Raw genomic sequence first — 68,561 nt, 5'->3', positions numbered from 1 at the left:
TAGCGCTCCTACGGTTAGTGCTAGGCGCGCAACTCCCAGCTCAGGCGCACTGAATGCGGCGGTGTCACGCAGGTTGTGTGCTAGGGTGTTGACATGGGCGCTGTAGCATGTGTGACCGTCAAGGCGGGGGTGGCGTGTGCGATCACTAGGCCCGCGGGCGCGCGGCGCCCGGCCCGGCGCACTTGTGTAGCGGTAGAGCGGGTGTGCGCGCACGGAGCAGTGGCCTTGAGACGGTGTTGCGACATTACCTCAACGCAAAGTGCCTCATCTCGTTCGTTGTATCACCGCTCGTCTTCCCCCATGTAATTATCCCCAATGATGATGTACTCTTTATGATATAAATGCAATGACCCTATTCACTGGCGGTGCCAAGCATCACCATCTCCTCTAACCCCTTTTAAGCGATCTTAAGCAATTGCAAAAGCTTCCGCTATAAGAGTTCAAGGCTGCTCAATGTTCTGCTCCAAGCATTAAGGCTGGCACACACCGATTCCGAGCAAGAAACCTAGCTCGAGATTTGACCGTGTGACACTATCCTATAGGCTAAGGTGGTTGCATAAGGCTATCTATATATGGGCTCGTGTGCAGCTCACCCATCATACCTTAGCACTCTAGGCTTATGGGAGTTTGTCATACTTATGCAGGTGGGTTCCCAATGGGTGGCAAGGGCACCTCTCATGAGTATACTAAATCAGTCAACTATCCAAAGTTCATCAAATGCAAAGCACCTAGGATATTGGGACCAGAAGATAAAAAAGGTTGGGCGAAGGTAGGAATATGCCAAGGCAAAACACTAAGAGCTGAATGAGGAAATGTGCCAAGGGGAATATTCATAGGGAGAGAATTTCTTTTAGATGCTTGGCAAAGTGCAATTATGCATGTGACTGTAGAAGGCCATTAATTTTCCAATTGTGTGGATACATGGGACTCTATCATTTTGAGTTTCCCCAAGGAGGAGAGAGGCATAAGATGTTTGGGGTGAAGCACCAAGTGCGATCCTACAACCAAGGGAGAGCCTGGCAATGATAGGGGTGATGGACCCATGTACTAGCCTTCTCTCTAAGTGTATGGCGGTGGAAGTGGTTGGGGGCTCCCCTCTAGAATAGGTCTGCCTAGAGCGATGGAAGAAGCGTTTGGCACGGGACATGCAAACTTATGGCGCTAGACACTAGTTACTTCTCCGTAATAGGAGTGGCATCCTATGTTTGTTTTTGTGTCTGGATATATAGGGTCAATGAGAGTGTTGAGGTCCAATGCCGTCAGGTTCTCATGATAGATGGAACCAAGGGGGAAATCCCACAATAGTTTCTCTAGGAGCCTCATGTGTTTCAATGGGATAAGGAAGATGGTAGGGAACAATGGCTCTGCTCTAGGACACAAGACACTAAGGCATCATCTCAATAGGACTGGTGTTCAACCCCAATGTGGCAATATTGGATGTGACGATGATGGAAGGATACCACATGCCATGGATGATGCATATTCACAGTCCTACATGTACTTTTAGGGTATGGCTTAGGTTGTGGCTCCCTCTATCAGCTCCACAGCCACCGTGGAGATCAAGGTTACAGAAAACTCTCCACTCGCGAGGACAAGAGTTGATGACTAGTTGGAATTTTTCAAATCCTTTGGGAGCACATCTTCACAATTCTTTGGGGCATCGATCGAGAGACACAGAAGGAAGGGAGCCCAATGATAGTGTAATCCAAAACAGCTGGAAACACATAGCCAGAAGGCTTTCAAGGTTGGATCTCACATACACTAATTCAAGGTCATTAGGGGAGGGTAACAACACACCCCTTGATTATTAAAGCCATCCATACAATCCATAAAGTGGATACTGAGACATTACCACATTGTGGGTGGGTCAAAGATAAAAATGTGATTCTGATTTCAACGAGAAGAGATACAAGTGTTCCAATGAAGTTTCAACACTAGAAAAAAGGGGGGAAAGACGAGGGGTACAAGAAGTTCCTAGGGGTAGAGAGGAAGGAAACTGAAATGACAAAGGGGATCAGTGAGGGTGCACTGAAGATCAGCTATGGGCTACCTAGGGGAAGTGAGGACGCCAACCTGCAAACCAAGAGAGGGAGAAGTCACGAACAAGATGAGAGGGAAGAGATGATGAGAGAAAAGGGGCAAGGCTTATTGTATGATTTCCTTGCTCAAGCTACCTCGAGAGGGACCTTAAGGAGGAGTCATTGTGGGATGCGCTTGTGCTTGCATTATGGGCCTTGTTTGGGCCTTGAATATAGTTGCTGCTGGATCATATATCTAAATGGGTGGAAATAGTTCATTTGCCCAAGCAATATGGGCAAAAAGAGATCATATCTGGGGGCAACTCTAGTGAAGCCTTCTATGGTTCTATCGGGGAAAATAAACCCTGGAGGAAGAAGGAATTAGGTGGTTCCTTGGGGTGTAATATGTAATATGGCTGCATCACAAAGAGTTATAATTTTTAAGGGGAGGCCAGTCTCGACATAGAATGTTCCTCATGAAGTGAAGAGTTTTGTTGCATACTTGTTTAGAAGGGTATGAAGGTGGGGCAATCTTGGCCATCATGTGTATTACTCATTCATCTATTTCTAATAACATCAGGTTGATTACTTCTTTTGGCTGATCTTCCTTGTGTTTTCTAAAGGATATGTGTTGCGTTGGATTGTTATTCCCCATTTAAGTATTTAAAATAAAATCCTTAGGTGCATTCATGGCATCAAGCTCATCAAGGCACATCAGCCCATAGTTATAAAGAGAAAGACACTGTATGCAAACACGTCCCCATTATAAGGCCTTAGAAAACTAGTTACTTAACTGACTAGAGCCACTATGGACCAATATCCCCTCTATAATTAGTACTTTCTCCACAAATAAAGTATTGATCTTTTATTTTTATTCCATAATCTCTTTGGCAGATCAAGAGACTGACATGAAAACTGGCTGTTACATCAATGAAGCCTGGTGAGAGGCATGATGGCAGATGACATGGAGGAAGCTGACACCAACTCACTGAGAAATGAGCATGACTACACACAAAGTGGCTGCAGGTGATCAACACACAATCCTACCTTTATGGGTTTTATTGATTAGCCTACGATCATGATGTAGTGAAAACATGAGCGAGGTCGATTTTTACTCAAGGAGAGTTATGCTCATGCTATCTTCCCTTTTTACTTGTCCTCATTTGCTCTCGTATTATATCATGACCAAAACTCTTCCAATCCTGAGTCTTCAGTTTCCATTCGTAGCTCTCATATCACGGGTTATGTCAAACAAATATGTGATAAGGATAAAACATAAACCTAGACAAAATTTCCACATTAAACACATATAATTTCATCAGTATACCAAAGAAAAATTCAAAACTAGACATTGGCTACACATCTTATATCAACTAATGAGAGCATCAAAGTCAGGGGGACTTCGTGTCTAAGGTTCTAGGTTTGGACTTAGATGTCATTATATTGAGGTTAGTTTGCCGCTTTAATAATGAATATAAATTAGTAATATAAATTAATAATATCCACCTAAACATTTCAGGGATGCCAAGGGGAGGGAAGGGGGATGGTAATTATCCCCGGCCAAACTTCCTCCATCTTAGATTCACTTCCAAAAGTCTTGACTGCCCACTATGAGACACATCAATATTTTTTTCAAAGCAATGTATGAAAACCTCAGAACTGAAAACATGAATACATCAGCTGGGGGGGAATGTGAAGAATAATTTGACAGCAGGTTGGATTTTCAAGCGGAGAACTTTGTTAAGGTCTTGTGTGATCTTCAGTAAATGGAAGCAGAAATCCTTGAATCGTCAAAAAAATCGACCAGATATAAAAGAACAATGTGTGTATTTCTAGAGAGAGTTGGAAAATCAAAATGTTTCTATCTCTCACTCTCAAAGAAATAGAAAGGGATAGGACAAATGAAATAAGAGTAGAATAGAGAGATGCCATATCGGTCTTCCTCTCCTCCCAAATCGAGATCGCAGTCCCAAGTCTTGTTGATCATTACGAACTTCTTGTGCACCATCTTTACTCGCAATGCTTCCTTTATATGGGGTCTAAAGGCCTTTGTCCAATTATGTTTGACTGCCATGTATCCTTGCAATTTATTGGTCTGATTAATCTTCCTCACACACTCACTTTGGTCCGAGCGGGGAAGGTTTGTATCAACCTTCCAGTGTTGAGAAAGAGTATGTAATGGTTGAACATAAATGAATTCTCTATTGCTTACATTTTTGGACCTGGCTGTGTTTACATTTAAAAATGTTATTTCTGCAAACTTGAAGAATTTGGGTCCACTATTTTCAAATTTTATCTTAATAATGAAAGTTGATATGCAAAAGAACAGGGAACCCTATGTACTTGGTAGCATGATAATGAGGATTGATGGGGGGATGATGTGATTGAAATGTTGAGAAAATATAATAGGAGAAAAATATAAAATAACTATTGGTGTTTATTTTTCACACTATGATTTTGCCAAAGGAGGTTTACAGAAAAAATAATTTAAAAAATCCTTACCTTGATGCTTAATTTTAAAGATGTATTCCGCTCTTCACTTTTCCATGAATGGGATATTTCTGATTATAATTTCTCTAGGCTTCAGATATAATCTTTCTCCATCGAAATTTTATTCCTACCTTCTACATCTTTATTTTAACTATCTGGCCACGAAATCCACTCGTTCTCTACAAAATATTGTCCAAGTATACAATGAGATTAGGGATGTGAAATTCCCCATTGGGCATCGTACGGATACTGTTTGTCAACCAACGAACTGGGAGAAATCTGTGTTGGTGTTTGTGTTCAGACAGTCAAGTTTGTTAATGAACTGATCACGAACGAGACATTTTGGAAAACCTATATTTTTTTGGAACAATTCAAAGCGATGGTTTAATGATTTTTCCTTGGCAATAATCTTTAAATGTCAAATACTTGAAAGTGGTTGGAAATAAAAGTGTCACTCTATAGTTGGTGTTGTAACTTAATATTATAATTGATTGGATGAATATTAATAATGAGTTAGACTATTGATTTCATCAATCTATTTTGATGGAAATAATAACTATGTGTGAAGTATTATTTAGATACAACATCCGGGGATATACGAAATGGACAGTTGTTAAAGCTTGTCTTTATAATGAATGGTCTAATCAATAGTAGAAAAATTATTGCTGAAATAATCACCAGATGATCTTTAGTTATGTTTCTTGGAAATAATCACTAGGTATTTACGTAGTCTTTAGATGTATAATTTATTGTAAATTATGAAAGTATTATTCTATATTTAATGATTCAAAAATTTTCCTATATGAAACAGGTATTTTGCAGGAGATTGTTTTAAGGATGGTTTAATCCCAAAACTAAAAAGACTGTTATGTAAATATTTGGTAGTCAATGTAGTTTCACAAGCATAAAAATGGTAAGTTAAGGTTAAAAAGTGGATTACTTGATGAGCCATCCATTGCCGCCCCTACACGTTAATTGGGCAAGTTCTCTAGAGGCAAAGTGGCTGACATTACATTGGACCGAGGCAACGATTGCTGGAGTTAAGTTGTCACAATCCCAAAATATGTTATTACTCCATTGAGTGGAGTCTATTTTTCTTCTATGCTTGGAGGGATGTGGGGCTCAATCATGAAGTCTGGTGGAGTGGGGGAAAAGAGTTCTATAAGGATGTGACTGGTACTTACCCCAATTAGTAGAATTTTCTCTCTAGAAAATGTCCATCTATTACATATGGTGGCATCGTTCATGGCTTCAGCTCTATCATCATGGTCGCTATTGGCTTTAGACTCTGACCTGATGACAATAACAGAATAGTATTGGGGTTGCTTTTTCTAATCTACGTTGGAGAAGTCATACACTCAGACGTTGTATGCATCTCAGTTGGGCTACGCCTTCCTCCTCCATCCCAATGATGCCATCAACATTGGGCGACCCCTGAATACTGGGTACCACATAATCCATGCTACGTGTTTTTCCACGATTCACATCCCATGTATGAGATAAATAATGTTCCAAGTAATTCAACAACTGTTCCAAATGAAATTTTATATTTGAAAATGAAGACATCTAAATGTCATGTATACCAAATATTTCCAAGAGCCTTTTGGGGGTATTGATATATTCTACTACTAACTCCTGTGGTACCTGGTAACAAGATGGAAGGAAAGTAATCAAAAAATGCATTATTGTAATATGAAGAAATAAAAATAGATGCATTATAATATATATACCTGGCGATTTCAGTCTTCCATCCTTGTGGATTTTCCTCATCAAAGTCTCCGTCCACCAATTAGACCTCTTCAATCTCAGGAAATGACTCGGCTAAGTTGCTTTTCAGATATTGTTGCCTTGATGGAGGCAAATGGCGTAATAACTTTTAAATGCAGTTGTAAATCTAATTTGCCTACAATCAAATAAAATTGATAAAATATATTAACTTACGCAAATGTATAGTGTGGGTAAGGTCATCTCCACATTGACTGGCCTTTAGAGATGTATTAAATAATGGAGTTGTTAGTTAATAGGAGTAAAAATAATAGAAAGAGTTAATATAAGAACAGATAAGTAATTAGTAGGTAGATAGAATATTAAGGTAATAAGATAAATAGATAAGAAAGAGATACTAATAATAATAAGGAAGTAAGATATTAGCTATTATAGCTAAAGATGATAGTAATATAATTAGTGAAGAAGTATAGAGTACTTAATAAGAGTAACTAGTAATAAGCGTGAAGAAGAAGTAGAAGCTAGAGAACTATATATATATTAAGAAGGTAGATATGGAGAGAATTAACTAATTACCTAAATATAATATAAAAAAGTTGATAGGTATTGTATAGAGATGAAGATAATATATTTTTATTGAATTTTATAGATGTTTACCTAGTTATTATATAGTTAACAGGTGTATTTTATATTTTATTTATACTTTTTTAGATTTTTAGAGTCAAATACCCGAGAGGAGTTCGACCAAATGCCCAAAAGGGGCTTGAAATCATAGATATATATAGTATTTAATCTTCGTATGCATTTTATATATTTTATATGGATTGTTAATTATTTTATATCGATGACAAGGGATATTTCTGTCCAACGAGCATGAGGTGTTAGACACAATGCCCGATTGAAGTCGAGGAAGATGGATGTATTTGAATTAGTATATTTTTCATAAGGTTAAGAGGGCTAAAACTTATAAAAATTGAGATATACTCATCTTACACGTGAGGTGTTTGATGCAATGCCCAAATGCATTTGCAGTAAGACTTTCTTTGATCAAAACTGATTGAATCAACGATTAATCTAGAAGTATTCAAACTAACATACTATAAAGGTTTTTCATCCAGATGACGGGAAAAGAAACTTAGCAACTTGCCCTGAATCAAAGATAAGCATACAATCCGAACTAAGGACCGGTTTTTTGATTACAGCCTGGACAATTAGACATTTGGTGGCATCAATTGCCACCGTTTAGCCTCGGTATGCAGATTTCCCTTGCTTCTCTCCTGTGCTGGCATAAGTTTTCATTTACTTCCGCCTCCTCTAGGGCCATCTAGGGCTCTAGGAGCCGTCTAGGGCTCTAGGATTCCTGCCATCGCTGTGGACAATGGTCGAAAGATCCTAAATTGGGGGCTTTCAGCCCTCTTTAACAGCTTGGGAAGGACCTCTCAAGCCATCCGATGGCGGGGGAGGGCCCGGGGGGTCTTCCTAGGCCTTTGGATGGCCTGGCAGTCCCCCCTCGTTGGCCAAAAATGGCCTCCAGCCAGCAGCGTCAATGGCTAGGGGCAAGAATGGATGGAACTTCCCCTGGCCGTTCGATCATCCTTATTAACATCCAACGGCTGTGGTGGAGATGATGTCAATGCACCATCTTTGGACGCACCGCCACCATCATCCGAGACGTCCCTCATCCTGACTCGTTGCCAACATCAACTAAAGAACCGCCTTGATAATGACCAAGTCGATGCACCGGCATCAGAGGCGTCGGCATCAGACACATCTCCACTTACACACGACACATCCCGCATCATGACACGTCGTCAACTCTAGATCCAGAACTGTCCTTTGACATGACACGATAACACATTGTCTACTTTATTTTATTTCTCATATTTTCTCTTTCCTCCAAGGTATATATGTAGGCCAATGTTGCAAGAAACATTTGGGTGAATCTATTTTTAAGAATTGAAGTTGTATTCTTCTTGTAAGATTTTCCCTAACCCTCTCCCCTCTCGGGTCATCGTTGCCACCGCCCGTGCTGGCAAGTCACCCGCACAGGCAGCAACCCACACAATCCGCAGCCCGCGCTGGCTGCCACTACCCACAGAGGCCCCAGCCCATGCAGGCCACCGCTGTCTCCACAAGCTGCAGCCCGTGCAGGGTGCCGCTGCCCACAAAGGCTGCTGTTTGCGCAGGCCATCGCCCACGCAGGCCAATGCCTGTGCAGGCCACAACCGCCCATACGAGTCGCACCCCGCACAGACTACTGATGCCCGCACAAGTCGCAGCCCGTGCAGGCTGCCGCCAGTGCAAGCCACTGCCTACATAGGCCGCCGCCGCCCATACAGGCCCCGACCCGCGAAGACCACCGCCTGCACAAGTCGCAGCCCGCGTAGGACGCCGCCTGTATGCGCCTGCCGTGCCCCCGACTGCCCTCGCATCCACTTGACTCCACGCATGCCAGTTGGATCTGTGACACCATATCGAAGATGTCAGTGCCTACAACGCATCATGAATCTCCCACATCATCATCAGGCACTGAACTAGTGCTAAGGTACTTCTACACTCTTTGGTATCTTGTGTTCTTTGTCCAATGTTCCTAGAGAGTTCATCCACGTTGTCGGATTTGCTTTGGATTTTGAATCTTCAAGCGACTACCAGAATAGGTTTTTGAATCTTCAAGCAGACGATCATTAGAATTTATTGATTTTGGTGCTTGGCATCACCGCGGTGGTTGAAGGCAGTACTCTGGCTCTCAACGAGGAAAGGGGCTGCACCACCACTATTTCATTTGATTTAATTCTTCAGAATCGATCGTGTGATTTGTGATCTCGTTTTATCCTACCCATTTGTAAGTTGGCCAATATCCTACACCGTTGTCAACCTGTCATGTCTCCTCTTGTCATCATGCATCAGGCTGCGATTAAATTGCAGCCGTGGCCCTTCTTATGGTGTACCCCTGTCGTCACCACGTCAGCTCCTCATCAGCTGCCCCATCAGCATTTTCTTATGGTTTAATTCACTCTTAGTGGGGCCTAGCCATCCTCGCAAGCCAATAGAGAACCTAAAAAATAAATAAAAATAGATTAAATAGGGCGAGACTGATCTCACCATTCGATCTTCTTTAAGAAGATTGTATTGTTGAGATCATATCATGCTACATAAAGTAAGCCTGAAAAGACACCGGCTTTGGGCTGGGTTGGCTTGAAGCCCGGTCTCACTTTCTTTTTATTTTCATTAGATCGCATTCTTGCACTATGGCTCAGCTCACCGCGATTCTAAAATATCTAATTCGATTCAAATCCCATGTTATGGAAAATTGCTGTAGTGTATATATTTGGTGTGCATGGTTTAATAAATTAAAACCATACCTCCTCTTTGAAGCGCTTGATCCCCTCTATGGGCCTCTTTGGAATCATGTGTTCTCTCTAAGGGCTCACTGGGCTTGCTTTCCTTTCCAATTGTTGCCCCTTGCTACATGCGGGTGGGTTTGAGCGCCCTATGCTCGCCTGCCTTTGGCTGGCTTGGGCACTGATGCACCTTTTAGGGCTCCTAGCTTGCCCAATAAAACAATCTTCTTTTAGGATATTCCTTTTTTATTTCTTTCTTCATGAATAATTCTTTCTTCAATTTCTTCAATTTTACCCCTATGACAACATAGGTCATATACTAAATAAAAGATTAAAAATTAAAAAAATGTCTTTGATATATTCTTACTAAGAAATTCTTGAGTATGTAAATCATGCATAAAAATCACATTCAAATGCATTTTTTATCACTTTCTCTATCTAGTGCATGAAATGCAGAATTCTTGTGATATTGAAGATTACACACATGAACTGATCCCAAAATGACCTTAAAATGTGTATGTTTACATGCCACATTTTAGGTCTATCATGCCTCAACCAACATTTTAATTTCATGAATATGGACATATATTGAGCCGCAACTCTTTAATGGTTGTACGTGCAAATTGCATAGCTAGTTGAGAAGAAGCATTCGATTGATGCACTGGATGCACAAACAAGAAGAAAGTCTCAAACCAAAACAAAAAGCTTAGGGAATGTCTTGAATCCTTTTCCTTGCCACCATAAGGGAGCATCAATCGACACATGGGTCATTTATAGGTAACTTTGTAAGTCGTCTTCCACTAGTGTGGTGACACGATCTTGACGTGGGAACACCTGCGCAAGCCTCAATTTGGTGGATTGTGTGTAGCTCTCATCCCTTCTAATATCCTCGTTGTCAACCATACATTGGTGTTGAATCTCTCCATCGCCTCCTATGATGTGGCCATCCCTCATGTTTGGGACTTCTCACTAGTGTCTTTCAATAGTCCTCAAACATATATCACCAAGCTGTCACGATCCTCGAGTGCAGTGGTCTAATTTAATTTGTGGATCTAGAACTGACGCAACTGAAAATGCAGTATTTCCTCAAATGCGAGCCTCATACTTAGAATGTTTTCCTCTCATGGTTGTACATGTAATTTGGATGGCAGTGCACAGTTCGGCTATGAGGACAACACCATTAGGGAAAAGGCATCCTTGGTCTATGGCCTCTATATGTTCGAGAAGGTGTTCATCAAGTACTTGGAGTAATGATAAAACTGTTATCGTGTCCGCATGTTTAGATCTGCAAACAGTATCTAACGCTTCATGGGATGCCTTTCAGATTCGAGCAAATGTGACACCTATTGCCACTCATGTTCATCAATCACGATTTTTTTTTTGTCGTGCTCTTGAGCTCAAAAAGAGCCATCTTGTACAACACTTTTCTCTTCTGATATTCTACCTACAACATTTTATGTATAGAGTTCCATCTGGTTTTCACATCCAACACAGTTTTATTGCTGGTAAAAAGCTTTAATTGTACACACCCTTTGACATAAGTTTTCCATCTAATCATCTAATGCACAAATAGCTGCGACAATTCGACGCACTCTTATAAACAAGTCTTCCTGTGAGATAGATCACCCGACCCATAATGTTCGTGCTTCTTTGAACTCTTAATCCACTAGCTCTACTACCTCATCGGGGGTAAGTGGCAGTGGAATCCCCAATGCCTTCAGTCCATCCTGCAATACAAGATTTATGACATGCACACTACAATGCATGTGGCGAGTTCAATCAAAGTTGGGGTTCACTTTTCTTACTGCATTTGTCAATGGTGTATCATCAATCTATCATTACTTGTGTTGTCTGTAGCAGCGATTCCTTTCTTCCCCAATGCAAAGTCGACAAACACCTCTATAAGCAGTTGTGCAAGGTAACTCTCTCTATGTGGTCCATTAATTTTCTTTACCTTCCAGACATGTTCTTCAAGTCTGCAGTTCTCTGTGATCCAATGCATAGTGATTTCCAATAGGGGAATCATATTTTCACTTGTCCATGCATCTGTAGTTAGGCAAACACTTCCAACATTTGATTGTGCATCTACCAACTTTTGCTTCTCTCGAATGAAGAAGACCTTTACGTATTCACAAATGGACTTCAAGTACTATACTCTCATCTTATGATGTGTACAATAAACCAATACTCCTATGAAACTTTTGTCTTCAACAATGGTTCATGCTTGATCAGTGAGACATATAAATATTTTAAGCATCTCCTTCGTTTTCTCAAATGTGATACCTAGTAAAATGGTATTCCGCTGTATTGGCGAACTTAACATTTCAACAATAGATCATTGAGCTCTAGAACACACTTCCTCCTTTGTCCCTTGAAATTATTTACATTTTTTCCAATCATGTAGCTCCTTATGGCTCTTCTGCAAGTGCCTCCAAAATATAGTTGTATTATTGTCTTTGTTTCTCTTAATAGGTGTAATAATTGGAGGGTTGTTCTCTTTGCACACCATACATTCATACTGGTTTGGGTCAAACTCTTCCAACTATGGCATGGCCTTTCAGTTCTCACCTACAACACTTTCTATGTGAGATTACCCGAGTAGTCATATTTGTGCAAGTCTCCCGTCTACGAGTATGACCTTGTGCCTTTTCAAAAAATTTCCTTCATTGAGTTTGAATTGCTGCCAGTCTCACTGTCATCAATGCTCATAGAGGATAACAAGATACCACATTGTTTGATATATTAGAGAAATCACACGTAGACATGGATCTGCAACAATACTGACCCAAGATAATGACTATACTTCTTTAGAGGCCTTAGAAAGCCTTTCCAAGACGTCTCATGTAAGAACAATGCAATGGGTTACATGTTGTATCACTTCTCATTATCAAATCCACATGCCATAGATAGATACATTAATAGATAGAAACATAGCTAAAAACAACAATCATTATATAACGGAAAGATCAAACACATAAATGTTGCTTCATCCAAACATGCATTTTAGGCTACCAATCAATAATTAAGAGTATCATTTTGAATATGCGTTATATGAGAGCATTGACAAACACATAGCAACAAAACATAAAATACATGATTCGTAATGGGCATGATAATCAAAGGGTTAGCCAGGAGGGATGTCTTGCCAAAGGGTGGGAATGAGAATGAAGAGTCGACGATAGGAGTTTGCCAAAGGCAAGAATGAGAGAACGAGACAAAGATGGGTGCCTCGACGGAGGCGGGATCAATGAGCGAAAAGGCGGCAGAGAGGAGAGGGAGAAGGGGCAGTAAGAATCAAAGGGGAGAGGGAGAAGGGGCAGTAGGGATCAAAGGGGAGAGGGAGAATGGGGCTGATGGGAGAGAGATAGAAGGGGGCAGGATGGGATAGGGACGATGGGAGATAGAAGGGGGGAATGATGGGAGAGGGAGAAGGGGGAACGGTGAGAGGGAAAAGGTGGTAGGAGGGGAACTACGGGAGACAAAGAAGGGGGGACAAGGGGAGAGGGAGAAAGGAGCAGGAGCAGAGAGGGAGAAGGGGGGAATGACGGATAGGGAGAAGGGCAAAATAGGGACCCAACGTTCGGTCAGACCTGACTGAACCAGACCATCGGTCAGCCTTTTTAGGGCTGACCAAACCTTCAGGTCCGGGTCCAGGTCCGGGTCCCGTTCGCACATCGAACCAGACCGAAGACCATTACTCTCTCTCTCATTTGCTCCCTCTCCCTCTCCCCCTCTCTCCCTTTGTTCTCTCTCCCATTCTTTCTCCCTATCTCTTTCATCCTCTCGCCCTCTCTCCCACTCGTTCTCTCTCTCTCTGTTGTCCTTTTTACGTCTCGCCCACGTTCTCTGTCCCTATATCTCTCTCTCTCATTGTCTCTCCCTCTCTCCCGCTTGTTCTCTATCACTCCCTCCCGTTCGTTCTCTCTCCCTCTCTTTCCCTCATTCTGTTCCAGTCTACTTCTCCCTCTCGTTTGCTCTTCCTCCCTCCCTTTCGCCCTCTGTCCCGTTCTCACTCTCTCTCGTTTTCTTTCTCTCTATCCATCTCCGTATCTCATTCTCTCCCTCTCTTTCTCTCCCCCTCTCTCCCGCTCTCCTTCCTCTCTTCCTCACTCTTTCACCCGTTCTTCCTCTCTCTCTTTCTCTCTCTCTCTCCCTCTCTCTCCGGTCTTACTCTCTCTCTCTCTCGTTTGCTCCCCATCCCTCGTTCCCTCTTTCCATTGCTCCCATTCTCATTAGCTTCCACTCATTTTCTTTCCCTCTATCCCTCTCTCTATCTTGTTCTCTCCCCCTATCTCTCACATTCTCTCTGGATCTCCCTCTCCTCCTCTCTCTATCTCGTTCTCTCCCTCTCTCTATCTCACCCTCTCTCCCGCTCTCATTCTCTCTCACCCTCTCTCCCTTTCAAACAGAATGACGTTCCTGCAGGTCTTGGTGTATGGACGTTTGCAGGACATCATTATGACAAGACGTGGAAAACTCCCGAAGCTTGTACGGAGGCCGCCCTCAACGACAAAGCTGCCTACTCAAGTACGAATGTAAGGATGAGCGAAAGTGCCCACTCCGACAGGACGTCGAAGCTTCTGGAAGCTCGCATTTCAATGGTCAGTCGAGGAAACAGGAGGCGGCGACGTCGACCTAGCAGCCTGACAAACACAGGCCATCATTAGATACAGTATGGCGGCGCTTGCAGTGGCTAAGCTCGCAGTTAATGCTGCACCGCCTTAGAATTCCTTATATATACTCGAACAATCAGGCGATTTTGTTTATGGGATTTCCTTCTTATCCCTTTCTTCCTCTCTCTCGACTCTCTCCCTCTCCTCGCAAGTCATTCTATTTTCAACACTCCCGACCTCCCTCCCCGCCTCTCTCTATCTCGTTGTCTCCCTCTCTCCCACTCTCTCACCCTCTCTCCCGCTCTCCCTCTCCACCTCTCTCTATCTCGTTCTCTCCCTCTCGCCTGCTCTCCCTCTCTCCTCTCTCACTCTCCCTCTCCTCCTGTCTCCCTCTCTCTCCAGTTCCTCTCTCCCACTTTCCCTCTCCTCCTCTCTCCCTCTCTCTCAAGGCCATTTCGCTCTCGCCTTCTCTTCCTCTCTCCCGCTCTCTATCTCACCTGCTCTACTGCTCTCCCTCTCCTCCTCTCTCTCAAGGCCCTCTCTCCCTCTCTCTTCCCCTCTCTTCAAACTCTCTCTTCTCTCCCTCTCTTCCTCTCTCCCACTCGCTGCCACTCCCTCTCTCTTCCTTTCTCTGTCACCCTCTCTCCTGCTCTTACTCTACGCCTCTCTCCCTCTAGTCCTCTCTTTTGCTCTCCCTCTCTCATTCCCTCTCATACACTCTCTCCCTCTTGCAATTTCTCTCTATTAAACTCCTTCCCTTTCACCTACTCAATCTCCCTCTCTCCCCCTTGCGTCCCTCTCAGGCTCTCCCCCTCTCCCCATCTCTCACTCTCTTCCTCTTTCTCTCTTGTATTCTCCATCTTACCTGCTCCCTCTCTCTATCCCTCTCTCACTCTCTCCCATTCTCTCTCTCTATCTCCCACTCTCGTCTTATGGTATTCCCTTTGCCTTTGCACTATCTCAGTGTCACTCTCTCCCTCTCTCATTCTCACACTCTTTCAATATCCCCTTCTCACAGTCTCATTATTCAACACTGCTTCACCACCAGAGGTGACATTAGATACAGTGAGATGACCAAGTCAAATTAACCTTGACTAGTCAACATGACCGATCGAAGATCGTATCGGATCGAGCCCGGACCGAGACCGAGACCAGACCAAACTTCAGATCTAGGTATTGGTTATTGGTAAAACTGTACCGAGACCCGACCGTGTCCTTCCCTGCTTGTAGAACATGGAAAGGAGGGGAGAACGAGCAGAAGACGAGAGAGAGATCACTAGAGAGGGAGATCAAGGTGGGTACCGGCACGAATGAGGGAGGAGAAGTTGTACTAGCGGGAAATGGGGGGATAAGAAGGAAAGAGGGAGAAAGGACATGCATCAGGAATGCCATCTTTTGTCAATGGTTTGTCTGCTTGTGAACCATTTGCGAACATGTTTGTGTCTGATTTTGACCGTTCGTGTTTGTGCTTGTTCATATTTGTTTTCATTTTTGCACACGACCGAATCTTTTTTTCCTATCCCTGACTGAGATAAGTGACATAAGACATCTATGACATCTGCTGAAAAAATTTTAAATATCCTCTCAGAAGAAATTAAAAATATTGAGTACTGTCTGCTAGCATGAAACTACATGTTGGATACCCCAGAAGTGCATTAAATACCTGCATTGTATGCAAAAGAATGTAAAACCACATGACTAATACAATCCAAACAGAACCTTACCACCTTTTGACCAAGAAAACAAAAGAATTTACCCTTCTTAGGGGAACGTCACAATCACAATATTAAAGAAAACCTTATAAATCAAGAAGAACTTAATTAACAATGGCGCAAATGATTGGAAGAGTCAGTAATCTAATATTTCCAGAATTCCCGTGGGAAAATTTCTGCACCAAAGCTTCGGTGAAAATCGCCCATTCTTTAGCCGAGGGGGAATAATCTCATCAACGGACCATTAATGAAAATCATTGTATGCACTATTTCAAGGGTCTGTAGTTTTGCCTGTTTCAGATGACTAGCAGCTTCAAAGCTCTGATTATCAAAGTGATTGAGAGGATCTCAACTAATGCGATCTGATTGGCATCGGAGTACACATGCCAAATAAAAGGGTACCTTCTCTTGCTTAGATGTCATTATTTGAGGCCATGTTTGCCATTAATATTGCTCTCAAATGAAAATAAGAAGCATAACATCTAAAACATCCATAAGATGTTTTGGAATAATCCCCAGCTTTGAGGGAGGATCTAAAGATTAATCACTGTTCAGTGATGAATTCTACCATTTTCTAAGCTCCATAAGATGGTTTACTCACCCCAAACAACATGTATCCTTTGATCTGGGAAAACTCAAGATAGCTATTTGTACAAACGCAACTAGTCGTTTGATCTGACGAAAACTTAATGTTGTTTGAAAACTCATGATAGCTTAAGATACATCTGAAAGTCAGCCATTTCTAATTTTGAGTGTGGAATTACCTACCATACCCAGCAACTCGAAGGAGGCGTGATGTATGGGAAGGAAATGTCAAAGAAAACTATCAACAAGATATATCTTTCTGGAAGTCAAGCGTAAAGTAGACGCAATGGAGTCTTTCAATTGAAATTTGCAAGTCAGGTATCCTCTGGTATGGTTCTGGCCTATCAAGTGGGTGATCTTAGACAGAAATTTGACATGGAAGATGCATTTCTGCCTCTTTCTCTACCTATCGGTAATTCCATGATGTAGGATGGCTAGGACGGACATGGTAGGTAATACTAAATGTCAACTAACGAAGGATAAAATAGACCAGAAATAAACATGATCGATTTTTGAACATTTAAATCCAGAGAAAATGATGATGGTGCAACCCTTTCCTGAATCAAGGTGGGAGAACTGTCTTATAACCACCGCGGTGAAAACAAAGATGCAAATCCAATATCCTGAATGATCGACTACGAGAGTATGCAAACCTATTCCACTAACCTATTCTACTAAGTCTGACAGTGGTGGAAAAACACACGAGAAAATGCTGGATAAAGTAATGTGGATCACCAAAGACGGGGAGAGTGGACCTTTGGCGAAGGCGTAGAACAATAAAATGATGCTGGAAGAGTTGGAGGCGTTCGTTGGTGCGAGCATATGTTGTGCACTTCAACACGGTTGGACTGAAACCTAAATAGTAAACAGTTGGAGCAGATACAGAGGGTACGCGCTGAGGGCTAAGTGCCTAATGTAGTCTCCGTGAGCAAGCGGGTAGGGTGGCCTCGAGGCGAGGGGCTGCGCGCAGTGGTTGTGCAGGCGGGTGGCTGCGCGGGCGGACAGCGGCACGCGGATATCGCATGAAAGGTTGTGCGGTGCATGGTGGCACGGGCAGCGTTTGGGGGTGTGGACGGCCTGTGAGGCATGGGATGGTGCTCAACAGTTAGGTGGTGCAGAAGATGGGCTGCGTCCTCTCAGCGGCGTCAAAGGCGGCAGCAAATGACGGTGGTGGCAACAAAGAGGAATCTTAGGTCAATTTTTGAGAAGAAAGATTTAATTCAGACAAATTATAGGCCTTGGAAGGAAAGACAAAACAACAAGAAATTTCAAAAAAATTCAGAACTCAAATCTAATAATAAATGAAACTCGGATTCCGGGTTCAAGGTTGATGATGACGACGTGTCATGACACAAGACTTCTCCTCCTACAGTGATGGTGTCGCGTTGGATGATAGGTCATGGCCATATACACCACCATTATGCCTCCTAAAAATGATATCCATGTTGACAAGAGAGCAACAGGCTCGAAGATTGTAAAGATCACCCTTGGAAAAAGTGAATACTGACCAACTACATCGATCAGTAGCTAGATGTTGCAGTATCTCTCTCTATTGCTCAGTTTCTGTCTCTTTCTCTCTCTCTCTTGCTCTCTCGCTCTCTCTCATTTTCTCTCTTTCTGTCTCTCTCTCTTACTCGCTCTCTCTCGCTCTCTCACTCTCTCTCTCTAGCTCTCTCTCATTCTCTCTCTCTCTCTCTCTCTCTCTCTCTCGTTCACTCCCATTTTCTCTCTATCTCCCTTTGGCTCTCTCTCGTTCTCTCTCTTTTTCTCATTCTTTCTCTCTCTCATTCCTTCCCATTTTCTCAGTCTTCCTTTCTCTCTCTCTCTCATTTGCTCTCTCTTGCTCACTCTCTGTCTCTCTCTCTCTCTCATTCTCTCTCACTTTCTCTCTCTCTCCCCCTAGCTCTCTCTCGTTCTCTATCTCTTGCTTTCTCTCCCTTTGGCTCTCTTTCTCGTTCTCTCCCTTGTTCTCTCTCTGATTTTCTCCCTTTCTCTCTCTCTCCCTCTGGATATCTCTCTCTCTTTCTCTCTCTTCACTCCCTTTATGTCTCTCCCCCTCTGTATCTCTCTCTCTCTCGTGAGCTCTCTCATGCTTCTTCTGTCTCTCTTTCTCTCTTGCTCTGACTCTCTCTCTCACACACACACAAGTTCTCTCTTTTTCTCTCCCTCTGGCTCTCTTTCTCTCTCTCTCTCTCTCTCTTTCTCTCTCTCTCTCTCTCTCTCATTCTCTCTCCCTCTAGCTCCCTCTCTTGTTATCTATCTTTCTCTTTCTCTCTCTCTCATTCTCTATCTTTCTCTCTCTCTCCCTATAGCTCCCTCTCTCCCTCTGTCTCTCTTTCTCTCTCGCTATCTCCCTTTCTCTCCCTCTATCGTTCTCTCTGTTGCTTGTTCTCTCTCTCCTTCATTTTGTGTTGAAGTTGATCGAGCTCCATGGAGTGAAGATCAGATCGAATCTCAAGCATTGATATTTTCTTAACTAGATTTGATCCTGACCGTCCATCTTTCCCTATCTATGTTTAATCCTATCGGTCTATCTTTTTCTATATTTAATCCTAGCCACTAAATATCTTAGCGAGTATAGGTTTATTACTGCCTAATCTTATATTAAATCCCACTAGATATCTCATGCTGACATGGCAAGTAAAATCCTCGACAGTTTGTGTTCTCTCTCTCTCCCTCTAGCTATCTCACTCATTCTCTCTCTTTCTCCCTCTCTCTCTCTCTTATTCTTTCTTTTTCCCATTCTCTCTCTCTCGCTGTCACTCATGTTTTATCTTACGCTCTCTCATGTTCTTGCTCGTTATGGCTCTCTCTCTCCTGTTCTTGCTCTCTCTCTAGTTCTCTCTCGATCACTCACTATCTCTTGCTCTTTCTCTCTCTAGCTCTCAATGTCTCACGTTCTCTCCCGTTCACGTGCTTTCTCTCTAGCTCGCTATGTTTCACATTCTCTCTCGAAAGTGTTGATAACATGATAAATGCATGTATATTTACATATATTTTAGATGTTTTTGGTAGTATTAATTTAGAATTGATCATGTTATTATTTGAATTAACCAAATATTTAAGCATTGGCTAGAAATTCCAATTTTTGTTCATTATGGTTATTTTCACTAACTTCCTTGACTTCTCTGAAGTAAAGCAGTTTGATTACTGATAAGTATTTTATAGTTCCGAATTTGCATTAATTTACAGGAATTTGAAGATACAATTCTTAGGGAATTGGAGAATATTTGGGAGTATACGGATTACACAAAGGGCTTGAAAGGATCAAGTGGAGTTGTGGACCTTCAAAAGAGAAATCTTAGGAAGATGGGCCTCTACTTGGCCTGCCCATTGGGCTTTGAAAATCCTTACAAAGAAAGAAGTTGAAGATTACCAGGGGAAGCTCTCAACCCATGGCAAAAAGGAGGCAAAAATGATGTAATACGATGTCGGCCGGGATCGATCGGCTCGTATTACGTCACAGGAATTATGATGCGAATGATGTGAGATGTAATTCAAGTAATGAGAAAACGGTGAATGAGCAGTTAGGGAATCGAAGGATAACGGCGTCGGCCGTGCCGATCAACGAGAGAAGAATGATCCTAAGATCAAACTCCCAATGACCCGCGAAATCAACTAGACGCTTAAGCGGTAAGGGGCGTATAATGGCCCTGGAGTGTTCGGCGTCCTAGTCAAATGAATGTCCTTTCAACCACAAGAATTCCCTGCTCTCGACAATGGTGGCTATCCTATCAGTGCAAAGGAAAGTTGGGCAGAGGATGCGATAGCGGGTGACGAGACTGGAGAAGATAATAATGCTGGAAATATGGAGGGAAGACGAGACTGACCTTTAGGTCGCTTAGTCCACAGCGTAGAGAATCATCCCGACGGATAACGAGGTGCGGACGAATCGTTGAAGACGACGATCTGGATGCGGCTGACTCCCAGCGGCGTGGTCAGCAGATGCGGGACGACTCTAGCGGGCAGGGTCGACAGTGCATAGTGGGCGGGCGTGCGGCCGGCAAGGGCGTAAGGTGCGCGCACGGGCAGGCCGGCGAGCGCGCAGAGGTGGCCGCCGCCTGCGGGCGATGGGCGGGCGTGTGAACGCCCACGCGAATGCGGGGTCCCGGCGGGGAGAGGCGTGGCAACGAGGGGGGCGAAGGCGGCAGTGATTGAACTAGGGGGGGGGGCGGAATGGCGATGTTGGCCGGGGAGGGCGACCAAGAAGGGGTTGGGAAGGGAGGGGGGACAGGAATCCAAGAGATGGAAGGGAAGAACGGTGGTAGATCAAGACAGAAGAGGGCGGAGGGTTGAGGATTCAAGATTTCAAGAATTCAAGAACGAGGGGTGGATGACAGATCAAGAAAGCGAGGGCGGAAGGTTGAGGTTTCAAGATTTCAAGAATTCAAGAACGTGGGGACGGGGAGAAATGGTCAAGAACGTGGGAGGAAGGGATCAAGAACGTGGGAGAGGGTTCAAGAACGTGGAAGAAGGGATCAAGAACGTGGAAGAGGGGTTCAAGAACGTGGAAGAGGGTTCAAGAACGTGGAAGAAGGGATCAAGAACGTGGAAGAGGGGTTCAAGAACGCGGAAGAAGGGATCAAGAACGCGGGGAAATGGATCAAGAACGTGGGAGGACGAACGGGAAGGCCAGGACGAGGATGGTTGGGGTTTCAAGAAAGGGGTGGAAGAGATGGGAGATGGAGGAGAGTGGAGATCAAGAACCTGTCAAGAACGGGTTTCTTGATCGGTCTGGGCGAGCTCTCTCGGTGGAGCGGATCTCCCAGGTCGGCGTCGCGTCGTCGTCGTCGTAAGCCTCCAAGAACCTCCGGAGTGATCTCGACGAAGGCCTTCTCAACTTTTGACGGCGTCAACTTCTTGAACTTCTTTAAGCGTACCGGAGTGATCTCGACGGCACGTTTAAGCACGTTCCTCTCGGAGTGATCTCGACGAGAGAGACGTGGGCTCTAACCACGGAGTGATCTCGACGTGGATGGGGCTAGCCAAACCCCCTACGCTACAAACTACAATAGGGGGGAGACGAATTGTGAATAAACTTTTCAACAATGACTCCAAATGTTCCTTGGGCATGCCATCCCCTTATATAGGGAGGATGGGTGCCAAGAGAACGTGGGAGAGGACGAACTGTCGCAAGACGTGGTTCGGCCTCTCCTTACAAATTCAAAAATACAATTATAAAAGTAAAAGGGAAATGACGAGGACGAGGCCCAACAACATTGGCCCAGTCCACTACTCCGAAAATACAAACAAACATGAAATGAACATAAGTAAAGATAGGAGTTCTTACGAGGGGTACTTGAACCCCGGGTGGCGAGCATCGGCGCGGGCTGCTCGACGTGGCTGCTGTCGTCCTGGGGCGCCGTCTCCAGGATGGTCCTCCATCAAAAGACAGCGACAAACGAAAATAGAAAATACCCAAAAGGGTATATAATAATTCTTCCAATGTATGAATACCATTTTCTCCCTCATTTCCCCTCATTTCAGCTCTAACTCCCTCTACCCTTTCTTCACTTTCTCCCTCTATCTCCTCATTTTGATATTTTCTATCTCTAAAACAGTTTCTTTCTCTCTCTAAAATCTCTCCCTATCTCTATCTAGATTTCCCCTCATTTAACTTCCCAAATCCCCAAAAAACCACGTTAAAAAAAACCAATTTACCTTTAAAAAAATTGGATTTGCTCAAATCACCGCTGTTGTCGTGCAATGGTGTGCGCTGCATGACAGAGCCAGAGGCGACAGGAGTGCCGTCTGCGGCGCAATTAGAGGGAAAAAGGGTGTCGTTCTAGACTTTGCCATTTTTTCGGCCAAGTCCCAAATCATCCCGAACCGCACCAACCCATTGGTTCGAACCGGGTTGTACCAGAGTGATAAAAAAAGTAAAAAAAAACTAAAAAAATTTATTTTTAGTGGGCTAGGCCCAATATGTCAACCCAATAGTCTAACCCAAAGGCCCTCTGCCGCCACTCCGTTGTCGCTCCGCCGCCATTCCGCCATCGCCATCGGCAATCGCCAGAGCAGGTATTTTCCTCATCTTTGCACTTACAAATTATTAAAAAATCAGAAAAAATCAGGAAAAAACATTTATGCATTAAAATATTCCAAAAAATCTGGAAAATCCCAAAAATTAATATAATCAATCTCTACTGATTTTAACATTTAAAATTTTCTAAAAAATCTCTAACTCTCGCTTTTAATATTTCTAATGGTTTTTGTGTAAATTCCAGAAAATTCCCAAAATATTTATTTTCAATTTCTTGTGTTCATTAAAAACAAAGAAAATTAGTGTAAAAATACTTTTAGTGTTTTTCTTTGTATTTTCGCTAAAATTTGAATGATAGGAAGTTATATAAATTAAATAAAAATCCAAAAAATCCCAGAAATTATATTTCTCACTATAAACACATTTTCTTTATTATAAGATTGAGAAAAATCTGAAATTAAATTTACGCCTCTCTGTGGATTGATGCCTTACTTGCCGTATATTAATTATAAGTCTGAATTTAAAGGACTTAGAGCCCCTAACTTTGGACTTATCACTTGCATGCTCTCTGTCTAGCACTCTCTGTCTCATGTTGTCTCTTGCTTGCATGCTCTCTCTCTAGCTCTCTGTTTCAAGTGCTCCCTTTCTTCAGTTCCAATTCTCTTTCTCTATCTCATTTATTATATATTTTTTGTTTATTTGTAATTAATTCGAACAATTGATTAGATCCCAAATCGTATCCTTACAGCCAGTTCGGATCGAACCAAATTTAATAACTCGATCCAAAAAAATCCAGTTCGAATCGAATCAAATCGCTTTATTTGATCCGAACATTGGGCCGGACTGAAAATACGATCAGATCGAATCCCCGATCCCTAGTAAAGATGGTCATGTGGTGCGGTGTGAAAATTCGCACCGAGGGTGCAAATTTTCGCACGCAAAAAATGCCCTGTGCGGTGTGCGGTGCACTTTTGTGCGGAAAAGCGCACCGCACGGCGGACTAAATTTGCACATTTAGAAGGATTTTTAAAACTTTTTAAATGCTATTTGGAAAATAAAATAACTATATTTAATTCTTAATATAAGTGGTATAATTACTATGTTTAATTATTAATATATTTAATAATTAAAAATAATATGACGCGATGCCGTCAGACGACGGCCCAGGGCGGCGCTGCCGCGTCGCCCAGACAGCGTCGCCGGAGAAGACGGTGCCGGCAAAGGCAGCAAACACGGCGGGGGGTGGACAGAGTTGTGGGCCGCGGGCGGAGGAGGGTGGAGAGAAGGCGGGGGGTGTGGGGAGGAGGCCGCAGAGGGGGCTGGAGAGAGGGGCAGCGGGAACGATTGGAGGGGCCGACGCGGGAGGGGGCCACGGCGGGTATACATCCGGATCGTCCCGGACGAGGACGGGACAAGCTTCGTCCACGTGACCGTCCAGTGAGTCCCCCGAGACGAAGGACGGGACGATATGTCGTCCGCATCGTCCCGACTTGCATACCCTGGGACGATGTTTCGATCCGTCCCAAGGCCCTGGGACGAAATTTCGTCCCATGGGACGAAATTAAAATGAAAAAATGAAAAATCATCGCGCCTGCCCTAGGTTTTTAGAAATCGCATCGGCGGGACTGCGTGTCTGCGTATTGGTGTCTGGCGACTCGCCAATGGCGACCACATTCTTGGCTTGGAGAGGTGGAACCAACCTGCTGGAGCACGAATCGGCGAGTTCGACGTCTTCTTCAAGATCCTTCGAGCTCGTGACAGGGACGCGGAATCGTGACGGCAAGGTACGTATGTATTGGTATTTCTATCCGATTTTTCTTTAGTTCTTTCTATCTAAAGTTCGACCTATCTATGTATCTATCTGTCGATCTTTCCTTCTATATATCTAGCTATCTATCTACCTATCTGATTTTCGTTCTATATCTATCTATTTATGTACTTTTCTCTCTCGATCTCCCTCAAACTGTCGTTTTAATTTGTTAATTTTCTCTCTCGATCTCTCTCAATCTCATCCATGTTTGTGCCTGGAAGAATGAGGATGGGTTTATCGTTGCTGATGGCGGGCCGATGATGTGTGTCTTGGAAATCAAATGAAAAGGCCAGATAATGAAGCAAAATTGTCCACAGGCGGTCAACGTCATCAGCCTGATTACGTATCTCCGATAATGAATCAAATTATTCATTATCGGAGATACTGGACTCTCCCTTGGGTTCTTTTTCGACTATTTGGGGTTTAGCTTGTGGTGGACGAGGATGAATTTGTTGTCATCACCGCCATCCCCGTATCGACCCATGTTTGGGCTCGAACGAATGAGTTTTAGCAATGATTGTTCAGTATTAACCGATGGATGGTTGTGATGAGGATGACAATGATTTCATCATATAATGGGGAAACTGTCATGATAGTACGTGAAGACGTCGGCTAAGCATTTGTAGATATCTTGTTTCATTGATGAAGTCAATTTCCATAGAGTATTTGAATATATTTGGCTTCTCAATTCTCATTATTATTCTGTTTGAATGAGTACTTTGCTAGAAATCTAATTTTTTGAATAAATACGTGACCACATATAACTCCATCCAATATGAAATGCAATAAACATCTGAGTATATCATCATTATCTGCAGGTCGGTGCAGGCGTAGGGGTTGGCTGCGGCGTGTCCTTTCTTCTAAGAAGCGGTGCTTGATTACTAAGTGTCCGGTACTGTTTCTACTTCTTCTATGTGTGCACATTGGTTCATCTGTCCTCATATTTCTGTGTGTGGATACCCTTCCCTTTCTCCTCGATCTGGGCTTCCCTTTCTATCTTTACCTCTCCCCGAGTGTCTGAAACTTTTTTTATCTACGCATCTCTCTACTTATCTACCTCTCTAAATTACTCTCTTTTATTCTTTCTCTTTCTCTCCTCGATCTGGGTTTCCCTTTCTATCTACGTCTCTCCTCGACTGTCTGAAATTTTTTACATCTACACATCTCTCCACTTATCTCTCTCTCTAAATTTCTCTCTTTTATTCTTTATCTCTTTCTCTCTTCGCTCTCTGTTTCCCTCTCTATCTACTTATCTCTCCATCTCTCTGAAATTCTTTCTATCCAGGTATCTCTCTACTTATCTCTCTCTCTAAGTTACTCTCTTCTATTTTCTTTATCTCTATCTCTCATCAATTCTACATTTACATCTCTCTGAAATGTATCTCTCCATCTCCCTATATCTCTTTCTATCTACGCATCTCTCTACTTATCTCCCTCTCTAACTCTCTATCTTTTATTTCTATTACCTGCAGGTTTTTTAACTCAACGTCGACTAGTTTTGCACAAGGGCGATGGATGGGGGCACGACGTCCGCCTCATCCTTCCGTCCCAGTTCCTCAAAAATGATTTTATTTTCTCTTTCACCCACACTGTTTCTGGACCTTGTTCTTTCAACATTTAATCTCTTTTAATGTGGCGAACACTTTGAAAGTTGGGCAATTGTTCTGAATTTTAAAATTATTATAAAATTTCCTTAGCTTCGTTCTCCAGTGCGAAACACAAATGAATGATAAATCACTGAAAACCTTGAGTGAGATTGTAATATCGTATATAATTATCAATATTACACTGCTCATGACAGAAATCTAAGAGATTTCTGTATTATCGGATTTAGGTAAATTAAAACAACATGAGTTATGATTTCTTATTTATCTAAATATTTTCTTGGAGTTGAAGTTCAATGCCACCTTTATGTAAATGAAATAGTAAATAGAGGAATGCAAATTACTATTAGCATAAATTAATACTAAAAAGGGGCTGATGAGCACAATTTATTAAAAATCAGCCTATATTCGTGTTCAATCTCAATGGCATTCTCGCAGAGAAAAAAAATTATGATTAACATCAATTAATGATGAACACAATTTATTAATAATCAGACTATCTCTTCAAGAAAAAAAAAAAGAATAAGCAGACTACATTCATGTTTAATCTAAATGGCATTTTCGCAGTGAAAAAAACAAAAAAAAATTCGTCCAATTCGATTGTCCACCGTCCAGACATCCCGGACGTACGAAGTTTTCGTCCAATGAGACGAAAAGTCGTCTCGTCCAGGGTTCTCCGGACGAAAGTTCGTCCCAGGTTTCGTCTAGGGATGACAGACGGGACGAAAACTTCGTCCCCGGACGAAACCTTCGTCTCGTCCGCGTCCCGGATGTATAGCGGCGGGGCAGGGGCGGGAAGGGGACGACCGGCCGACGGCGGGGGGGGGGGGGTCGGATTTTCGCACCGCACCGACCCCTGTGCGGTGGGCAGTGCGGTGTGCAAAAATCGTGTGCGATAATTTGCACAAACGCCCCGCACATGCGCCCAACCACACGAGTGGGATCCGCTCGCACGATTTGGACCATGTCTAATCCCTAGCTGCAACAGTGTAGTTCTCATTTCTCAACCGTAATGGGCAAAACCGTCATTCCAAGTTCTCCGTAATCCTGGTTTAGTACGTTTTAACCCTGGGCGATGAGCGTAATCTAGTACTTTACTCTTTCTACACGGATCGAAAGTTAGGGCTCAGATCAATCGCCATCTTTCTTCTTGATTTCTTGTGATCGGTGACTTCATAGCCGATGAATTGTCTTCTTTGATTGACTTGTGGCGTTTGTGAGCAAGAACCGTGATAGAGGCGAGGAGAAGCGCAGATGGATTGTTCCCGGCTGCAGGAAGATGAGCGGCGCGTCGACTTGGAGGTTTTGGGGCGACGCGTGTTGCTGTTCGATGACGACTCCACTGCGGCGTTCGTTAGCTCGTCGGATGCTCTCGTTCCGTGGTGCGGAGGAGACCCTTCTCTTCTAATTGATCGTTTTGATGCTCGCCATCTTCTTCAGAAAATCCCGAGTCGGGGATCCTATAAAAGTCTGAAATCGGAGGATAACCTGTTCGAGTCCGACGGTGTTTCGCGAATTGAACTCGATGGGGAGAGATACAGAGACCTCGTGAATGTTGAGGACGGGCCAGATCGGGAAGATGGTATGTGTTCTCGTTTTGGTTTGTTACTTGGGTGGTAGAAATTTTCTTGCAAGTTGACTGTACATTTTGCGCAGATTTGATGCTTCTGCTTTGAAATCTTACTTGTGATGTTTTCCAGTAGAAGAGGGTTTTTCAGATGATCTGAATCCGCCGTTGCTGTCTTTTTCTGATAATCTTTTTTTTTGGCAAAGACCTTCTAATGAGGCCGTCTAAATAAATGTCCTTAGTTGTCTTCTGATGAAAATTACAGAAAGTTATTGTTTGATTTGAACATTGCGTGTTTGTTATTTTCGAGCTAAGGTTAAAACTCTGTTGTATCTTGAGAGATGATACTCCTGCTTTGTGATGATCTAGACTCAAAGGAAAACGTAAGGGAGAGTGACAGTTATCGCACAGTTCCATTTTCATACAACTCTTGTGAAGATTCAAAATATCAAGAACAAGGATTGGAGTCTTCATGCTATCGTCCCCCTTTTCATGTGCCTGACTATCTACTCAGCAGCCTGGTGAGTGTGCTTTTTCTTTTCGTCTTGATGCATATCGAATTTATGTTTATATAATCTACTTTGTGTCTGGACATTTTTTCAATCTTTTATTTTCTCCAGCTTGCCCACTGATACTTGCTCAAGGTGCATTTTATCTTCTGAGCTAAATATTTCTAAGTTTCAGATGATGGGAGCAGAATGAAGTTATTATCTAAGGTTAGCATTCATGGGCACATCGTTTGCATATGATGTGTCATGACGTAAGGAATGTGCAGGTGGGATTATAATGATAAAATTGCATCATTTCATGAAGAAAATTGTTCTTCCTGTTTGAATCTGAAAAATCTCTCTTCCATATTAATATTTAGTTCAACATAGCCATCTAGTATTTAATTTGAGACGTTTCTAGTTATTAAACATGTATATTTGAGTTCACGCTGCTTATTTTGGCACTTTTCTTCTTTTTTTTTTACTGCAGCCTCCGACAGAGAAGGTGCACCAAATTATTGCCAGAACAGCCAAGTTTGTGAGTGAACATGGTGGACAGACTGAAATCATACTGAGAGTTAAACAGGGTGGAAACCCTACTTTTGGGTTTTTAATGCCTGACAACAGGCTTCATCCCTACTTCCGTTTCCTTGTCGAACATCCTGAGCTTTCGAAAATTGCTGCTGACGTTGCTGGTCGATTAGATAAAGAAAAAACGCCAGACCTTTTAGAAAACAAGCCTCAAAACTATAGTGGGGCGCTGTCTTTGCTCGGATCTGTGTATGGATCTGGGGAGGACGATGGAATCCCAGATAAAACTGAAGTCAGGGAAACAGCTTCCGTCAAGGATACTACTGTGCCAACCGTTAAGTCCTCAATTCCAGATTCTTGTCCTTCGGTTGAGACGAAAGTATCTGTCAAAGCATCAGCAACGGTGAATCCTATACTCCCTTTAAAGAGCCATAGTTCTCCAGTTGTGATGCCTTCGGGAACTGCAAGGAATAGACTAAAGGATGTTTCAAGTGGTTCTACAGTCTTACTTGCCAGCAAGCCTCCGACAGAATCTTCAAAAGTCACACTTCCATTTGTGGAACCGCCATCTTCTCTACAACGGATGGTTGAGAAGACAGTAGAATTCATTTCTCGAAATGGAAGAGAGTTTGAGACCTCACTTATTCTGCAGGACAAGATGAATGAAAAGTTTCCATTTCTTCGGCCTTCAAGCACATACCATTCCTACTATCTCAAGGTTCTGCATCAGACTCGTGAGGTACTTTTTTTTTCTGCTGTTCCACCCATTCATATAGAATAAGCTGTTTGATCGTGGATTAGATTTCAAATTGTCATTGAATACGTCAGAAAGTAAGTTTTATTCCAATCGGACAGGGATGCTAGCAAGCGCTTACATTCGAGAAAAAAAACCTTCCCTCGTGGGCTAAAAATAATTTTATTATTTAATTCAAAAAAAAATTATTTTATTATTTGCCCACGAGAAACCAAATCTACATGATTTAGCTGTGACCAGAGACTCACATTTTCTTATTTATATTTGTTAGTTATCGTTAGATACTTTTTTTTTTTGAAGAAAGTTATCGTTAGATACTATATCCATTCGAGTTCAGATGAAGGCATATCTCTAATATTTTTCGTGCTCGTTCTTAACTGAACGCAGGAAAATCTTGCAAGCAAGAGATCTTCTGACGACTCCAGCCCAGAAACCCATACGGCAGAGAAACGTAGGGAAGCCCCGTTCCAGCTTGACCGTAAAGAAAAGTTCAAGATGGCGCTTGGGAGCAGTGGTGGCAGTTCGAGACAGGACGCCGTCACCTCGTCCCCGAAACCCTCTAAGCCGCCGGGAATGAGTGCTGAAGAAGCTGCCGCAATTGTCATGGGAGCGACACGAGGCCTCGCACGAAGCCAGTCCCCAGCTGAAGGCCCAAAGATACCGTTGTTTCACATCCCCGAAGCCATCCGGAGAGCTGTGGATGGGCAGAGAGCGACCTCGACCGAGCTGCCCAGCCGTCCTTCTGCAGATGATGAGCAGCAGAAGCTCAAGGCGGAGAGGCTGAAGCGTGCAAAGGAGTTTGCCGCCGTGATTCAGAGCCGCAAGCTTAAGCTTGATGAATCCCAGCCGGCAGAAGCCAGAGAAGACCGCTTCCCCAGCTTAGCAAAGCCGCGTAGGGAGGAAGAGTCTCGAAAGCGCGCCAATGGGAAGTACGACAGCCACAGACGGCGCCACCGCGAAGACCCAGCTGACGACGACAAGCGCCGGCAGAGACGCCACCGTTCCTCAACCTTGTCCAAACGCAATCACTCTGATGAAGAGGGTAGCGGCCTGTCACGGCACAGCCACAAGCGGCGCCACGAGGAGAAAGCTTCTTCCAGGGATGATGGCAAGGCCCGTGAAGGGACTGAGCCAAAACCCTCTTCACAGGCGACAGAGATCCCCGACGATCTGAGGCTAAAGATCCGGGCAATGCTACAGGCAACACGGTAGGGAAGGAAATGATTGGAGACTTACCAAGGATCAGGTACAGTTTAATCTTCTCAATATTGCAATTACATCCGTCATAGCTCTATTGACTGATGGGTATTGAAGGTAGACTGACTTATGAGGGACACTTGGGTGGAGATGTCCTCCGAGGATCGTCTCCGCTGAGATAGACTGGTTTGGGTTCCCACATGAACGCAAGGAATATGCAGATGAGGAGCTATATGGAGATCGGATAATTGGTGAATTCAACTTGTCATTTGGTGGGAGAAGATTGAAACAACCACAGTTTGATGGGTTAGTCATCCGTCCCGTCTGAAATTATTTTGTCATCTTTCGCTGTGTATTGAATAAAAAAGTTGACCCATGAGATTTCAGTTTGTTCTCTCACACTTTAATATGAAACTGTAATTGTTTCAAAAAAATATATATGAAACTGTAATGCCAACGCATCCTTTTACGTCGAACTAGCCCCCGTAGCAATCGCAACATAAAGCAGGTAGCAAGTTTTCTTTGGAAATTGACGATAATGACTTAATTGGGCAGATGTTGCAAAAGCAGCCAATTTTTGGGTCTGTGCCTGCATCAGTGCATCCTCAAAATCCTCTCAATACTGAGTAGAAGTTCATGGATTTTATCTGAAAATCAGAAGGTTTTGCTTCCACAACTAAATTTGAGATCCGCACACTGCCACCCGGCTGTAGTAGTGTCAAAGCTAGCAACAACTAAAACCCAAATTTAGGTTTTTTTGTTACATTTTTCAGGTATCACAATGAGTCCGAATTTTTTTTTGAGTTACTGATTTATAACATTTTTCATGATACGGTATTATTTTATTCCTGAAATCATTGCTTACCCGACGATCAATGGAGTTCTTCAATTGTCCTCGTCTTTGAGTCTTCATATTAAATTTACCAAAATGGATTGGCCATCGTCTTCTCTCTATTTCTTAGTCCAATGACGCGAAATCTAATTTTCTTTCATTCGCTCTAGCCTATTAAAAATAGTATTTTAAACTATTTCCATGTTCCAGGTGAATCTATGAATTAAAAATGAATTTATAAATAATCCATGTTGCGACAGGAATGATAAAACTTAAACACATGAAACTGTTGAGCACGCGGTATTTTGAAAATATTCAGACAGTGAAACACATTCGTAGAGTTATCAAGCAATACTAATTTACCAAGTACTCCCAATTTTCTCTCTTAACTCTTGGTAGGATAAAAAATAAAAACGAAATCATTGTTAGATACAAATCCATTGATAAAATATGTTCATACTAAAAGAGTAAATGCATAATAATGTAAAACAAAAAATTTCATCCATTGATGAGTTAGTTAAAAAAGAGAGAGGAATGAAACAAATTAAGTTATTGCATTCAAGGATTCGAAGTTAATATTAGGAAAATGATATTTTAGTGTATTAGATACTCCAAACTCAAATGAATTCGATCATTTGATAGAATTCAGTTTTTTGAATTCTAAATCAAATAATGAAATTTCCTGAAGGAGATAAAAATATGGGGAATGTAAAGCAATACAGTTTTCTTTATTTTACATTAAAATATATGTTGAACATAAAATTTCCCATTGTCATTAAACCAAATTTTGAGAAAATGCAAATGCTAATAAATAAAATGATTTATAGATTGAACATTTCAAAAACAGATCGCTCTATGCGATCTGATTTAACTTGACTTTGTTTATTAAAAGTACGTGGCTCGTGAAATTATGTCAAGATTATTGAAAAAATAAAACTATATCTCTTACATGAGATTCTCCCTAATTAGTATCTATTGCTAAGGCATGGGCATTATTTGGTCCTTTATTTTACTATTGTATAAGTATCGGCTCAGAGATAAATAATTCAGATGGACCGTATTGCTTTCATTATTATCTGGAATAGATATTTATTCAATCTCTTGAAGTATTCTATTTGTCTCATATAATGTGAAAGCTTTCTTAGGTTTCACACAGATTTAAATTTATTCATTTTTGCCTTTTTGGACTTTCTAAAGGCCTAAGGCGTACCCAAAGGATATATAAATCGATATAAGAAAATTAATAAGGTCCATTTAAATCTCTTGACATCTATTCTTGGTCTCTCTTAGAGAAAATGCTCCATTTATTATCGTTCTGTGCATTTAATTCGAATTCTAGCGTTGGAGTATCAAGTTTTGTGGACACAGAACTCAGCTTTGTCTAGCAGAACTCTGGATTCGTGGCCCAGTTTTGCAACTTGATTTTCGCCCGAAATATGGTCGAACTCCTGATTTTCATTTTAACACATTAATCCCTGCACACATCTACTTTGAATTCTGTTGTTCTGTAATGTAAGTTTTTTCGTGAATTATAAACCTTAAATAAGTGCGTCTCGTAAAAGATGCAATTATATGGCGACAACAAATTTAAAAATACGACGATAACTAAGATCAATTTCATTTTTAACGTATTTGACGAATGACCGGGGCAGTGCTCAGGGAAAAAAATACCACTGAGACATTTTACCCACGGTCCTGATCACTAAATCTTTTTCTTCCCATCTTAAAAATCTTTTCCTGATCATATTTAATAGAGCAAATGTTCCAAGGGTTTTATAACTGTGAAACAACCATCTTTTCTCAAAGCTTATCTCTTTTCCTTCTTCTAGAAGGTACCCTTCTACCGTTCTTATCCTTGTTTTGCTTTCTTTTGTTATTTCCCTTGGAGCGTAAGTCCACCTTTCACATCAGCTCAAAATCATTGAAATCGAAGCATGGTCAAATAAGAGTAGAGAGTGCCAAACCATTGTCCATCGTGTGCCATCTGCCCTTAGTTTTTGCTTTCCTTACTTCTTTTCCCTATGAGTAGGGAGGCCTAGTTTATAAGGCAATATACAAAACATATTTTCAGAATCAGATGTATAAAAGGGGTGGAAGCTAATCACACAACACTATCTACATCTTTACCGAAAGACCCATCCTCACTAAAAACCAGAGAAGCTTCGGCATTCCTGATTCATGCAAGAGTAGAAGAATCTTGAAGGAAATTGATCACCTTGGTCCTGCAAGCGCCAGAAACAAGAGGAAGAGCAGATTTGTAAGAAACTTTTCACTGGTTTCTGTTGATGAGGTCCGCGAGGGTGATCTTCCCGCAGTTGCCCTTGTCCAGCCGATCAAACTGCGCTAAGATGGGCATGATGTCCTTCTCCGCAATCTTGCCCATCTCCTTGAGCTTGTAAATCACAAACTCCGACTTGCTGCAAAGTCAACCGACGATAAAAGGTCAGCTCAAACTGCAGCAGTTCATGGAGATAGAGAAAGAGACAGACCCAGAGAGAGCGCGAGAGAGAGAAACACAGAGAGATTGAGAAGAGAGGGAGACCCAGAGAGAGGCAGAGAGAGAGAGAGACAGACACAGAGAACCAGAGGCTTAGAGAGAGAGACCCAGAGAGAGACAGATACAGAGAACCAGCGAGTGAGAGAGAGACCCTGAGAGAGACAGACACAGAGAACCAGAGATTTAGAGAGAGAGACCCAGAGAGAGACAGACACAGAGAACCAGAGAATTAGAGAGAGAGACCCAGAGAGAGACAGACACTGAGAACCAGAGACTTAGAGAGAGAGACCCAGAGAGAGACAGACACTGAGAACCAGAGACTTAGAGAGAGAGACCCAGAGAGAGACAGACACTGAGAACCAGAGACTTTAGAGAGAGAAACAGACACTGAGAACCAGAGACTTTAGAGAGAGAGACAGACACTGAGAACCAGAGACTTTAGAGAGAGAGACAGACACTGAGAACCAGAGACTTTAGAGAGAAAGACCAAGAGAGAAGCAGACACAGAGAAACCCGAGAGTGAGAAAGAGACCCAAAGACAGATGGAGACACAGAGAACCAGAGACTTAGAGAGACAGACCCAGAGAGAGACGGAGACACAGATCGAGAATCAGAGAGAGATAGAGAACCAGCGAGTGAGAGAGAGACCCAGAGAGAGACAGACACAGAGAACCCAGAGCGAGAGAGATACCCAAAGAGAGACATAGACACAGAGATAGAACCAGAGAGACAGACACAGAGAACCCGAGAGCGAGAAAGAGAACCAAAGACAGACGGAGAGACAGAGATAGAACCAGAGTGACAGACAGACAGACTGAGAGATAAATCTACCCAGAGAGACATAAAGAGAGAGCGAGATAGATACAGAGAGAAAGAGAAATAGGGAGCAAAGCAGACGTGACGAAGCCGTTGTGATCGATATCGGCGGCGAGGAACTCGGCGACGGTCATGTGGCGGTGCAAAGCCCACTTGGCGATGGATCGGTGGCGCTTATCGATCCTCGCCTCGGCGAGGTACAAGAAGGCCCTGGCCACGGCCAGCGTCGACACCAGCAGCCACACTGACGCGAACAGCCTCCCCGGCAGCGTCTCGAACGCCCTATCCCCGTACCCCACCGTCGTCACTGACATCACCGACAAATACACCGAGTCCACCCACCCCAACTCCTCCACATAGTGCATCACCCCCGCGCCCAGCCCAATACACAGCACCACCGCCCCCAGCGCCACCGACACCTTCATCCTTATCCTCATCCTCCCCTTCTTCACGTCCACCAGGTACGACTGTGCCCCCTTCCCCCCCTTCACCGCGCTCAGCAGCAGCCTCTCCTGCATGTAGACACGGTTGTTCTCGTCTGTTCGAACAAAAAATTCGCACAAAATAACCGCACACGGCCTTATTCTTGGTTCTATTCTTTTTTTGTGCAAAAATTTAGAAAAAACTTTTTGCACAATTAGAACAATTCGAACAAAATTCTCACATTCGAACCAAATTCACACAAAGCGAACAATCGAATCGCACACGGGTGTGTGCAATGATCTGTGCGAATTTGTTAATGTTCTGTTTGGAAAACCAAACAGAATTAACAAAATGCACAGATTCGCACAAAGCGAACTGAACAACCATGTCTACCTGCAACTTGCATGGATGTTCTGTTCTGTCTGTTCGAAACGAACAACAAATTCGCACAAGATAACAGCACATGGCCTTATTCTTTGTTCGGTTCTTTTTTTGTGCAAAACTTAGAAAAACTTTTTGCGCTATTAAAACAATTCGAACAAAATTCTCACAGTCGCACAAAAGAACTACACATGGCCTTGTTCTTTGTTCAGTTCTTTTTTTGTGCAAAAATTTAGAAAAAACTTTTTGCACAATTAGAACAATTCGAGCAAAATTCTCACATTTGAACAAAAGAACTGCACAGGGCCTTGTTCTTTGTTCGGTTCTTTTTTTGTGCAAAAATTAGAAAAACTTTTTGCGCTATTAAAACAGTTCGAACAAAATTCTCACACTCGCACAAAAGAACCGCACATGGCCTTGTTCTTTGTTCTGTTCTTTTTTTGTGCAAAAATTAGAAAAAACTTATTGCACAATTAAAACAATTCTCGACAAAATTCGCGCAAAGCGAACAATAACCGCACACGGGTCTGTGCGATGATCTGTTCTAATTTGAAAACCGAACAGAACAAACAATTCGCACAAATTCTCACAAAAGGAACCGAACAACCATGTCTACCTGCAAGTCCAGCACCACGGACACCATCCCCGAGAGCAGTATGTCCACGAACCCGAACCCCACCAGCACGAACGCCACCGAGAAGAGCTTCGCCGAGGTCGAGTGCGGGGTTATGTCCCCGTACCCGATCGTGCACATCGTCACGATGCAGAAGTAGAGCGCGTCCACCAGCGGGTGCGTCTCCTTGTGCGAGAAGTGCGCCCTGTTGAACATGTAGATCAGCACGCCGAAGGTAAGGTAGAAGGCGAGCAGGATCACCGCCTGGCGGACTATCGGCGTGGACGCCGGCTTGGGCTCGGCCGGCGGGCTGCGCCCGGCCGCGCCGCCCACGTCGTTGATCGCCGCCATGGCCGGGGCAGTGCGGGACCGGTGCAGGCTCGACTTGAACCGCTCGAAGGCCGGGTCCGTCATCCACCGACCCCCCCTTTCTTCTTCTTCTTCTTCTGCCTCGTCTTCTTCGCTGTCGCGGGCTTCCTCGGCGGCCTCATCGATGATGAGGCTGAGCGCGTCGCTCGCACGCGGCGGGCCGAAGATGAGGCGGTCCTTGAGAGAGGACGGGGTGGTGGGGGAGAAGGGCGGGAGAGAGACCTCGGCGTCTTCTGGAAGTGGGCAGAGGATCGAAGACGGGGTCGACGGGGAGAAGAGCTTCCTCCTCGGAATTGGAATCGCGTTGGAGAGGAGAGGCTCATTCTCCATTACCCCTTTGGCCCTTGTGATGGATGATCTGGGTTTTGCGCGATGCTACAGACCCGCCATGGCTGCTCGTGGGTTCGATCGGAGATGGAAGACGGGGGTTGTTTTTCGGGCAAAGTTGGGAGCTTTTCGGCGATTGCGGTGGGGGATTCAACGGGGGGAGAGGAATGGGCCACCGCTTTGCTCAGCGATGATTGTTGGGCTGGGCCATCTTCTCGCTGGGGCTGAATCTCTAAGAGTTTTCTTCCCTTGATGGAGACGACACTTTGGTGCGTTTCTAACCGCGCAGGCGCCGCTTGCCTAACCCCGGTTAGAAATAAACGCTTTCTAGAGAGAGAGAGAGAGAGAGAGAGAGAGAGAGAGAGAGAGAGAGAGAGAGAGAGAGAGAGAGAGAGAGAGAGATGAGAAAGATGACATCAGAGTTGCTTCATTCCTTTCCGGATGTTGAGATTCAAGGGGAATCTTCAAGAGGAAGTATTTAACTGTCAACTATGGATGGACTGATCACGAGGAGGTGTGCAGAGAGTTGTGCTGTTTCAGACAAGTTTTTTTTTAAGAGAAGAAAACAACAGGCGCCAGCTCCTTGCCGTCGCCGCTGTTCTTCAACCCCTCCAGCTCTCCAGTTCCACACCATTCCACCCGTTTCGTCATTCCACCCCTTCCAACCTGTTCCGCCCCTTTCTTGCACTCCTTCCATCCGGTTTGGCACCTTCCATCCTAAATCCACTCCTTTCATTCCTCTACTTTAACACCACTTGCAACTCCCTAATCATGGGATTCAAATTAGTCTTAGGTCGCGTATATCAAGAAGTACACAAAGTGATTAGATGGTTGAGATGGGATCGCCTGTCCTCGGTATAAGTGGAGATTGATTAAAGGTAGAAGATGCATTATACTCCATGGATAAGCTAGCAGAGATGTTATATAAGAGGTTTCAGTACTAATTGGAATGGCAGATTAGGGTTTGATGGTTCATCGTATCGTAAGCCATTCAGTATTCTGAAAGGAATGAAGAATTATAGATATAACCAAAGACATTAAAGGTTCAATGAGAGAGATAGTACAATACTTTGTATCTTATAGAGCATGAGGTGTAGCATGGAACCCCTAGGACTGAAAACTAAACCTATCGATTGGGTTAAATTGATCCTTTAGTACTTAGGCTATATGTCGATATAGTTAATTAATAAGGTTGATGAGTAAATATAATTTGGTAATTAAAATAATTAATTACACTAATACATGGTCCTAGAAGATCATACAAATGAGATTGACAAACATTGGTAGATATTTTTAAGTCACAGTGATTTTTATAAGAAGTTTTAACTAATTATAGACAAGGGGACAATAAATTTTATATGTCCATGCCAACCAGGCTTGGGCAATCCCTCTTTCTTCTCCCTTTCTCAAATTCTATCTCCGACAAATGACACTAGATGGTGAGAACAGCAATGAGATCTTCAAGGAGAATCAAATACGTTTAAGAAGAGATCCATCATTCTAGTGATCATATGGATACATGGAGAGAGAGACATGTAAGTGGTTTGAAGATATTCTTCTAGGGAACAATGAGAATGAAATCAGTTTCACACAAAGTGGTATGATCATCCCATGTTTTATAGTTTCAATATAATCTGATTTCTATGATTTTTTCTAGGAGAATAATTTTTTGACTTTCAATAAAGCCTAGAGAATCCACAGACAATCATTTTATCCATGAATTCCACCTCTTGCAAGTCTCATTAATTCATAATAGTTATACAACAGAAATATAACATATTACCTTTTTCAATTATTAGAATAATTTAGTGGCACAAAATTTAGGCAATTTTGAGTGGTGGGAGATTCGGATACCTGCCCTAGAATCGCTCCACTCACTGCTTATGGGGTTTGGCGTAGTAAAAAAATACCCACTAGAAGAAATTTTTCGCCTCAAATTGTGCAACCGTCCCAATAGTCAGTATTCCTAAGAGGCATGTATTTATGCCATTTTTATATCTAGCACCATATTTGAGCCATTTGGATCTCATGAAAAAGTTCATGCAACCCCTGAAAGTTATTTCACCCATGCAGAGATAGCAAAACTTATGAAATTTCCTTTCTTTGCACAAAAGGTCGAATTCACAATGAGCAGGTACTTTAAAAGAGAAAATTTAATTATATTTTATATGTGTCTTATACTTTTATTTTTCATGATTTTATTGGAATTAATTTCTATAAATTAAGTGCAATCTACCTATTAATTAATTGAAATAAATAAAAAAAACATATTTTATTTTAATAAAAATTAATAATTATATATTATTTCAAAGAACTTTTAGGAAATTTATGGAAATATATGGATTATAAATAAGAAATATACCTTCACCCACATTTAGGGGATATAGTTTGAGTACACACGACTAGGGTTTGACATTTTGGACCGGGGACCGGTCAGACCGGGCCGAACCGAGACCTCCTGTCCACCATTTTAGGGTGGACCGGTCGTTCGGGCCGGATCTGGTCCGATGGTCAAACCGAACCGGGACCAGATTAAAATAAATAAATAAATAATCCCTGCTTCCCCCTCCACTGATCGTGTTCCCCTGCCCGTTCGCATCCCCCCCCCCACTTTCCCTCGCTTTCTCTCTCCCTCCATCTCTCACTTTCTCTCTCGTGCTCTTTCTCGTGAAAGTGGAGCGAAGATGCAAGAAGACTATCGAGAATGCTTGAGACTGAAGGAAGTTGAAGACGATAGATTGGGAGTAAAAATATATTGAAACTTCCATGTGGAGTTTGAAGTACACTACGCTATTTATAGCAGTGTAAGTATAAAGAATTATACATTGAGAGAAAAGGAATTCAAATGAAGTCCGCCGTTGTGAAAGGACGTTGGTTATCATGGCGGGAGATGGCAGTGGCGCTTGACGACAGGTAATAATGCCATCTGCGTTAACTGCTCATGAGCAGGTGATGACACCTTCCATGCTGGAGGCAGGTGACGAGAAGGTGACGCTCTGAGAGGTAGAGTATCACCGGGCCTGATATCCTTAACACTCTTTCCCTCGCTTTCTCTCTCCCTCCGTCTCTCGCTTTCTCTCTCGTGCTCTTTCTCTCCCACTCTCTCTCCTGTTATCTCTCTCTCTCTCTCTCTCTCTCTCTCTCTCTCTCTCTCTCTCTCTCTCTCGCACGCTCTCTCCCTCGCGTTCTCTCTCTCACACACTCTCGCTCTCCCGTTCTCTCTCGCACACACACTCTCTCTCTCTCTCTTTCTCTCGTTCTCTCTCTCTCTCTCACTCTCCCGTTCTCTCTCTCTCTCACACTTTCTCTTCTCTCTCTCCCATTCTCTCTCGTGCGCTCTCTCTCTCCCTCTCACGTTCTCTCTCCCACTCTTTGAGTCCCTCTTTCTTGCTCTCAATCTTGAGAATGTTTAGTTTAACCTTGTTTTTTTCTCTCCTCCAGCTCTGTCAAGTTTGTTTCACTGTATTTAAAGCTATGTTAGGTTTCTCCACGCTACACTCTACTCTGTCAAGTTTTTTTCATTTCTTTTGGGTTTCTTCTCTTTTAATTTAATTCTTCTTTTCATCATCCGTTCTTCTTTTGCTTTCTTTTTCTCCTCATTTTTATTATTCTTCCCTTCTTATTTTATTCTTCTTTCTTCTTATTTCCATCTTCTTTTCTTCTTATTTTATTCTTCTTATTATTCTCCTTTTTAAGTCTTCTTTTATTATTTCTTCTTCGTTACCTTTTTCCTACTATTTCCTTCTTCCTCTTTCTCCTGATTTTCTTATTTCTCATTATTTTTCTTTACCTTCTTCCTTTCTTCTTCTTTAATTCTTATTTTATTGTTCAATTATTCTTCTTTCAACCTTCTTTTCTTCTTCTACTTTCATTTTATTCTTCTTTTCATTTTTCAAGATGGGCTTCATAGTGACTTTGAAACAAACTTTCCATTTGGTGAGAAGTCCATACCATTTTTTATCCTGACATTTTGTTCTTCGATTTTGACTAGTCAACATGACTGGACCGGGACCGGACGAGACCGAAATGGAACCGGACCGATCCTTAGGTAATGTTTAGGTCCTTGCTAAAAGTACAGACCAGACCGGGACCATCGAACCCTACTCACGACAAGGGGGTGGTAACTAAGGGCGGTAGGACATGGCAAGAAACATAAGTGGGATGTGGCATGAGTTCCACAAAAAATATTTTATATTCAAATACATGAGAATTTTTCGGCTTAGTTGGTGGCATTGGAAAGTTCTATATTAGTTCCATCTTTTTGAATGATAACCTAGAAAATAAAGGACAAGACATAACATGTGAAATTATATTAAACACACTAACCTTGTTGCCGCATAAGTTATGGGCCTAGATGGTTCTTATTATCCATGATATCAATTGATTTATATCACTCCAATTTTAATCTCACACCTTTAAGAGAGGATCCAACAATTTATTGGGACATAATTCAAGGATCAGATACAAAGAAGGTGATAGGCAAGTTTAAACAGAGGAGCCATAATATTCTAATTCCAAGGAGGTAGGGGCTTCATATCATAAAATCTATCTTTGGTCCACATTTTTATTTATCATCTAATAGGAAATCAGCTTTAAAATTTGAATTGTGGAGTTAGTACCACAAATCATCCCTTCTTTTGACATGGTCTGTAAAGAGGATTAATCAAGGTCTTTCCTCTTCCTCCTTGAATATTGGGCCTCCTATTCTGATGCAAGTGATGGGTTTGGCTTCTACTTATCTCTCAAATTTGAATAAAAATCCAACAAAATAGTAAGACTTATACACTTGATTCTCTTGAATCAAGTGGGGTTATTCTCTCAAGTCTATATTTCAATAAATTAGGAATGCACAAGTAATTTATACTTGTTCCTTTTTAATCATAATAATAGAGAATATTTTTATATTAAAAAATTAATGATAAATAAATGTATATTCTTACATAATTATCACTATCTATTTGATGCTATCGGAGATACACCTAAAATATTGACTCTTTCAAGTATATCATCCAACCTCATAGATAAGAGAATTAGAGATAAAAATAGAAAGATTCTAGCATTAACTATAGAGCCTCAACTAAGATAATATCTTGATATGTCATGGAACATCATCATGAATGAATTTTTTTGCGTATGCCATCATTGTCTAATAGGTATGATGCTTATCCTCCCAACATTGTTCTAAATTAATACGATATCAATAAACCTAAGTATGAAAAAAAGATATATAATTCAGGGAGTTATTTGATCTACATAGACTCCATCAACATGTAAAAACCCAAAAATATAGGATATTAATAGATTAGGGAAAGATAAGGTCAAATTTATTGGAATTAGGTTTAGGCTATATGCATGAGACCATTGAAAGGAGTAAAGTAGCCAACAGAACAGCAAAAAAAGTTGAAATAAATAAGCAAAATTTATGTTTTCTTTTCAAAGACATGGAAATCCAGAAAGAGTAATGACGTTTGGGATTTTTAACGTTATGAAAACTTTTAAAGAATTACTGTAAAATATTATAGCGAACAATATATTGTACTCCCAATGATATTAAGATTAATCATTTTATTTTTAAAAATTCTGATTTCAAGAAAAAATAAAAGATTGACTCAAGAATGATTCACAACTTTGACCTAATGTTTTACGTATCTAATTATTCAAAAATCACTTAAAAATCTCAACTTGGTATTCCTATTAAAGAATAAATATAATTAAGCTAAATTACCAGGACTATTTGTGTTATGAGGAAAAATTAACATCTGAATTTCAAATGAAGGCTAATGACAAATGAGGTCAGCCCAAGACCTTAGACCAGACAATGGATCAAGATATAAATAAGAAAACTATGGGATTCAATTTCAAATTGAATTTGAGTTTTCTTAAGCTATATAATAAAAAATATTTCAAATTTACTTGGAATTTATAACACTGTCACAGTACAGGGCTGAAATTTCGGATCAAAATATGTATAGGAAGCTCCAACTCATGTGTTTTTTCTATAGGTTGAAGTTTTGAGGCTATGAATCCTTGTTACCCTTAAAAATCAGATTCTTGAAGACAAGAGTAGAGTGGGTATGCATATTATTTACAATTATGTGTTAGTCGCCTATTTCTCACTCCAAATCTCATGTTGAAATCGAGTCTCAATCACATTTACACTCTTAATCTACCTACTATTTACCTTTATTCCAATCTCTCTATCTTTTTCAAAAAAAATACTTCTAATTTGAATTTCCCATTAATTAATATTCTAATATTGATGGACATTGAAAATTGATAACACACTAATAACGACCTTAATATCATCCATTTTAATTATTGATACAATAATAGATGTGCCTATAAATCCATGCATTTATATGTAATTAAATATTTAAATACTAAATTTATCATTTTATTAGTTTGATTATTTGAATATTTCTGATTTGGGTATAAACATCAATTTATGCATATTTTGATCATTTTTTAATGAACACTACTAGTCTCATATGTCAAGTAACTTAATTAGGGATGAATATTTTCAAATCCCATGCGTGAAAACATTACATAATTTAAAAGGGATGAAAATGAATGGAACAAATTATTCCATGTGATTCCAGGATAATGGGACAAATTGGACAAATTTCAGCGCTGGAATTAAAAGAACGAGTTAGAGGGTTGTGAAGCGAGTCCTGGATCCTTCCACAGTTTCTTCTTTATTCGCTTTTTGCCTGGATCCCTAAAATCAAATGAAGCATGTTTCAAAATTCAAACTCAAACAATGAGAAAAGAGGAATAAATGACAAGGAGAGAAATAAGACAAAAGGGGAATTTTATATCCTTCCTCATGTATAAATATTATCTTCCTCTCCCTATCCTCACCTTCTTCTAGTTATACTCTAGAGTGAGTCTCGAGCAGGACAAGGATCTCCATGATCCTAGTTGTTCGTCTCTTTTGAAGCAAGTGTTTTGAGGCTTTCATCATTTGATTATCATTTTTTAAAAAGAAAAATGTTTGATCCTTCATTTCCATCCATTCCCCCTGATTTTCCTCCAGTTTACTTCACTTTTTCACTATATTCACCAATTTCTACCTCTCCCTCTCCAAATTTTCTCTCGCTAAACCTTTACATAATATCTTAAAACAATTCATCCATTTATCCTTCCCAATTTTTCTCCATTCAAAATATTGGCCTTATCTATCAATTTCTCTCTCAGTCTTAAAAATGTTACACTCTAAACCTTAGACACTATATCTATTTGATGCCCCAAAAATTTCATAAAATAATTCATTTATTTACCCTTCCCATTTCTCATCCTATTTTTATTCATTTAATATTTGTTCAAAATTTTGTCTCCTCCAAATTTTGGATAAATCTGGATTCCTCTAGTGTGATTAACGACCTTCAAAGATCCCGTTGACCAATGCACTCCCAAATTGCACACCCAAATCTAAATTCACCTATCGCTATCACCAATTGGGAAGTTTTTGGCATATAAGTGGAAATATATATTTTTTAAATTTAAAAAAAGTGAAAAATCATAAGTATCATCTAAGTCACTTAAGTTTTAACAGAAATGATAAAAATAACTAAAAATATTATTTATTGTTGATATTTGTTTTACTTTGATTTTGATTCCAGTCAAATTTTAAAAATATACAAATATATTTCTCCTTTCTAGTCATAAAAAATTATGATAAAAAATATAAATCATTTTTACTAATTTTTAATTTTTTTATTATAAATACTATAACATTATGTGAATTAGAGAATAATTTCTAAAACTATCTTTCCAATTGTAACCTGATTTACTTCACTTTTAGGCTTAAAATATGAACTTCAAACTCTACCTCCGCGCTGAGTGACCCCTTATACTTTGTTATTTATATAGTTAATAAAAGGTAAATTACCCAAAAAATTCATCAATATTACATAACTATGAGAATCAAAATGACCATATTTGGGTGTTGTTATGTTTAAATTCAGTAAAATGTTTTTCATTAGAATTTTGTGATTTTATGTATTTTTGGGAAATAATTAGGATTTATTAAGAAATTTGTTTTTTTATGAGTTCAAAATTTTGAATTACAAAGACATTTATTAATATAATGGATTTTTAATACTTTTCCAAAATTTTCTGATGATGGAAGCAGTTGATGAAATCATCAGAAAATATTTTTTGAGATTTATTAGTCGAATTGTTTTTGAATTTTTATGCTATTTTCCATTATTTTCAAACATAAAATTCACGGTGAAATTAATTTGGCAACTCAGAGTATTTTATATATATTTATTTTAACTATTTTTATGATTTGAGTGTGTCCTACCCTTGTTGCTGATTGTTCCCCATTATTGGACAATGATTCCTTGTGCTAGTCATTATATATGCATCATTGTGGCATTAATGTTCAATCATTGTGATATTTTTTATTTTACAGAGACACTGGGCAAGACTATAATTATTAAGCTTTTTAGAATTGAATGTTGTCGAAGGCACAAATACATGATTTAATAAAAATACTAGCCTTTTTTGAAATAAGTATGAGTGACACAAGTTGTAGGTGGCCCAATAAACAATTATTTTAAGTCATATGAATGACATTATTACCTTACACAGGCATGTACACATGGCCTAATCTGGTATACTGAAAGGGGAAATGTGATTATCTCAAAAATTTTATCTTGTGATGATACATCTTGAGTATGATTTTCGATTTTGCCTTGCATTTTAATTATTTTAATAGAGATAGGTGGCAGCAGGTAATTGATATATGTAAAAATGAGATTAAGGTTGGCAGCCAACAAAACTATAGAATCTGACTCGGTGGCTATCTGGAGGAGAGATAAAACAATCCAGTGCCCCACATTATTCCAAATTAAAATGTGACATCTGGAGATCCAGCTGTCTAATTGGGTGCAAAGTTTTAGGGTAGCCTCTTATTTTTATGCTCTATCCATCCATATGGTTGGATCATTTACAGGAGAGAGACCAAGATATAATTTTTTTTGTATAAATTTAAAGTTAAAATAATATTTTAACCGTTATTTCTGTTTTATATTGAAACATTGCAGGGTAAAAAGGGAACTAAAGTATTAATTAATGTGAGGGAAAGAACTGAACACATGGTGTGACTAGAAAATGAATCAATTATAAGTATGATAAATTTAGCACAAATCCCATAAAATATGTGCACATGGCCATGCTTCATTGGTCAATAAATAAAATTGGAACTGTGTGGCACATGATTCGTAACATCAGATCAAACTTTTATTATCTTATGATTAAATCCGTATCATTTTATTTTTTCAAGGACATAGGACAAAGTTGAACTTTGAGCACACAAAATTGGTGGCCAATTTTATGGGCCAGTTTTGGAGAAAAATGGGTACCAGGGACCCTAGACGATGTGGAGGCCTGTAGAGGGAGAGAGAAAGTAAATCAATATCCTCGACTGAACTAGTTTCCAAACTTCATATCTAATGATTGACAATTGATACTCTATATAAATTTGGAGTGCATATTGTTCATAATTTAACTCTATGGGTATTCCCCAATAAATTTAATGAAAATTGATAAACTCTGTAAAAGCTATCTTGAAGTTTTTTGGACATTGGTGGGAATTATGAAAGAAGGTGAGTTTGAGATTCATTTGGTTTCTTGGTGAAATTGATTGATTGAAGTTCATCTTGCAGAAACAAATTGCCTTGATCTTGTAAGAATTTAGAATCTATGGTGAGTTCCTTGATTCCAATACATAAAATTATCTCTCATATATCTAAAGAATAATCCAGAAATTCATTTTATATACTTTTATTTTTACAAACATATCTATATGTACTTACATCCGCATCTCTCCAGAATTCCTACACCTTCCTCATTCCTCTCTATATCACTGACTCTTCATACTCACACACTTCGTTGAAGTGTTTGTACTGTATAGATAATTACTAGAATTTTTTACACCTCACCATTCCAATTACCTCAATTTCTTACTTTAAATATATCTCTTTTCATCACTAATCACCATTAAAGAGAAATTTCCATGGTCATCACTATCCTTATATATTTTATAGATCCACATCCCATTACAGATAGTATTGAATAAATTCACTTATCAAGGACAACTTACAAACCCCTGAGTTTAAGTTTATTAACCATTCTTGGGGTTTGAGATCAATCCTGAAAGTCCAATAATTGATCCCATTTTTTACTTCCTTTCAACACAATGACCAGTCTTATAATCTAACCATAAGTAAACTATGATTTAAAAAATAATATTTAATATTTTTTTAAAATTAAGTGGCTAAATGTAAATATACTAATTTATAAATATATAATATATAAAACATACTAATTTAATAGATATTTTTTTCTCCTTTATGATACTGGAAAATTAAACTGAACATAGCCTTAAATTTTTACTCCTGAAATTCCCACAAAATTTATATGTTTTAAATATATATGAATTATTAAAGATAATTTCAATAAAAACTTTTCCTCTAACATCTTCATAAGCATTTTGGTCAGTCCCATACTGAATAACAAAGAGTAACATTACCTTTATAAATGCTCAAACCCCATCTCTTCTGAATAAGAAACTAAATCTTTCCCACTTGTGTGGACTATTTAATCCTTTTTGTCCCATAGACTTGGGGTGCTACTCTTGCTTAAGTGTTTGTGCTGACCAATATGCTTATGAAGACGAGGTTGGCTTGAGTGCTGCTATACTTGCTGGCTGCTGAAAAACCCCCTTTTTACAGAATTTTTAGTACTTTAAATCAATACCTAAAATATATTAAACTCCAAGAATAATGAGGCCCAAAAGATCTAGTCCACTATTTGAGGTCATAGAGTCAAAATAAACTTGATTTCTTGAAAGTATCTCTATCAGATATTGAATTTTTTAATCATGAAAAATTCATAGGAGGAAATTAAAAAATAGCACATAAGACTAAATCAATGCATGAAATAAAGTGTAGATAATAAAGAGCATAGTTATGACAAAAGGGTTCATATCTGTGGGATGACATGCATAATATTGGACTAGTCAAGAGGGAAATATCATCATGTTGATGAAATTACAGTTTTATGGAATGATATGTTTTTGTAGGAGACATTATTGATGAATAGAATGTCAGCTAAAGTTTCCTAGGTCTTAAAGTGCTGGAATTTTGAGGCATCAACATGATCCTCAACATCAGCTAAAATTTTACCCTCTATATTGAACTAGAGACAGATCTGATAACTAAAAACATCACCTTTGCTTGGATTTTATCCTTGATTTGGTTGGTTCCTTTCAGTGTGTATCTTCAAATTGTTTACATCTCCAGCCTCTATGCATATATAATCTTCTTTCTCTCAAATTCTTCTACTGGATATATGATTTCCTTTCCATCTCATCTCATTGGAAGCAGCACTTGGGTCTCAAATGAGGGTGTCTCTTATATTTATATTGTACGGGGAATTTCGCAAAAATACCCTCCTAGGAAAATTTAGTAAAAATTCCCGAACTTAAAGTATAATCACTAATGTCCAGAAATCTTTTGTTAGTCACCCTCCATGCCCGCATATCATTTTAGTTAATTAATTGAGTAGTGTATTATCCTTTATTGGTCCAACCTTATGGATTAACTATATCACATATATATTAATTAATCAATTAGCAATTTCAGGCAATCGATTGGTCTCGTGGCTAGCTCATGGGGTGCCAAGCTACACCTTGTACCTAAAAGATAAAAATGAGAATGACAACTCTCTTATGGAACCTTAGCTTCATCCCATATAGTCTTCAAAAGCACTTAGGACATGGTTTACCTTCAAACCTTAATCAGCCATTTTGGTTAGTAATGATGCATGGAGAAATCATTAGAGAACACCTTCTCTAATATTTATACTACCTTGGTCAGGGATTTACCTGCATCATCTCACTTGAGCCAATCTCTTGTAATACCGAGGACATATGATCTCATCTTGACCACACAACCACCTTCGTTGACTTGTTTAAGCATGTGAGATAGGACAATGTAAAATCTAATTATTAAAGATTTTTAGGTCATAATCGGAGTACAAACTTCAATCCAAAAGGTGTGTTTGGTGTCTCAGGCCTAAGGATTACCCACATAATTGTAAAATGATAGATGCCAGGTGTAATACCACTCGAGGATCCATAAGTATGAATTCAAATAACTCTTTTCTCATAGATCACCCAATCTCCATCATTAATGTTTGGACACTACGCGTGGAACTAGATTGTGCTATTATATCCCAATATTTTGATGTCCTTCTTTGATCACTGTATTATGATATCATCATACTTTAATTAGTCAATGGATCTATTCATGAACTTCAATTATAAGCATCACGCATGAATATATAGTATATTAGAAAATGTTAAACAATATGTAGAATGTGTGATTACTTTCAGGTCACAGATATTTTAACATTAAGGACATAATTTACCATATACACATGCTCTAAAGTAATCCACCACATGGCATGTTTGATACAAGTTTTTTGACAAGTCCAAAATTTATGAAAGGCTCAAGAACTAGATCATAGTCTTCAAGTATGAGAAATTAGCCTATGCCCGTCTGTATGATGATGATGTTAAGCTGACATTTAATGTTGCTTAAGGGGTATGAGTAAATAGTAAGTACTGAAGATTTCAGTCTGATATGGTTTAACTTTACACACCCTCAGTGAGTAATTTGTAGTTTATCATTGATCTTAACATTAAAATATTCTGTTCAACCTGTTTAAACTAATTAATTTACTCAAGAGTGTCAAGGGTAAACCTTAGGAAGGAAAATATGGACACTTCTTGGTTGGTATGACCAACTAGAAGGTGTTACATGCCCTTCGACAAAGACAAGAGAATGAAGCACAATAAAGACATCTCTATTTCAAAAGGATGGAGGCAAAATTAAATACTTTTCAATTTTTTTCTGAGAGATTTCTAGTAAAGGGAGCAGTGATCGATTCAGTATTGGGTATTGAGGTTGCAAAAAATAGTACCTACTGCTAGTAAACACTTAATGATAGTCATTTGGCAAGTAGGAAAGGCCTTGTCAATCTTCACCTGGTAGAGGAATATACAATATTTTATGATGTGCTGAATATGATTGAATTAGATAAGAGGTGAAATACTCTCACATAATGGCTCTCTCTCTTTTTTCTGCTGAACTGGCCATTCCACAGCTTAACTTGCCGAAGAACATCCAAGGTAGTCCTTCTGAAGAAAAAATTCTGAAACCCTTGGTTGGTATGATAAACTAGGTGTTCTACATCCTTGACAAAGATAGGAAACTAATGATGGCTTTTTCTCAACGTCCGTCCATCATCATCAATGGAAAAATCTCCATATTGCAAATTCATCTGAGCTAACTTAACAAGGTACTACATGTAGTAAATGTTATGATGATCACTATATGTATAATGAGCCTCAAGATTTGCTTAGTAGATATGGTATCTTGGGAAGATTATTATGTTCCTATCATAATAAATAACATCAGATATTCTATATATATAATTGGATTTTCCTAATATTGTCAACATCAATTGTAATTATTTGAGAAATAAATTGTTTGTGCTGACATCTCGATTTGTGCGTGTCATCCTTGCGCAGGGGCCATGCTAATCTTCTCTGTATCGTTCGAATTTTATCAGATGTCCCTGAAGGGACGTTTGTGCTGACATCAACTGTATGGGATTACATCTATATTATATTTTTATCACCATTATCTCAATTTGATACTAAGACTAACGAGAGAAAAAAATATGTTAATAATATTCATCTAATGATCTTATGGGTCACTGGGAAAGGTATACAACTTTGAATGAATGGGATGCTTTGTTAGTGCATGCAATTTTCAATTTTATTTAACTTTCTAATCTTACCTTATGGAAAACTATCCATGCCTACAATCTTTGAAATGAAGAACATGCTAATGACTTGGTATAGTCTATAAATGCTGATGGATGTGTCAACCTACATGTAAGATTATTAAAATTTTGATGAAATAAAAGATAAGAATATTTATGTGGGATTGCACGATATCCCACCTAAACGTTTTACCCTTCGTAGAGCTCCAAGATGATACCTGATGAGCACAAACATAACACGTGTTCCATGCATCGCCAACTCGGAAGAGCATGAATGAGGTGGAATCATAGCAACATGCAATGGTATTGCTATTGTATCTTTTTCCTTTGTTTCATGGACGTGGGTGAGTGGGATCCATGTGTAATTAGCATATTTATGCTCAGTCCACGTGTAATTGCGATACATGCCCTTGAGATCTTGAGAAGGCACAATGACATAATTTTTTATTCATAGAGGAGATGATTGAAACTCAAGGGTTATTTTTTTTTTTAATGATATCCAAATGATTGCAAATCTACATTTGGCTTTTCATTAGAGGGATACTGCCTATTAGAAATTTTTAGAGAAGTCTGACCAAAAACTTGATAATGAAAGCTGAGTGTGACATTTCAGCTAATGTCTCCAAGGAGAATGGGTGGATCAAATGTTCATCACTAATCGTGAAGTTGCAACTTTGATCATAGACCCTATTCAATTTTTGTATGACACTGACGGTGCTATTAAGCAAGTGATAGAGTTGTCTCACTACAACTTAACGAACTTTCTAAGACACTTTACTGAATTAGGGGTATCATTTCTAAAGGAGATCTCATCATGAAAGACTTCCATTGATCAACAATATTGAAAATTTATATGCAAAGCCATCTGCTCAACGTATGTTTAGCATCACAAAAATTTCTAAGAGTGGCTGGCTTTTACCCAAGTAGGAGATTGATTGAAATATGTGGTTGAAAAGCTAATCACACATTGTATATATTTTGAAGTGTTTGTAAATATATTATTATTCATTATAATAGACATGTGTAAATTTGATGAAATCCATAAATACATCATCTAACTTAATGAATAATGATGAGATCATGTGTTTTAAATATTTCTTCTCCCTTATCCCTTTGGCTCTTCTCCATCATGATGTGATGGGAATGTCATAACAATGATGGTGGAATGATAACAGGGATCATCAAGATGAAGGAAGATGTTCGACATGCCAATAATTGTGTGGATAAAAGCTGGACACATGGGCAGCTCAATATGTCTCACTTGAGGAACAAAGTAATCATAGATCCGACCAAGGTCAAGCTGATCTGATCATTGGTTTTAGAGTGCCATTACATTTTTATTCATTTTCGATCTTCCATTTCATTAATTTTTGGTATTTCATCAGAATCTAGGCCCTATAACCCAACAAACATTATTGGATGTTATGAGGCCATCAAGCCAATCACACCGCCATGGTTATTTAAGTTCATTGAAAAGAAACATGGCTTCGTTATTATTCTTGTGTGATCTTTATAATGAAGTCTTTGAACACATGTAATGACTTATTTAATTATGATGATATCTTAATACAGTGATCATGAGTTTTTAAAAATGTATTTTAATTATTACTATTCAATGGATAATTGAAATGTATTAAACACATTCTCACCTGTCATCAAACCCAAAATATTAATAATTTAATAGGATTATATTTGTGTAAATTGGTCATTTATATGTGCTGGCAAGCCTAAAATGATTATATCCTTTAGAACGATCTTTGAATTTTTATAAAATTTTAGGTATTTTAAGGAATTTTCTGACTACATATCCTGAAACAAAATAATTTTTTGAGTCACAATGCGATTTCTCCTGAATTATTTGATGCTATAATCATAAAGAAATCATTTTCAAAAAAATAATCATATATGTAGGGTTTTCTAAGTCAACAAATACATATTTACTTATGGATTTATATTTAAATTTCTATGAATTTTAAGAAAATTTTGGTTTTCTTTATTTTTGTTGTGTCAAGTGCATTGTTCAATTAGTCAAATGACAACCAATCATTGATTACAATTAAAGATTGGTGATAGCCAATCATAAAACCTTATTAATAATTGGCATCATCCAATTGCTAAAATCAAGCTGTTATGGCTTTAGACAAGCAGATGCCTTCAAAGGGAAATAAAGATATTTTAATAAAGTGAGGAAGGTTATTTTGGCTAACTTAAAACCAACTGGATGAGGCAGGCTTTGGGCCCGTTTGGTTTTAAGACTCGTTATATTTTCTTCTAATTGTCATAAGATTTCAGCCCAAAAGGGCGATGATCCATTTCTTATGTCCTTGGTCCAGCTCGTGTGATCCTAGAACTTAAAAAACCATCATCATCCCATATCAACAATCTGGAAATTGAAGCCCCATAAAATTTTTGAATGGAATGAAGAATTGAATAAAATAAACCATTCCCCTACATACGCGCATGGGCCTTAGATTTTGACCTGCATGAGGGCCAACTATTGAACCCATGTTTTTTCAACCATGTGCTATGGTTTGAGTGGCACTTACAACTTGTTCGCTGGTGCTTGCCAACCGTGGGCAGGCTTGAGCACTCCTTGCTCGCATGTGTGCAGTGGTCTTGAGTGTGGCATTTGAAGGGTTTCTAATTGAAAATATGATTACAATATCATTAAATTTAATCATTTTCATTCCTCTATACTATATTACTCCCCTCCTTTTTTACATAACAGATATATTTTACTAGAGTTTTTCTCCTTGCTCGCATGTGTGCAGTGGGCTTGAGCGCGGCGTTTGAAGGGTTTCTAATTGAAAACATGATTAAAATATCATTAAATTTAATCATTTTAATTTGTCTGTACTATATTACTCCCTTTCTTTTTTAAATAACAGATAAATTTTACTCCCTTCCTTTTTTACATAACAGATATATTTTACTAGAGTTTTGGGCTATACACCTCCTTTGTTTCCCAGAACAGAAGCCACCACGCCTCAATCTACACCTCCTTAACTGCACAACAGTTGTTGTCTAGAACATTGAAAGGCTCACATAGTAGCTCAAGACTCACGTCAAACATTTTTTCTCGTTAAAATTATGTGTCTTGATAGCTCTTGCATATCAAGATTGGTGGGATATCCATCAACTTGAGGTTTCTATTGGAGGTTGATCTTCATGTAATAATCCATATTAACCAACCCCCTCATTTTGTCTCTTCTATTGCTCTGTCACATGTTCTTAGTCTTAAATCTCCCTCTATGTTCTAAAACATGCTCCACGTGCCTGATTTCATAAGCTAAGTTTCTTTCTATCATCTCTTGGTTTTCAGCCTCTCGTATTGATACCTCTCTTTTAAAAAAAATTTAAGCTCTGCGTCGATGTATGTTATTGTCTATGTTGATGATATTATTATCATTGGTTCGGATTTTGGTAGGGTGCAAGAAGTCACCCAGATCCTAGGATCGACCTTTGTAATTTGCTACCTTGGTCATGCCGGTCATTTTCTACGGATTGATCCTCAATCGCATCCATGTGATATTGCTCAATCATCATATACCAGGAAGGTCCTAACCATGGCAGGTTTGGAACACTCTAAACCTGAAAGCACTCTGTGTTGACTCGCATCAATGTAGTCATGCTATTGACACTTGTAAATATGATGCAAGCAATTATCAAAAAATTGTTGGGAGTCTCCAATATCTTGTTATTACACATTCTGATACTGCCTATTCCTTTGATGAAGTATGTTAATGTATGCATGATCCTTAGTCCCGTCACTTGGTTGTTCTAAAGCCTCTTCTGTGATTTATTAAAGACTCTACAGATTGTAGTTTAGTTTTTTATGGAAGAACCTTCTCACAACTCCAAATTTTCACTGACTCTGACTGGCCAGGTCAAACAACGGCTATATAATTTTCCTTGGTCCAGTATGGTAATTTGGACGGCCACGAATATGGCAACTGTGGCCTGGTCAAAAAATAAAGCTAAGTAAAAAACTGTATCAAATGCAACAACCAACTTCTAAGGATACAATCCTTGTTAAACGAACTTCATCTTCCATTCAGTAAGACCCCTATACTCTGGTGTAATATTTTTGTAGCTACTTACCTTACAAAGAATCTTGTCTTTCATTCACAAACTAAACATATAGAAATAGATGACTAACCAAAGTGCACTTGTCATTTATTCCAACTAAAGACCAAATTGCAGATGCATTAACTAAATCTCTGGCAAAAGAAAGATTCAACTGGCTCATCTCCAAACTTAATCTTCCTCGTAGCATAATATTGCCGAGGAGTGTTCACGCATAAACCAAAGCCAAGTATAAAGCTGTAGCAAAGTATAAATTTGTGTATATATTAGAATAATATCCGTACATATAAATAAGCCCGTATAGAATGAAATACATATGGATTATTTCTTTCTCTTATTCTGTATCTCCTTCTTCCGCTGTTCTCCACTCGCTTCTCCCCGTAAGCAGTGTCCGAATCCTCTCATGGTCATCACGTTCGTTGATTTCCATCAAATAATTCCACATCAAAAAAATAGCTTGCATGTCGCATCGTCGCATGCATGCACGCTGGCTGCCGATGTAATCAGCGTCCATTGAGGAGTGTGGTGATGGCCTCATCTTTCTCCTGCGTAGTCGTAAAAGACGGAAGAGAGAGGTCTGGGAAGGTCTTCCCCTGTCGGGGCGGAGCGCTAGCTATGGCGATGGAGATGTCGTTGGGGAAGAGATCCCGTAAGACTACAGCGTGGATTGCGGTAGACACCATAACGAGCGCCACGAGAGCCGCGGAGACTGCGGAGAGAAGCAGAGACAAAGACTGCGTGAATGGGTTCTCCACTTCCGCTGCATATCTGATCGTGGCGATGGCCGCTCCTGTCGTCGGAAACGTGTACGCCCACCACGCCATTGAGAACCTGCACCGGAGCGTTTCGCCGATGAGAGAGATGACTCAAAAATGGATATTTATGTAGATCACATAAGTCTAGATCATCTACCTGAAGCCGCGAAAGAAATTGACCCGAACCGCCTGCACCATATGAACTCAGTCAGGTTGCCGCTTGGAATCTCACTAATTCTTTGTTTTAGAGAAAAATAACCGAAATAGTTACAATGGAAATAGAAGGAAAGACAGGAAAAGCACATCCCCGTAGATTACAATGACCGCAAGCTGTCTATAAGAGTATTAAAAAATTGATAAAAATTGAATATTATCTCGTATAGTACGAAAACATTGGACATGCATAGAAAATAGCCAAACAAATGAAGTAATGAACCCCATCCTGCTGTGTCCAACCATGAACCGAGTTTATAAAGTATCAAATAAAATATATAAAAACGTAATAGTTAGCGTGGTGGAAAGAATAAGGAAGTGGAGTCTCTCTTCTCTTACGAGGGAGGCATAAAGGAAGAGGGCAATGAAGTAGGCGATGCGAGAAACGTAGTCGAACGTGCCGGAGATCCTAGCCCATGCCAAGGAAGCGACGCTGGGAGCCGCGACGAAGAGGAAGAAAACAGGATGTAGCTCTTTGGGTAGCGTCTCGTTGGTGGGCAGCCTCTGATACAGCGTGACGAAGAGTACGGCGTAATGGGCAAGGCCAACGGCGAAGAAGAAGATGGGTCCTTCCTTGAGACCCAAAGAGGCGCCTAGCAGCGCGCCGACAAAGTTCCCAACGATGGCGAGGTGGTTCGAAGGGTTAGCCACCCTAGAGAGTCGCCGCTGCCCCCCCGACATCCACTGACCGTAAATCTTCAATTCCAGGAACAGAATCGGCGCCATGAGACAGTACCAGGCAGCTCCGCCATGGAAGTCCACGTGAACAACTTCAGGGAGTCCGAGGAAGAGAAAGAGAACAGCGATCCATGGCGCGAAGAAGAAGTTCATCCTCACGGGGTGGTAGAACTCCCGGCGCACGGCCTCTAAGTAGAACACGGCTTTGAGGGCGTAGGTTACGGAGATGGCGATCATCAACAGGAGAGAGGTGCACCAAAGTAGAATGTTAACCAGGGAGCTTATTCGGAGGAACTTGGTCGCGGGCGACGCGGCCAGCGTCTTCCACAGTATCGCCTGGCTTCCCATGCCCATGCAGATACCGAAGCTCGAGATTGGGAACCGGAGAAGGAACGGCCATGGCTTGTCCTCGGGTAGCACCGCCGCTTCCGTGGGCTGCCAAAGAAACCACCATCAACGGTAACAAGACAAGATCTGAGAAAAATATGAGTAGCAATTAGATGTTAGATGGAGGAAGCAAACCCTGAGGATGTCGAGCTCGGGTCCCTCCAGGGCGTCGAAGTAGCGTTGGACGGGCGGCGTCGCCCGCTCCACGCCATCGCCGGACGGCTCCAGTGAAGGGTGCAGGCTTGGGAGATCCGAGATTTGGTTGTCAGCCTGCCCAGACCATGTCTTGAAGGAATCAAACCGGGTGTCCTTTCCTAGGCGAGGCTTCGCTCTAAGACCTGCTCTTGCCGCCGGCAGCGGCTGAGAATAGGACTGGAATTTGGGCAAGACCGAGTCCCTCTTGACGTCAGGCTGGGCAACGGCATAGCTTCTCACGGCGTTCTCGCGGACGAGAAGTCCCGTCGGAGTAGCCGGCCAGCTTATGGAGATGGAATGATCGTGATGGGGCTGCGCAATAACGAAATGAGCGCTTGAAAAGGATCATGCCAAGTGAATTAAGGAAAGATTGATGCTGCTACGGTTAAATTTTCATCGATGAAGGTTTTTATAGAGGGCGAGGAGGACCAACCTAAGTGGCAGGAATCCACCAGCTTTAATCATCACGAACGACTAATGGTCAGCGCTGAGCCCTCGGATCTATGTTCAGAATCCCAGGTTTTTTTTCTAATTAGCAGATGAGAGACATCGCCCCTATAGTACGGGGGACGCGGACAGGCGCAATGATTGAAATTGCAGTAATTGAAAATGTGTTGGGGTGTGTCAGCCCCCCCATTACATAAATGTGAAGGGGGAGGGCTTGACTAGTCCAACCCCAATAAAGGAATGCGGAGTTTAAAAGTTTTAACCCCCCTCATCTTGTCTCTTTGTGGGAATATGAAGAGGCTTCTTTGGGGAATATGAAAAGTCTCTTGGCTTTTCATATTCCAGACCTTTCAAATTCCCTGAAACTGTAATTGGCCCTCTATATATAGAGGGCAAATCTATTCTGAAATGCAAGGCATATGAGTTTTCTGTTCATTCTTCTTGTCTCTTCCTCTCTTCTCCTCTCTCTCTCTCCTTTGGTTTGTCTTTATCACTCCTTAGTGGCCGCTCCCTTGTCTTGGGAGTTTGAGGAGTTGCTCCGCAGCACCATACGAGAAGTCGTTGCCCTGCACCAAGAGCCTTGCACGTTGACGTCACGCCGGTGACGTAAAGAGGTTCTTGTTTCCTGTGTCTATACGCCGACACAGTTATCACGTCCGAGTTGATTCCGCATTTCAATGTAGCGTCTTGGGTCGTTGTTTCTCTTCAACGAGTTACAACAAGTGGTATCAGAGCGGCAAAACATGATACTTGCGGTGTCATGGATTACATCCATGCTGATGTTTGGGGGGCCGTTGACGTGATGAGCCGTGGAGGTGCTCGGTATTTTCTAACGTTTGTTGATGATTTTTCTAGGAAAGTTTGGGTTTACTTCTTGAAGCACAAGTCGGACGTTTTCTCACGGTTCTAGACTTGGTGTGAAGAGTTGAGAACCAAACGGGGAGGAAGATCAAGGTCTTGCGGACTGACAATGGTACGGAATTTAAGAATTCTGAATTTGATCAATTCTGCGCAGAGCATGGCATTCGGCGTCACTTTACGGTGAAGAAGACCCCTCAGCAGAATGGCGTTGCAGAACGCATGAACCGCACCATTGCGGAGAGAGCAAGGTGTTTGCGGTTGAATGCTGAATTGCCCAAGGAGTTCTGGGCAGAGGCAGTTCAGATGGCGGCGTACTTGGTGAATAGGTCGCCAAATTCTGCTCTTGACGGGAAGGTGGCTGAAGAGGTATGGACTGGAAAACCTGTGGACTACTCCATGTTGCATGTTTTTGGATGTCCAGGTTATGTCCTTACACCTGCTGATGAGTGGTCAAAGCTTGATCTAAAGTCCAAGAAGTGCATTTTCTTGGGGTATAGCGACGAAGTGAAAGGCTATCGGCTTTGGGATCCGGAAGTGCAAAAGATTGTGTTCAGCAGGGATGTGGTTTTTGACGAAAATCACATGGTGAAGCCTTCCAATGAGCAAGGAGATCAGAATTCAGGTGGCGGCAATGTCCAAGAGAGGACTTGGGTGGAGGTGGAGAATGTGCAGATTCCACCCAGTTCAGCTGATGGTGGAGAATCAGCTAATGAGGCCGTAGAGAATTTTGAGAGCATTGCTGTTAGGCGGGCGAGGCGGGAGACGAGGCCGCCTGCACGTCTGGAGGATTATGTGACTATTGCTTTGTTTGCAGGAGATGGAGAACCAACGTCTTTCAAGGAGGCACTGAATTGCCCCGAGAAAGAGAAATGGCTGCAGGCGATGTCCGAGTAACGCACATCCTTGGATAAGAACCAAACATGGGAGTTGGTGGAGCTTCCGGCAGGGAAGCGAGCCATCGGATGCAAGTGGGTGTTTAAGAAGAAGGCGCCACTTTTTGAGGCAAAGTAGCCATCATATAAAGCACGGCTAGTCGCAAAGGGCTTTGCTCAGAAACAGGGAGTTGATTATAATGAGATCTTCTCACCTGTTGTTAAACATACATCTATTCGCATGGTGTTAGCTATTGTTGCGCATAAAAACATGGAGCTGGAGCAGTTGGACGTGAAGACGGCATTCCTTCATGGTGATTTGGAGGAAGTGATCTACATGAAACAACCTGAAGGCTTCGTTGTACCGGGGGCAGAGAACCTTGTTTGCAGGCTGAGGAAGTCCTTGTATGGGCTGAAGCAGTCTCCGAGGCAGTGGTACAAGAAGTTCGACTCATTCATGGTGCGCATTTGCTATTCAGGGTGCGAATTTGATTGTTGCGTCTACATGAAGATATGTGATGATGGTTCTCCTATATATTTGATGCTCTATGTGGATGACATGCTCATTGCTTCGAAGAATTTACATGAGATTGGACGGTTGAAGGCATTGTTGAGCAGGGAATTTGAAATGAAGGATCTGGGTGCTGCGAAGAAGATCCTTGGAATGGAGATTCATAGAGACCGTGCGAATGGTCGTCTATGGTTGACTCAGAGGAGCTATCTTGAGAAGATTGTTGATCTGTTTGGCATGAGGAATGCTAAAGCACTGAATACTCCTCTTGCTAACCATTTCAGGTTGTCCGTTGCGCAGAGACCTGAAGCTGCTGAAGAGATCGCTGAAATGAAGTCTATTCCCTATGCTAGTGCCGTTGGTTCTCTCATGTATGCTATGGTCTGTACAAGGCCGGATATTGCTCACGCAGTTGGACTGGTGAGCAGATTTATGAGCAATCCGGGGAAGGAGCATTGGAGTGCGGTGAAATGGATTCTTCGATACTTGAAGGGCACAACTGATACAGGAATTCTCTTCAACAAAGGGAGTTCACTTTCAGTATGTGGTTATGTCGATGCTGATTTTGCAGGTGACATTGACAATCGAAGATCCACGACCGGTTATGTGTTTACGGTGGCCGGTGGACCTGTGAGCTGGAAGTCAACACTCCAGTCAACTGTGGCATTGTCTACAACGGAGGCGGAGTACATGGCGACCACGAAAGCTGCTAAGGAAGCCTTGTGGTTGAAGGGTTTGTTCAAAGAACTCGGCATTGCTCAAGGTGGAGTTCCTCTGTTATGTGACAGTTAGAGTGCCATTTGCTTGGCAAAGAATCAGGTCTACCATGCACGGTTGAAGCACATTGACGTGCGGTATCACAAGATCCGGGAGCTGTTGAATTCTGAGGAGATTATCCTTCAGAAGGTGCACACGGAGGAGAATGCCGCAGACATGTTGACGAAGGTTGTCACGGTGGAGAAGTTCAAACATTGTTTGGACTTGGTGCATGTTGACGAAGGGTGTCTCCCAAGGTGGAGTTTGTTGGGGTGTGTCAGCCCCCCCATTACGGGAATGTGAAGGGGGAGAGCTTGACTAGTCCAACCCCAATAAAGGAAGGCGGAGTTTAAAAGTTTTAACCCCCCTCCTCTTGTCTCTTTGTGGGAATATGAAGAGGCTTCTTTGGAGAATATGAAAAGGCTCTTGGCTTTTCATATTCCAGACCTTTCAAATTCCCTGAAACTGTAATTGGCCCTCTATATATAGAGGGCAAATCTATTCTGAAATGCAAGGCATATGAGTTTTCTGTTCATTCTTCTTGTCTCTTCCTCTCTTCTCCTCTCTCTCTCTCCTTTGGTTTGTCTTCATCACTCCTTGGTGGCCGCTCCCTTGTCTTGGGAGTTTGAGGAGTTGCTCCGCAGCACCATACGAGAATTCGTTGCCCTGCACCAAGAGCCTTGCACGTTGACGTCACGCCGGTGACGTAAAGAGGTTCTTGTTTCCTGTGTCTATACGCCGACACAGTTATCACGTCCGAGTTGATTCCGCATTTCAATGTAGCGTCTTGGGTCGTTGTTTCTCTTCAACGAGTTACAAAAAAATGTATTTTATCCCATTGGAAAAATTGCTGGTAATGGATCTACGAAAACTCTTCGCCTACCCAGATGGCTATACTGCCGTCTCTCACTTCTTAAATAAAATCACATTGAAGAGCATTATTTAAATAGAATTCTGTATATAAAAAAAATGAGTGAAAGACGACCCTTTCAAAAAATTTACGCAGTCCGCTCACGTTATTTTAAAACGCAATGCGAGTGTACATCCTGTAATGTTACCCGTCATAAATACTCAACCATACCCGTCATACCCGTCATAATCCTATAATCATGAGAAATTATAGGATTATTTCTCATGAAACATCTCAAACCTTTTTTTTGTTTCGCACTAATTTATCTCCGAAACTCAAAATTTTAGGCCTCCAAAATTTATCTTACACTGCACAGTCCTATATAATATGTACATTGATTTGGCAAATTTCATGAGTTTATGCTTCAAAACAGATCTGTTAGGAAAAACTTGGAATTTCTTGCTAAAAGAAAGATAAATATGGAAATTCAATAGATGATTCGTGGATGATGGCGATCGTGACTTACGCCGACTGTTTGAGGATCCTGCGGGGAGAGATCCCGCAATTCGGTCATTTCCGATCCATCGGTAGGGAGATCAAAACCATGGGATATCCGAGATCCCAGCTGCTCGAGGAGACGGTGGATTTCCGCAATTCGGTCATTTTCCGGGTTAATCTGGTTCAACGACCGCAAAACATTTCTGTCATCCATGATCCTGCGCGTAAAAGGTTCAAAAATTGATTGCCATCTCGTTTCTGCGAGGTAAGTGAACCTGCTGTTTCAGAGTTCAGCAGAGGAGGCACCTTCTGTTGGAGCTTAATGAAAGGCCCAACCAGGATAGTAATAAGAAGAGCAAACAATTGTGTTGCAGTCAATTGTGTCTCAGGATAGTAATAAGAAGAGCAACGTCCAGTAACAAGAATGAAGGCCTGCAAAAATCAGAAAGAACTGAATATAAAGTAGTGATGGCACCGCGAAAACCTGCCATGAAATGAGACAGACGTGGAATGAACAAACTCATGGGTTTCGACGAATTCTGTGATAACATCAAAAATATTATTTTCTACTATTTTTCTGGGGGTAACCAACCCACCGTTCACAGAGTCTGCTCGTCAAAGGAAAGGAGAACTGCCGCAGGTTTTCTTTGTTCGGCCCCTGAATAGTCGAGTACTCGTCTTCGGGGAGATGATGATGAACAAACGGGTCTCCAGGGCATTCATATAGAATAGCAATTAAGGTGGAGACAAAAGTACAGAAGAAAGAGGAAGACAGCTTTGTGGAGATATGAAGTCAACTATAGTTTGTATGGAGATATCAAGAAGAAGACGAATTATAGTTTTTATGGGATGGTGGCCAGACCGAGCCAAACCGACGGAGGATTCTCAGCCGTCGCTGGGGAGATAGAGATAAAAAAAATTTTGCGCCGTTAGTTCAGGCTAGAAGTCTCATGGCTAGAACTAGGAGTCGAGTAGTCTCTTGGGTAGGTAAGACGAGCCAAAGCGTTGATACGGAAGTCATGAATTGCTGGCGACTGGTGGAAGGCAGCGATTAGGACGCAATTGGCCTTCGCTATCTGGCACACAGCTAGCTCCGTGGGGCCTTCATTCGCTCTATCGGTGGCCTCCCTCAGTAGCGAGACGCCGCGGACGAGCGTATAAAAATCAACAACGGTGGCTGCGTAGCCACAGATCTACAGGAGCCTGATGCACTCATGTAGTCGTTGGATGGTGTTCAGCGGTGACGCAGTCAGCCCAGATTTTTTTATAATCTCTTGGGACCCAGGAGAGGAACGACTCCACGATGATAAGCCAACATCAAGCAAGTCAGTTCTGTACTGAACCTCGCACGAGTTCCCTTTTTTATAGTTTTTTGTTTACATGTCAAGAACAACACGCAACAAGTTTGATAACATCTGTTCATTCAATTCGATTTTGTTTTTCCACTACAGCTGGCGTACTTCTTTCACCGAACTCTGAAACCACACATCTTCCTCTTAGTAGACACTGATAAAATCAAGAAAAACAAAACAAATCTTCGCGGAGCTTTCCTTATATTGATAAAATCACAGGTTCGTACTAATATTTTTTGGGAAACTGTGCGACGATGTTGATAAATAGCCATGCACATACAAACTTATCTTCGACGAACTAGTCTTTCCTTAAGTGTGATGCTAGCTCTGTTTTTAGCTTAGAAATAAGACAAGATAATAAATAGACAGGCCATTGAGTGGGGGGATTAGAAAACTTAAGGAGTTAAGCACTGAACCTGTGGAGCTTATCAGCGTCTTTCCCGGCAACGATGGCGGGTCGCGACGGAAGTATTCATCAGTTTTTTTAATTTTTTTAACGTTTCCTTCTTCGTCTCTTTTTAAATCCTATCCATCGGTTTCACGAGTTATAACGAATAGGAATAATTCAGTGTGGGACAGGTGGTTCTCGTGCCGCGGTTTTTTTTGTAAAGCCGCTAAGAGTTCGTGGTACGTAGACATGCACAAGTCAGTGCCAACTGATGGAACAAGGAGTATACCAGTAGGTGTCATGGCAGTGGAATAGGGTCACCTAAGCTCCTTGGATCTTCTCTGATGGCAATGGAAAGGCTCCAGCAAGCCTGTGGCTATCTCTATGGCTCAGGGACCTGGAAGGCTAGTAAGCAGTTTCATAGTGCCAAATCATAATATCCCTTAATACATTTAACCCTAATTGCAATTGTCTCACATGGAAAAGACCATAGTGCCCTTACAAGGGACTAGTCAACAAAGTCAATATCCAACACCAACGAGCGTCCATCGGAGCGTCTCTGACTCAGAAGGATTGATGAAGATGCCGAGAAGATTTTGATGTTACGAGAACTGCAACTGGTTCGACAACCAGCGCGGCTGATTCGCCATCTCCAGATCAACTTCTAGTTTTTACCAAGTGAAACAATCCTCTTTGGGAAATGAAAATGGAGCTTTACCTTGAAGTGCATGGTTTGTGTGAAGCTTTGAACAGAGAGTAGGTTCCAAGGAAGATGAATCCGCTTTCACTATCAGCTATCTTGTTTTGGGTCCACGTGACACCAAGAAGTTAGCGAAGGAGAACTGGGAAGCTATTCTCATAAAAAAATGTGGGATTTCATTCAGTTTAGAGTGCAGGAATGGAGACATGAGTTAGTGAATATTACTACAAGAAAAATGTGATGCTGGCTGAGTTTCATCAACATAGAGATAATTTCTGAGCTAGAAACTTGGGTGAGCAGCTTGATTAATAGGGCACCTGCAAGCTTCTGCTTTAGCAACATGATTAAAATTTGATTTGAGTACGTTATCAACAGAGTTATAATACATTCTAGGAAAGATGACCTTGGATGAGGCTACTGAGTCATTCATGTTTGAACATAGGAGCATACCTGTAGGTGCCATGACCGCGGAATGGGTCGCCTCAACTCCTTGGATTTTCTCTGGTGGCAATGGAATGGCTCCAGCAAGCCTGGCGCGCCCTCTATGGTTCAGCAACTTGGAGGGACAGACAAGTATCTCAAAAATAAGATACTGGTAGCCCTAATCTGTTCGCTTTTCATAGGGATGAAACATAATGCCCCTTAACACATTTAACTCGAATGTGTAATCATCTCCCATGTAAAAGACAATGTAGTTACATGGAGCTAGTCAACAATGTCAACATCCAACAATCTCCCACTTGAACGGATTGGTGTGTCTCTGAAGGGGACATTACAATCACAATTCAGGTGTCATTAGTGTGCATATCATATGAACGTAATATCCCTTGTATTCACATGAGCATAGCAGTCATAGCAGTAAATACTTACGTAAGACATTACGTATCAATATGCAGGATATTGGATAAACTCATTTTGTCATGTCGGCGGTTTGAGTTTCATTGCACCTATTTGTTCAAAATAAATCATGATTCATATAGAATCAATTAGCAATACAAAGTGATATCACGTGCATACATCAGTATCTTGAGTGAGAAGTCTCACCGCACGAATCAAGGGAAACTAGTCAGGACCATACTTAAGATATGTCCACAATAGGTGCCTGATGGCAATGTCTTAGTAAGCGGGTCAGCTAGCATTAAACTGGTTCCAATCTGTTCTATTGAAACTGATCCATCTCTGATATTCTCCTTCACAACCAAGAACTTTACCTCCATATGTATACAAACACTTGAGCTCTTGTCATTATTGAAGAACCTTACAGAACTTTCATTGTCACAAAATATTTATATGGGCTTCTTTGTTGAGCAAACAGATCCATGATGTGACATGAAGTTACTGCAACCATATGGATTGTGAAGATGTGTAGAAACATGCCACATACTCAACTTAAATCGTAGATGTCGCACTTGTCTTTTACTTGGTAGCATACTATGAGACAACCCCCCTGAAGAAGTCCATAAATATAATCAAACATAGATCTTCTTGTATTTTAGCATCTGATACACTCTAAGTATGAGAATCCCTTGACTTTAAAATGATATCTTTGTTTGTTTGTATGTAAGCACCAAATATTTTGTTCATTGCAAATAGAGTAGAAGCATGAGTCCAGGGTCACTTTGGTATCTACCAAGATATCTACTGATGAAAACAAGGTCAGTTTGTGTACACATTCGGGCTTAGTTGAGAGACCTGATAACCATAGCATATGATTTTTCCTTCATAGTGAGTCGTTCCACATCATAATGATGACCTTCTATTTTTGTTAGTTTGTCGTCCTTAACAATAGGGTCCTTTTTCTCAGAGAAAATTTTCTATCAAAAACCTTTGTAACACATTTGATATATACAACCTTTGCGATAGTGTTGGAGGGCCGAATGATCTATCTTGGTGTATCTGAATTCCAATAATAAAGTCGGGTTCCCCAATGTCCTTCATATCAAAATAGTTGGACAGGAAATCTTTGGAAATTTTTTTAATTCAAATGATGTTAGTGGCTCTTAGATGTGTTTAATGATTTATGAATAATTCATGAACTACTTCTTTTATAAAATTAATCATGACTATTATGATTATGGATATAATAAAGATTGTTACTCATGGTGCAGTCTATATTTCATATGAATCTTATCATTCTAATTTACGATCCATTAATAAATATTATGAATTTCTCTGATCAATCTTCTGAATATCATACAAATAATTAGGTTCAGCGATATCTCGAAACAATATTTCTTCAAGAAGTTAACTGTATTATTTTCAATCATCATGTGTTGAAATACCTAGAATTCATGAATCGAAATGAATACTTTAAGAAATAAATTATTTTGATAAATTACTCAAATGAAAACGACAATTAATAATGTCTTCTAAACTATATCAAGAGGATTTCAAATATTGATGTATTATTGGAATGAATATGATTAAAAAAGCCTCCACAAAAATTGGTATTTATTAAAACAAGTATACGTTTCAAATTTTAAATTTTTTATTGTGGATTTTTCTAAGAATATAGAAACATTTTGATGTTTTATTTTTTCTTTAACATGAATAAAAAAACTTGTCATTTGTTTTGCTAAACCAAAATACTCTCTAATGATGAATTTCAATAAAAGTATTTAGATGAAGATGAGGTAGAATGCTATGAATGCCCTTCTAATAACATTTCTTGATGTTATAAGTTTGAACAAGTTGTGCAACACCTTGTATCACATTTTTTGCAAAAATATTATTTCTTATGATAGTTGCATCATAAAAATAAATTTTCTTTGAATCAGGATGAATCCAAAGTAAACTATAAGGACACATAGAGAATGCTTGAAATATAATTCCACAAACAATTTGCATATGGAAAAATGAAGAACATTCTTTGAAAAGCGTGGAATTTTTGTAAAATTTTAGCTGTTTATTCTGGATTTTTTAAAATAATATCACAACATTCAGAACTTATATTTATCTGAAAGCTGAACAAGATAAAACACAGATTTTCTGCTAAAAAATATCACTCTCTAATGATGAATTGCAAGATACCTATTTTCATGAAAATGAGTTCGAATGCCTTGTTTTTTCTTTTGACGGTAATTTTTCTGTTGTTTTTTTGAAACAGTGTAGATCTATGGAAATGATAAGAGCACTTTAAAAATGATTCAATATATATTTCCTAAAATAATTGGCATTTGGAAATAATATTTATGTTTCGAATAATCATGGATTTTGTCAAATTCAGTGATATTTAGAAATTTTATTTTATAAATAAAATAAATAATATTAAAATAGAGTTTTTTTTGCTATACCAAAATCACTCACTAATAATGAATTTCAAGATGACAATTTTGACGAAAACAAGATTGCTTCTGATGAATGTATTTGTGGTAATATTTCTGATGCTGAAACTAAAATACCTAGAACCTGGATAAATCGTATGAAGATGATATGCACACATTAAGATATATTTATAAGTATGTTTTCTCAAATAGTTGGTGTTTTGAAAAATGATGAATAATTTTCAAAATCATAGGCTTTTTTCAAATTTTGATTTTTTATTTCCAAATTCTATCAAATAATGTTGCAACAATATGGTATTTATTTCCAATGTTTTCAGAGAATGTTTCCAAAATCAGAAAGGTGAAAAAAATAAAAGTGGAGATTTTTCATAACACCCAAATCAGTAACTAATGATGAATTTCAAGATAACTATTTTGATGAAAAAATAAGGTAAAATGATAGGAATGCCTTGGGATAATATTTCTCATATTGAAGACAAATTGTATGCAAATGATAAGGGCACTTCAGAATAAGATTAGAAATCTACTTCCTCAAATATATGGGTTTTTCTCAAATATTTATTCTTTTTATTCCTGAGTTTGATTGAAGAATATCGTACTATTGAGATGTTATATTTGATCAGATCAAAATGGAGATTTTTTTGTTAAACCAAAATTAATCACTAATGATGAATTTCAAGATAACTATTTCAATGAAACAGAGGTGGAATCCTATTAATTCCCTTAAGATGATATTTGTGAGGTTGAAAACAATTCTCTGAGCCTGGATGACTTTTAAAAGTTATTGGAGCTCAATTAAAGGAAAGTAAGCTTTTAAGATAAAGATGAAAATTTTATGTCCTTTTGTTGATATCTAAGACATTCATTTGTTATTTTTCAATCCTAATAATGACATTTCTATGGATGCATCTTATGATAATGATAGGTGCTCAAGAAAACAAGATTTTGATGAGGATGAAAATATTTGATGTCATTTTAAAGAGACTCATTATATTCAAATTTTTGTTTAGTTTTTCAAAGTTTCATTTCTATTAATGAATCTTATGATATACATAGGAGTAAAATTTCAGAAATAATGGCATTTAAAGAATCTAAGAATTGTGAAGATTTATTCTTGATAACACAAAAAATAAATGATTTATTAAAAGGTTTGAATCTAGAGTAATTAGAAGAATTTTGAATTAAATAA

The 68,561-nt window shown here is 40.4% G+C and overlaps 3 protein-coding genes and 1 non-coding gene across 7 annotated transcripts; 1 reads left to right on the top strand and 3 right to left on the bottom strand.

Moving 5' to 3' along the window:
* The first annotated feature begins 26,993 nt into the window (after positions 1-26,993).
* On the top strand, positions 26,994-30,804 carry LOC144714930 (SWAP (Suppressor-of-White-APricot)/surp domain-containing protein). 2 transcript variants are annotated; one of them, XM_078589743.1, is made up of 5 exons: positions 26,994-27,463; positions 27,818-27,969; positions 28,427-29,206; positions 29,609-30,467; positions 30,540-30,804. In XM_078589743.1, exons 1-4 carry the CDS (start codon positions 27,136-27,138, stop codon positions 30,431-30,433), a joined length of 2,085 nt encoding a protein of 694 aa, XP_078445869.1. In that variant the 5' UTR covers positions 26,994-27,135; the 3' UTR covers positions 30,434-30,467; positions 30,540-30,804. The 2 variants fall into 2 exon arrangements, with proteins under 2 accessions (XP_078445869.1, XP_078445868.1); XM_078589742.1 differs by having other exon boundaries at positions 30,536-30,804.
* Positions 30,805-33,206: 2,402 nt separating this feature from the next.
* Positions 33,207-36,897, bottom strand: LOC144714924 (two-pore potassium channel 3-like). Of its 2 annotated transcripts, none has more exons than XM_078589734.1 (3): positions 35,984-36,897; positions 34,613-35,075; positions 33,207-33,667 (listed from the first exon to the last, which is right to left on the bottom strand). In XM_078589734.1, exons 1-3 carry the CDS (start codon positions 36,677-36,679, stop codon positions 33,651-33,653), a joined length of 1,176 nt encoding a protein of 391 aa, XP_078445860.1. In that variant the 5' UTR covers positions 36,680-36,897; the 3' UTR covers positions 33,207-33,650. The 2 variants fall into 2 exon arrangements, with proteins under 2 accessions (XP_078445860.1, XP_078445859.1); XM_078589733.1 differs by having other exon boundaries at positions 34,645-35,075; positions 35,984-36,892.
* A 13,335-nt stretch (positions 36,898-50,232) lies between these two features.
* Positions 50,233-50,339, bottom strand: LOC144715364 (U6 spliceosomal RNA). The gene has a single exon (XR_013584597.1). It is a non-coding gene; the product is annotated as a U6 spliceosomal RNA (small nuclear RNA).
* Positions 50,340-54,857: 4,518 nt separating this feature from the next.
* On the bottom strand, positions 54,858-62,524 carry LOC144715030 (S-type anion channel SLAH2-like). 2 transcript variants are annotated; one of them, XM_078589877.1, is made up of 7 exons: positions 62,245-62,524; positions 61,955-62,132; positions 61,677-61,866; positions 56,794-57,165; positions 55,933-56,706; positions 55,538-55,569; positions 54,858-55,456 (listed from the first exon to the last, which is right to left on the bottom strand). In XM_078589877.1, the coding sequence occupies exons 3-7, from the start codon at positions 61,860-61,862 to the stop codon at positions 55,129-55,131; spliced, it is 1,692 nt and encodes a 563-aa protein (XP_078446003.1). In that variant the 5' UTR covers positions 61,863-61,866; positions 61,955-62,132; positions 62,245-62,524; the 3' UTR covers positions 54,858-55,128. The 2 variants fall into 2 exon arrangements, with proteins under 2 accessions (XP_078446003.1, XP_078446002.1); XM_078589876.1 differs by having other exon boundaries at positions 61,955-62,080.
* Positions 62,525-68,561: the final 6,037 nt, after the last annotated feature.

The sequence above is a fragment of the Wolffia australiana genome, chromosome 18 (assembly GCF_029677425.1).
Source record: "Wolffia australiana isolate 7733 chromosome 18, ASM2967742v1".
Taxonomy (NCBI): domain Eukaryota; kingdom Viridiplantae; phylum Streptophyta; class Magnoliopsida; order Alismatales; family Araceae; genus Wolffia; species Wolffia australiana.
Note: the sequence above shows the minus strand (reverse complement) of the source record. Positions and strands in the feature narration are given on the sequence as shown.

What these genes read in the sequence shown, in the direction of transcription:
- LOC144714930 (XM_078589743.1), top strand. Translation starts at nt 27,136, where the DNA reads ATGGATTGTTCCCGGCTGCAGGAAGATGAGCGGCGCGTCGACTTGGAG. An exon ending in CGGGCCAGATCGGGAAGATG is followed by an intron (nt 27,464 to 27,817) that starts GTATGTGTTCTC and finishes GTGATGATCTAG; the next exon opens with ACTCAAAGGAAAACGTAAGG. An exon ending in ACTATCTACTCAGCAGCCTG is followed by an intron (nt 27,970 to 28,426) that starts GTGAGTGTGCTT and finishes TTTTTACTGCAG; the next exon opens with CCTCCGACAGAGAAGGTGCA.
- LOC144714924 (XM_078589733.1), bottom strand. Translation starts at nt 36,679, where the DNA reads ATGGAGAATGAGCCTCTCCTCTCCAACGCGATTCCAATTCCGAGGAGG. An exon ending in CCGTGGTGCTGGACTTGCAG is followed by an intron (nt 35,076 to 35,983) that starts GTAGACATGGTT and finishes GTCTACATGCAG; the next exon opens with GAGAGGCTGCTGCTGAGCGC. An exon ending in GATCACAACGGCTTCGTCAC is followed by an intron (nt 33,668 to 34,644) that starts GTCTGCTTTGCT and finishes TTGACTTTGCAG; the next exon opens with CAAGTCGGAGTTTGTGATTT.
- LOC144715030 (XM_078589877.1), bottom strand. Translation starts at nt 61,862, where the DNA reads ATGGATGACAGAAATGTTTTGCGGTCGTTGAACCAGATTAACCCGGAA. An exon ending in AGGATCCTCAAACAGTCGGC is followed by an intron (nt 57,166 to 61,676) that starts GTAAGTCACGAT and finishes GTTATTGCGCAG; the next exon opens with CCCCATCACGATCATTCCAT. An exon ending in CCGAGCTCGACATCCTCAGG is followed by an intron (nt 56,707 to 56,793) that starts GTTTGCTTCCTC and finishes TTTCTTTGGCAG; the next exon opens with CCCACGGAAGCGGCGGTGCT.